This window comes from Myotis daubentonii, chromosome 9 (assembly GCF_963259705.1).
Source record: "Myotis daubentonii chromosome 9, mMyoDau2.1, whole genome shotgun sequence".
NCBI lineage: Eukaryota > Metazoa > Chordata > Mammalia > Chiroptera > Vespertilionidae > Myotis > Myotis daubentonii.
In genome coordinates, this window is record NC_081848.1 from 65,143,695 (window position 1) to 65,215,783 (window position 72,089).

General features: G+C 45.7%; 1 protein-coding gene across 2 annotated transcripts; it reads right to left on the reverse strand.

The window, feature by feature from the left end:
- Positions 1-14,409: 14,409 nt before the first annotated feature.
- WT1 (WT1 transcription factor) lies at positions 14,410-57,508 on the reverse strand. Of its 2 annotated transcripts, XM_059709209.1 has the most exons (8): positions 57,407-57,508; positions 46,159-46,236; positions 45,220-45,270; positions 26,031-26,127; positions 23,863-24,013; positions 19,845-19,934; positions 19,160-19,252; positions 14,410-15,809 (listed from the first exon to the last, which is right to left on the reverse strand). In XM_059709209.1, the coding sequence occupies exons 2-8, from the start codon at positions 46,218-46,220 to the stop codon at positions 15,688-15,690; spliced, it is 666 nt and encodes a 221-aa protein (XP_059565192.1). In that variant the 5' UTR covers positions 46,221-46,236; positions 57,407-57,508; the 3' UTR covers positions 14,410-15,687. The 2 variants fall into 2 exon arrangements, with proteins under 2 accessions (XP_059565192.1, XP_059565194.1); XM_059709211.1 differs by lacking the exon at positions 45,220-45,270.
- Positions 57,509-72,089: the final 14,581 nt, after the last annotated feature.

The window sequence follows — 72,089 nt, forward strand, 5'->3', positions numbered from 1 at the left end:
GGTTTGATCTTAGTACTTGCCCCTCAGAGAGAGGAATTCATTTTCCTGGGCAAAGTACCATTTGGTACAAGAGAAAGTTTTATGATGGATGAGGCCCCAAGGGCAATTAATTTCCTTTAAATATTATCATTATGAACGTAGCAACTTTGTAAGAGAAAAATGGAATTCAAGGAACATTAACCTCTAAATATTTACAGCATTTGAATTCCTGTCTGGTCCTTATTGTCAGGATAACTTCGGACATTGTGACTACAAGGTCAGACAATGCAATGAGAAATATCCAGAATCCAGATGGGTGTTGTTTTAATATCTGTTGGTCTCTAAGACTGGAAAAACATTAAAAATAATTCTCTGGAGTTTAAAGGTCTTTAAAATTAGATGAGAGACATTTCAATATCTTAAGAATCAAAGAAATGCAAAATTCAGTTAAGTGAAGTAGCAGATGGGGAAGTGTGCAGACATTGGCGAGTAGAGGGAAGGGTTAGGAGTTGTGTGGCTGGAATGCAGGGGAGCCTGAGATACGGGACCATAAACAGAGCTCAGTGGGTCCTCAGTCTCATGCAATTTTGAAGTCAGCATCAAGACTCAAACCTGCCAAAGGTAATCCCAAAAATGTTTAGGACAATGAAATCGTTCCCTCAGAGGATAACAGCTTCCTTACTTCTAAAACCCAGAAATTTTTTATACGTAAAATGGAAATGGCAAGAGAATAAAACAAAGGTATTATTTTTGTGTGTTAAGACATCTGTACATATTTGATATTTTAAGTGTAGAGTTAAGAGAATTTGATCTATTAGAATTGACAGTCCAGTTTTGTAATTCTATTTTATAATGGAGTGATTCATGTATATGTGTTGTCAATTTTTCTCCCTTGTAGCTATTCTAGCAAATGTGAAGCAATATCTCATTGTTATTTTAATTTGTAAGTGTGTATGTGTATGTGGAGAAATTCTTCCTAAACATTTTTAGAAATTTGATCAAGAAAATGATTTTCCGTTAAGGTACTTGTATTTAGGAAGCTATTAATAGTTTCTACAAATTATAGCTTCCATTCCCAGAATAAACCTTACATTACCAAAGTGGACAATTCTCTTAATATGTGTTGTTTTATTCTAAGTGACACAATTTGATATTCAGTGTTTGCATCTTTTCCCATGTGAGATGAGTTTAAATGATTTGGTGGTGAAGAAGCAGGGTAAAGGTAGTGCTGTGTCCTTGTTAGATTTAAGGATCAAGAACAAATTCAATTCATACCCCCAAATATTTTGGAAGAATTTATGCAATAAAGGGATTATTTATGGTACAATAGAAAGAGCATTGACTTGAGAGGAAAACAGACTGCTCCAAACATCAGTCAACCACTCACCAGCCTAAGACCCAGCAAACGACCCTCCTTCTCTGAACTTCAGCATCTCCCACAGCACCTCGCAATAGATGAATAGATGACAGATGCCTGCCTGATCATTCCTGATGGCAAGACCAATGATTTGGGATAAAATTTGCCTTGAAAGTGGGTATACATTCAGTACAATATCCCCTGGCACATACACTTTCTGGATATTCATCTTTATGCACGGTATTAAGTCTCCTACAACCAGGTGTCTTATAACAACAGGAATTTATCGTCTCCCAGTTCTGGAGGCCAGAAGTCTGAGAAGTCCCCCTTGGGGCTCTGAGGAAGAATCTGTTCATGCCCTCCCTAGCTTCTGGCGCTTGCCGGTGACGCTTGGTTTGTGACACTCCAGTCTCTGCCTGGGTCTTCCCATGGCACTCTCTCCTTCTCCTCTGTCCCTTCTCCTCTTCTTATAAGGACAGCAGTCATATTGGATTCAGAACACACTTGAGTATGACCTCATCTTAACTAACCACGTTTTTAATGACCCTGCTCCCAAGTAAAATCACATTCTTAGGTCCTGGGAAGGACATGACTTTTGGGGAGAGACTATCCAAGCCAGTACACACACCTATTTTAGCTCATCTTTGGAAACTCAATGTCAGCTTATAAAACATACATTTCATTCATTGCCTGTCCTTTGCAGATAGTGTGAAGCATCCAGAAGACCTGGATTCCAGTCACTGTCCTGCCTAGAGCTGGGTGACAATGAGCAATCTATCCACCTCATCTGAAAAATAAAGTCTGGGCAGGTGGCCTCTCAGGTCCCTTTCAATGTATCTGTTCACAAGATTTGGGGACCCATTGAAGCCTCTTTTCATGAGAGAAATGTGGGAATGAACCACCCGGGAACAATGCCAGAGGTTGGGGAGCATCTCAGCATCACTGTAAATCTTGTGGATGGGGGACAGGTCATTGCCGTCATATTGCGGAGCAGTCCAGGACATAGTTGCCCAGAAAGCCTTTCTAAACGTGTCCCCTCCTAATTATCATCGCGCCAAGACTCTGGCCTGTGGGACTGCTATCGTCTGTGGCTTTTGTGGGATATTCAGGCTGTTCTTCTGAGCCATTTTCTTGTTAAACAATGGAGTTTATTACCACATAAGTTAAAGGCCTCAGTACACTTATGGGAAAATGTGGATTGGTACTCCCTAGCAGCATCAGAACAGACTCCATCTACTGAAAGTTCCCAGACATTGTGCTGAGAACCCTCCATGGCTTCTTTCACTGAATCCCTCAAACATCTCTTTCAAGTCCTGTGCCAGTTAATCTATTGCCAATCACCTCCAAGTTCACCCTTCAGTACCTGCTTGGCAATGATTGACTGGACTGGAGCATTCCTCCTTGACATTGAGCATTAAGCTTTGTCAGTAGAGGGCGATGGAGAGACATTACAGGAGGAAGAAGTTTTCCTGGTTCTGCGGCTGTTTTGCTTTTGCTTGCTCCTGCTGCTCCACTCTTCCACCTGTGCGTGTGTGGGGGCATCCAGTGGTTTCTACCCCACTCAGAATTCCCAGCCCTTCAGCAATCCCGCAGCCCTGCCAGGAGCCCAATGGCCACCTCACTGTGGCCTCCCTGATGCGGGCACTCCAGCCTCCCCAGTAGGCTCCCTCATTTCCCTGTGCACCTGTCCACCAGTCCTGGCTTGCCTGTATCCTGGAGGATTGTTTCTCCAGCGCTCCAAACATCAATCGCACAAATACTAAGCTAAGTGTCACCCTGCCAGGGAGTGGAGCCCCAACACTCTGCCTTTCTTTGCCCAGCCACCTGGGCTCACCTGTACCTGGGAGGATTACTTCCTCCAACCTGGCCACTTTGAACCAGCTCTGGGACAAACAACCCAGCAAACTTCTCTGCCTCCCCGTGAGCTGCAACCACACCTTCTCCAACCAAGTCTGAGTCCCAGCCTCAAGGAAGGCCTTCCCATCCCAAGTTTGTCCTTCCCTCAGCCCTTAGGCACCCTTTAGAATTCTCTTTACACCCTTCTAGTTATTCATCTATCAGAGTTTAATACTTTACATTAAACCACCCTTTTCACATCTCCTGATTGGACCCAGACTAACACAAGCAAGTGCTATTATTATTTCCTTTTTAGACATGAAGGGATGAGAAATAGAGGGGCTAAATGATGTATGTGAGCTCATATTTGACAATACGAGTGTGGCAGAACTGGAGACAAACCCAGGACTTTGATTTTCACTGCTTTGCTACACAAATTAAAAGTTAAAATAAAGATACCACATCAGACAGGGTAGTGGTATCCCCCACCCCTCCTTTCCCATGCTTATATGTCCTGGGTGGTTCAGATTAAAACAAGGGCAAAAAATGCAAAACTGAGGCCAGCTCCTAGAGGAAGATTTTTCAACAGTCAAGAATGCCAATAGTCATCTTGAGCTAATGGCCAAGATAAACATGGGAAAAAAGAAAAATGGGGGGAAATCTACTTAAAAATCATTTTTACACACTTTACATATGGTCAATATTCTGCTCCAAATACATTTATTTGGAGGCTGCAATTTTATTTTTGCCAATTTCTCCAGCTTTGTCTTATCTGCTAAAATGTCTCATTATGCCGAAGAGAGATGAAATCCCAATTTGGGGTCTCGCCTGGATTTGTATTGGCCCAAAGCAGCCAGATTCCTGGATGATGTATGTCCCCTCAGCTCTCAGGGACCCTGGTCCTCACTGGGGTTGTGCTTGGAGGCAACATGGAACAGCTTCCATATTCCTGGAAACCAAGCCCCAGCCTCCTCTCACAGTTTCTCCCTCGGGGACACAGCAATGTGAGTCCTAATTAGTCTCAACATAACAAACCCCAATATTAATGATCTTCCTTGAGGGCAGTTCTGATCTTGCAGCTGTAGTGGGAGAAAAAAAATAAGTCCAGTACAAAGGGTAACCATGTCCCGCTGGTTAGATCTGGTGAACTCTGGATGCTGAGTTAGGATACCTGGACTGAGTCCTGGCTCTGCCCCTGATCCTGGGCCCCTTTGTCTGTACACAGAGGACTGGATTCTAAGCTCCTTTCCCGCCCTGTGGTCCTGTGACTCTCAGAATCCATTCAACTGTATTTAGTCATAGCAAGTTAAATCACACCTCCCATCACTGAATGCTTATGAGGTGCCAGGCAAATTGCTAAGCACTTTTAATGCATTAGCTCATTTGATTCTCACTACAAACCTGTGACGTGAGCACTATTAGTATCCATATTTTATAGGTTCAGAAAGATTAGAGCATAGTGATGATAAAGCCACAGCTGTGAGTACTCTCCCCAGACAGGTCACTGACATTCCCCTACTAACCTGACAAATACGCAAATGGGGTCCAGCAGAAGAAATGTAGGTAAGTCCATCATTGATATTTTTAAGTTAGCATCAGCCTCCCCACTCACTATATGAGGATAAGGAAGGCCAGGGCTGGGAGTAGTTAGGGAGGTGGTTAGAGCCCAAGGGGAGAGAAAAGGACATTTAATAACAAAGCCAGGCAGTTTCTATGCATGGTCTTTTTAAATCCTACTGCAACCCTATGAGGTGAGCTTGCTATTCCCATTATACGGATGAAGAAAATGAGGTTCAGAGAGGTTAAGCCACTTGTATTACATTTATCACCATTGGTCAGCAGCAAAGCCATAATCTGAATATGGTTGTTTGCTTCTGCCACATTGCATCGGGACAATTTTTTTGTGGCCAGAGCAACCATACACACATTCATCAAAGCAAGCCTGTGTCAGCTGACAATGAAATAACTGGTCAATTCAGTGGAAAAAAAGAAAAATACTCATTAAAAAAGTCAGTCCTTTCTTGACGTTGACGGAACTGAGACCTCCTGGGTCTGAGGCCCAGGCCCTGCCCTGCAGGTGTTCTTCCCAGACAGTGTTGCCCAACACATAGTAGTTGCCCAATAAATCTTTTTAACTAATTAACTAATATATATATATATATATATATATATATATATTTCAACAAACTTTATACACACACACACACACACACACACACACACACACACACACTGTGATGCAGGGAGAAGGCCTGCACAAATCCAGCCATCTTCATAACAGAAGAAATTTTTTTCTATTTCTCTTTGGACCTCATCTCTGAAGACCAGATGCCTAAAAAGAACCATATAGCAGGGCCTTCCTGGCAGAGAGAGTAGCTGACTCTGAGCACAAGGAGACATGTTGCTCTCTCAGGGATATGACTGTGCATCGCCACCCGGAGTAGCACCCAGTGCTGATCAACTGGCCTATGGAAAACAAGCCAACAAGCAGCTCTGCTTTGTAGCACTTGCCAATTTCCATGTATAAACACTCTCAACTCAAGATGCTTTAACCACTAGCTTGCAAAATTCCTAAATAGTTAACAATCGGCTCACAAGCCAGCTCTATACACCCCTGGATAGCCAGCTCAGAGAGTACCCCCTCCTGAGAAAGCAGGAGTCCTTTTGGACAATGGCCCAGTGTCCTCCTTCCCCACTGTGGCTCCAGGCATACCAAGACATTCCCTGTCCTTTTCATTCCTGTAGTTCCTTCAGACTAGAGTGTTCTTCCCTTCCTCTTCCTTCTGAGATATTCCTACACATCCTTTAAGACCAGGCTAAAAATACTCTAGCCTCTTTAGGCAAAACTCTAGCATCTTTAGGCAAAACTCACTCTTGGTCCTTTGCCCCTGCCTGTATTATCTGTTTAAGTTTCTGCTTTTCCTACTAAACTGGGAAGCCCTTGGGGAGGGGCCACACTTGCTTCATCTCTGAACTGGAGGCCACAGCCATAGGAGGCTCACAATAGATATTTGCTAAATGAATGAAGTTACAAACTTATCTCTGATTTCAAGTTAGACAGTGAATGAAATCACTCCTTAACCTAGTTTAAATGTTCATGTCTCTAAGTATCATGCTCAATGAACTAAATCAGAGAAAGATGAGTTATCACATGATCTCTCTCATATATGGAACCTATCTAACAAAATAAACTGACGAACGGAGTGGATCCGAGACATGGAAGCATGGAACAGAGTGTGGAATCTAGGAGGTAATCAACCAAAGACCTTGTATGCATATATACATAACCCATGGACACAGACAGTGGAGTGGTGAGAACCTGGGGCAGGGTGGAGGGGGAGGGCGGGGGGGGGGGTGAATTGAAGAAAGCCAATGGGAGGGAAGGGGGACATATGTAATACTTTCAACAATAAATATTTTAAAAATAAATAAATAAAATGTTCATGTCTCCAGAATGTCCATAAAAGCAGTTCTAATGGTAGTAGTTGGGAAACAGTGGCTAGTAAGGGTGTCTCATGCCACTGTGGGAAGGAACTGACCACTGAAAGAAACAGAGCCCCTTGTGTCAATCTCAGCTCTGAGGGGATGTTCTGGGAGGACCCAGACCACTATAGTTGGCCTTAAACTTTTGGGCGATCACAAAAAGGGGTTGGGTGGGTTTTTTAAGACTCGAACTTGATCCTTCTCTGAAGTTCCCAAACCTATGAGCCTAAAGTCCATTCCACAGGGATGAACTGCAGGTAGGAAGAGTGTTCTCCAGGATGTCCCCTCAGGACCTGCCAGGAGAACCCAAGCATCAGGGGGGAGGGCTGGACTGACTCTCCCCAACTGGGAATTTCTAACCTGTAAGAGGAAGAGAGAGGGAGGGAGTGAAACGGGGGAGAGTGAGAGAGGAAGGATGGAGAACAAGAATGACTGGAGAGAGTAGTAATGTTCTCTACATAAACAGGTGGCATAAGCTAACCATAACAATGACAAAATTAAGAAAATAAAAACACTGCTCTAAAGACAGACCGGCTAGCACAGAGCTCAATCAGCAATAAGTCAGGCCGATAAAAAGCAGCAGAGCATCAGCCACATAAACACCCCGGCCACTTCCATGCTTCCTTCCGTGTATATTATGATGACCCTGGTTGGTTGACACGGCACCATCGCCACGACCCCAGGCACCAGGAGGGGTGTCTGACTCACCGGGGGAGGTTGTGCAGGGTTGACGCTGATGAGGAGCTTTTTCAGAAAGACAAGTTATCCTTGACTGGATGCAGATGGCCCAGTGAAAAATGAAATCTGCCAGCAGAGGCTGCCTTTATCAGCTGTAGAAGTTCAGCAGGGACGAGACTTCCCCATCCCTGGCTGCCTGAATGGGCCTCCGGTTTCAGCACCATATCACAGACTGTCCTAATGAATTCTTCTGACGGGTTGGAGCCTCCACATATCTGCTTCTCGGAGAGCATCCTGGCAGTCTGGGGCATGGTACCGAACTCGCCTGGTGTTTGCGTTCCGCCCCACGGAGGCGGCAAGGAATGCTTGCTTACAGCAGGAAGGGCTGCCAGACTTACCCAGCCTGAACAGGGGCCACTGACATCACCCTGGGCCCCCTCACTGACTTCCAGTTGAGGGATGGGGGTCCAGGATGGCCAAGAGGCGCCCTAGGGCGTGCCAAGCCACACATCCAGTGGGTGTCTGCAATGTCAAGGACAAAATGACAAGGACAGGCATTGCTGCTTATTAACTTGAAATTATGGGCCAACCATCACACCAAGCGCTTTGACTCACTTAACGCATAAGACTGCCCTGTAAATTCACCTTATAGATGAGCAAACTAAGGATTAAGTCAATCTGTCCAGAGTCATGTGGCTGGTAAGTGGCAGATCCCGGGAATGACACCGAGTTTCATGGATCCACAGATCCTGTAATCCTAAAAGGACAAGTGTGGAGGAACAGAGGCAAAATGACATTAAATAGCTGAAGATTTGGCAGTAGATGGTCAGATAGATGTGTAAACTTTCCAGTTTCATCCAGGTTTAGTAGCGCCATGGAGATGACACTAACTGGGGAGATGAATTTACCACTGTGGTTTTAAATAAAAACGCAGACACATACTATTAATTCATCTCAGAACCCAGTACCAGAGTTTTTAATCACCACTGTTCTTGGTTACTCGAGTCACCAATCTACTAGTGTGGAGCACCTAACCAAGAAATGAAGCCAGCGACTTAGGAGGCAAGGTGTCTCCAAGACCCAAATTTGGCCTGCAAACCGGGATACACAGACCTCTCGATACCTTGATACTGTCCCACCTGCCAACCAACTCTGGGTGAAAAAGAGGTGCCTATGGCAAGCCCTCTGAGTGCTTTCTGAGAAGCCACTTGATTCAACCAACCCACCCCCTACATTTATCTCAGCCCCATTCCCCGGACCCTCCTTCAGTCCTCCCCTGGTCCCATTTGAGAAGTTGAAACCAGCAGGAGGCATTCTGATGGGTTCAGAGAGGGCCTTTATGGGAAGGATGCCACAGCACACCTGGAGCATTGGCCTGACATCAGGTGGGTGCCAGCCAGTGCCACCCGACAGCAGCCTCCTCTCTGAGGAGGTGGGGAAGGGCCCTGTATGCCCAGTCCCTTCAACCTCCTGATTTGGCAGGTCAGACAAGGAAGACAGACAATTGTGTGACAAGAGAAGTTTGGCACCTACTGACTCCTGCTCCTGCTGGCTTCACCTGATGCAGCCCAGCTCTCCTGTAAGGCAGGACTGTGGTTTGCTGATGGAGGTGGTCAGGGCCAGTGGAGGCCAGGCCCCAGGGACAGTCCTTTTGAATGGCTCTGAATTAGGGAACCTGGCTGCCTTTGGCTGGGTGTGGGGGCTAAGCACCTGTGGCACCCCTTTGTGTTAGGACAACCTGAGCCCCTGGACATGAACAGTGTCGTGATCTGAGCAGAAGCTCTGAGGCTCAGAAGGTGTTTCATGTCTCTCAGGAGTGAATGGCAAAGCCTGTTCTCTTAGCCTCTGTATCACACTGCTGAGATGTTCCTGCCTCTAGGACAGCGGTTCTCAACCTGTGGGTCGCGACCCCTTTGGGGGTCGAACGACCCTTTCACAGGGGTCGCCTAAGACCATCGGAAAACACATATACAATTACATATTGTTTTTGTGATTAATCACTATGCTTTAATTATGTTCAATTTGTAACAATGAAATTGGGGGTCACCACAACATGAGGAGCTGTATTAAAGGGTCGTGGCATTAGGAAGGTTGAGAACCACTGCTCTAGGAGGGTCCATCTACCCCACAGCCTCTTTCCACAATCCTTGTCCTTTGCTCTGGGCCTTCCTAGGCTGCTCCTGTCAGAGGTGAACAGGGGGACAGGCCAGCAGCTGGGCCAGCAGACAGAACCACATGTGTCTTGCCACTAGTTTGGGTATTTCTAGAACCTATGGGTGGGGAGGGTCTTTCAAAATTCACTTCTCCTCAGCTGCTTCTCCTGAGACCTAGGAATCCTATTAAAGACCATGGCAGCTTGTCTCCACGTGGCGGTATCAGGAATCTTCCTCAAAACATGTTCTGTCTTGCCCACCTGGTGAATGCAAAGGCATCTTTATCTACCAGCAGAGGTAAACTCTGCCCCACTCGACCTGGTGCTGGGCGAAGGCCGGTGCTGACCACCCGGGGGAGACCTCCATAAGGCCTCCCCAGGGAGCGCCATGCCCTCCACCCCTGTAGAGAGGGGCTTGCTTGGGTTGGGCCTGGAAGGAAGGCTGTGCTTGCAGTGAGTGATAAAGGCCGCCTACATGGGTCGTTATACTTTTAGAACTCAGAAAAATTGTGCCAGGAGACGTCTGTGATAGGTTCTCTGGATTTATTTGTATGGGTGGTAAGGATCTAGGCATCTTGAAAAAAAGGAGGGATACAGCCACAAGATTCGCCCCACCCCCACCGTCACTGGAAACCAGCAGCTTCCTCCTCAGCCCCCTCTCTCTGATACAGAGCTCCTTGGGAAAGCAGGATGCTGCTTTTTAAAAGTACTCATTGACCTTGAACTTTTAAATGTGTTTCTCAATTTTCCCCTTTTATCACTGTCCGGCTAACATTATGCTATGTCATTTCTTAAGTTCCGGTATTTAATGTAAAATATTGAATGAAGACATATTTTACAAGCAAGCTACACAACTGGATATGGGAGGAGGGAACATTTTGCCAACCATGTCTATCCTTTCTCTGGGCACTTGACAAACATTCCTGGCATCCAAACAAGCAAGGGGGCAAGAAGGCATTCCCTCGGCATTCCTGCTCCTCTGGTTCACAGGGCCAACGTGCCCTGAGACTAGGGGCATAAATACCATACAATGAGGGCTTTGAGTCAGCATTGGGTTAGAGTCTCAACTCTGTCATACATGAGCTGTAGGAGCCTCCATGTCTTCATCTGTAAAATGGGATCGTTCTCAATAAGAGAACTCAATAAGAGAATGCTTATAGATGAGCAAGTAAAATGGCATTGGCCTGCACATATAGGTCCGATAAGTGCACATTCTTATCATTTTCATGCTAGCACTTGAGCATCTCCTATTCTGGACAGCCCTGGGTGTGTGTTCACAGCGCTGGTGTGGGTTCACATGAGGGTCAGGCCCTGTCAGACAGAAGCCCCCTCTTCCTGTCAGACCTCCCTGACATCCGCACTCCATTCCTCATCTGCCTCATGTTTCTTCCCAGAGTTGTTTCCCTCTTTCCACCCCTCCTTCCTCTCTCTCCCGGAGTCTAACTGCCTCCTCAGTGGCCCTCGGAATCCCTGCCGTGTCAGGCAATCCTTCTCGCTCAGTGTCAACATCACCAATGCTCCTGGGATGCTGTGAGGGGGAGAAGCCACTTGTTTCAACCAACCCGCCCTCTACATTTATCGCAGCCCCATTCCCTGGACCATCCTTCAATCCTCCCCTGCTCCATAAAAACATCTCATTATCTCCTAAGCTCACATTTGATCATGTGTTCTGCCTTAGCTGCTTACATCTGAGATCTTTCTGTCTGAGGCTTCCACTCATAGCTGGCTGATCTTCAGATTGTGCTGAAGGGCACTGGCTTTGCAGAGTCTCCATCCTCGGGAGCGTGTCCCTATCCCCTCACCAGTCCCTGAATCCCGTTCTTCAGGAGGGCATGACTGTGGATGGCTGTCTGCTGGCTGGTCTGGGGGGCTTCCAGCCCTCTCAGAGACCACCCTTCCTGTGCTGCCTGGCTCTTTCTCTCCTTCCCAATGTCAGTCTGAAAACGAACAGAATCGTGATTTTGCTTGAAAAATCGAGAAAAGCCCAGAGCCCTCCAGTGAAGCTGCTGCTTTCTCCTCAGTGCAGCGAATTGGGCCAGATGCGGTCAGTCATCTTGAGCGTTTCGGTGGATTAATTAAGTCTTGCGCAGAGTTTCAATCACTTGATAAATAGGCTAGAAGCAAAGACCTGCCTGAAAAGGGCCAAGGCCTTCATGTTTTCTTAGGGATCGGTTTCCCTTACTGTGGTTCTTATACATTTACCCGTGAGAAATTCCTACAAGCCACTCTGCCTGCTGGGAGGCTTGAAGAAAAGTGCCCCCGGTTGATAACCACTGGTTTACACATACACACACACCTGTTAGCCCAAGAGCAGAGGTGCAAACACCCAGCAGGGAGAACACGCCTCTAGGAGTCATTGCCTTTGCCCTTCAGCACCCAAGAGAGCTAAGCAAGACGTGGGAATTCCTGCTGCCGGCTCACAGGGACTAAATCCTCTCCAAAGCCATAACATTTCAGTGTGTGGGTGTCAGGGAGGTAGAGGCCTATTGTTGAGATGTGAACCGAATGAGGCACAAGGACTAAACATGCAGGTGTGACCATGCGCCACACCTTATCGTACCTGGGGAGGTCTCCCCTGCTTGTGGCAAGTCACTGACAGAGGATGGGCAGACTGTTTTTGAAAATAAACCTCATGGGTGGATTCGCCTGGGCTAACTCATGCAGTTCTTCTGACTGCATTCAGCATGAATGTCCTGACCCACAGCCCCATGGACCATCACAGCAGGGCCCAGGGCTGTCTGTGCTGGCCATTCTGGAAAGGCTCAGTGCAGTCTCAGGAATTTCAAGTATACATCCCATCAGTCACTTTTCAGCAAGTATTTAAGAGCCCACCTTTCAAGTCCTTGCTACGTAAAGTATGGGCCACAGGGTGGGAATCGCCTGGGAGCTTGTTAGAAATGCACAATCTCAGGCTCTGCCCCAGAACTGCTGAATCTGAGTCTGCACTTAACCAACTCTTCAGGGAATGTCTAGGACTATTAAGGTTGAGAGGCCCTGATGCTAGTAACTCAGGAAAGGGTAAAGGTCTGTTCCTGCCCTCTGGAAGCTCACACTCTGGTTGGCAAGACATGACTCACAGATATGAAACAAAGGAGCAAGTCAAATCATCAAGCACGTTTCAGAAGGAAACTTGAGTGCAGAACACCAGGACCAAGGCCTGCCTCAGCCACTTCCTGTCACTGAACCTCAGCTGTCTCGGCTGTAAAGTGGGAATAATACTTGTCTGTCCGGCTTACAGATGGTCCCAGATGGGAAAACAATACAGCCATATGTGCAAACTAACGTTACATACTCTGAGGGCTACAGAAGTTGAGAGATGAGGGCTAGGGATAACTAGAATGGTCTGAAAAGATCCTTGGGGAACAGAAAAGGGGGGCTTGAGGTAGCCTTTTAAAAATAGTGACTCATACCCTGAAACTGGCATTATAGTAAAGATGGAAAAATACACATTTTGACAACTGCACCTAATACAGTCTCTAGCCCAGGCTAAATATAGAGCTTCTACTGACCAACTCTCATCCTGACAACCTGCTAATGATCAACACCATGGGTCTCAGAAACACACACTCAGTGCCACCAGGTGTTTTACCGAAGACAGGAAGCAGGTGGAGGCAGTCTCTCTGGGGAGGCTGGCAAGAGCCCTATGGCTAGAAACCTTAATTCTGGTTTGGGGCATATAGAAATGGGGCTGCTTGTTATTTTGCAGAGCTGATCTGTGAAGATGCCTGGACACTGCAAGGCAATGCCTGGGGGAGTGGGAGGTAAAGAAAATCAGCAGGTGGATAATCCGTTTCCTCGGTAATATTTCTTATGCCTTTGCTGTGTACTAGATGCTTTCATACCTTCCCATCCCCCAACCCCCCATTTAATCCTCACTCTGACCCTAAGAACCTTATGAAGCAGGGAATTCTTTTGTCCCTACATCACAGACGAGGAAACTGGGAATTTAGGATTAGAACCCACCTTAACTGCAAGCTACACTGCTAGGGGAGTGTGAGAATTTCTGGTCTTCCTCGTGCCGTTGAAAACAATGTGACTTTGCTTTTGTTGCAAAACCTGGCTCCCTTGGACTCGCTGACGTTTGCCATGCTTGTCCTGAGCTTCTCCAGAGAAATGCTGTCTTCTGGCAGGAAAAGATAAAAAGGGCTGATACAGATGAGTCACCGCACTCGCTATAATTAACAGTGATGCAAGAGCCAGATGCAAACTAAGAGGGGCCCCAGGACCTGCCTTTTAAGAGGCCAGAACTTTGAGCTGCACTTCAATGCAGAAAAGAGTCTCCGTGGCTCAGCCACAGGCTGCTCAATACACATTTAAAAGGGAGAAATGAAACCTGGAACGCCTGCAAGCTCCAAGATAATGGAGCAGAGAAGGCGACACCAAATTAATCTCCTTATTTACAACTGGAAAACCATACACCAGAACCGGAAAGAGAGTTTATAGTTTATAGATAATGTAGATCTTGGCTTTCACACTTGGCCGCCCTGGAACGTCTAAGTGGTTTTCAACCTGCTGAGCTGATTTACGGCAACTATAGCTGTAAATTCACTTGTACTAAGTGTTCAGCTTATACCCTCCTGATGGTACTGTGTAATGGTGAACTTTTCAAAAAAGACTCATAATCGTTAGTATCTCTCTATTCTCTTTTGCTGACCTGGAAAAAGAAGTGATGCAATGATAGCCTGATTAAAATGACCCCTAAAACACAATCCCCACCATGCTGTCCACAAGCCCATTCAGCCAGCTCCCACGCAGTCCCTTTAAGATGCGAGAAGAGGGGCCTCTCTGGCTGCTCCTCTGAGGGGTAACTGCCTCCTGAGTTCCCACAGGAGGAAATAAATAGTGGTCAGGACCTGGGACAGGCTCAACTAGAGGTCATCGATGTCGGCGGTACCTTCTTACCTATTTAAAGGAGGCTCGAAGGTTTGAGCTCAATAGGGCTGATAGAATCTTGCCACTTTCCTTTTGAATAGACTTTAATTGAGAGCGAAGTGAAAAAAATGCAGGTTACATTTTTAGTGTTATCCATACGTTGTAAGATCAACACCGAGACAGTGATGCATCTAACATTTATACATTTCCTAACTTTAGTTGTCAAAGAGCAAATCATTATCAGATAGATATATTTACACAATAATTTCAAGCAACAGTAAATAAACAACTCCCTCCCTTAAAAATCCGAAAAAGAAAAAATCACACACATCCAATTACCTTTAAACAATGGATTTCCTCACCCTAGTATCATTTTTTGCACATATACTTGTAGATCCAAAGTTACTTAAGTTACTAAAGAACAGTCTTATCAGTGAGATCTCAGATCAGCCCTATTTCTTTTCGAGTCGCTTTAATTTTTACAACTTGAAGCCACATAACCAGCGTGGCCTGTACACTTGAAGGACCCTAAGGACACCCCACATGATAAAAACGAATTCCACTTCCTTTGTGGAGGAGATACGTACATCTCAGAAGACGCATATGACTACAATTCAAAAAGTCAAAAATGAACACAAAACCAAAATCTCAGATCTTCAAACACGGTGTCTTAAGAGCATTGTGTTAATGTTAACATTGAATTAATTGAATGGTAATATTCCTTCATATTTCTCTACAGAGTTGCTAGTTAGTTCTGATTCTTTTTTTCAGCTGCTTGAAACACACGAGCTTTAAAAACTGCCTGGCAGCGCACAGCAGCCTGCCTAACCTCCGCACTGTCGGACGGGTCTCACCCCCAGGGCCCTGCTCTCTGATTTATTTCTTGCTATAGCTGTTAGTAAATGGAAACCATGACAAAGTTTACATTAGCAGACACATACACATGCCCTGGCCTATAAATATTCTATGATGGAAAATGGTACAATGACTCCATCCCAGTGAAAATGAGCGTAAAAGAAGAGGGTGGGGGAACCTTCTCAACAATGGCTCTTCTTACACTGGGAAATCCAGACCAAACGGCGATGTCTGTCGTTGGCCACCTCTCCGGGGCCTTGTGAGTCAACTACAAGTTGGCAGAGTGGAGGCCACCTTCTCCGGGGAAACCTGGTGGGATCCAGTAGTACACGCATCTTGTCTTGGAAGCTGGATGAAGGCGAACTGCCATTTCCTTCTTAGAGTGGTGAATGAGGAGGGATTTTTAAAGTCAGATTGGAAAGCAGTTCCCACACTGTCCTGCCTGGGACACAGGTCTGTCCCTGGGTTGGCCCCCTCAAAGTGCCAGCTGGAGCTTGGTCATGTTTCTCTGGTGCATGTTGTGATGGCGGACTAATTCGTCTGACCGGGCGAACTTTTTCTGACAACTGGGCCACCGACAGCTGAAGGGCTTTTCACCTGTTGACACAATTGCCAGTCAGATACTTGCAACGGAAAAGATGGTATATGTTTAACTTTCAAAGGCCCGAGTTAATGCCACAAGGCACCCACTCTTGATTCCCTCTAGTTTTGTCCCTAAGCTAACGCACCAGGCTCACTTCAGGGGCAGCTCTGAGATGGCAGCACTCCTGAGGCCTTAAAATACTGTAACAAATTAGGAAATACTAGAGGTTGGGTGCATGAAATTCATGCACTTGTGGTGTGGCGAGGGGAGGTATCCCTCAGCCCGGCCTGTGCCCTCTCGAAGTCCAGGAGCCCTCGGGGGATATCTGAGTGCCTCAGAAGCTGGAGAGGCTCCTGCCACCGCCGCTGCACTCGCCAGCCATGAGCCCAACTTCTGGCTGAGTGGCACTCCCCCTGTGGGAGCACACTGACCACCAGGGGGAAGCTCCTGTGTTGAGCGTCTGCTCCCTGGTGGTCAGTGAACATCATACTGACTGGCTGTTCTGCTGTCCGGTCAATTTGCATATTAGCCTTTTATGATATAGGATTATTAGGTCAGAAGACTTGGGAAATGAGAGACTATGAATGAAAATGCCTCAGTAATCATATAAAATGAAGGGAGGGAAACACTTATTTCAACCTCTCCTGTTAAACTGTTTTATGAACTGTATAAGTAGGGCATTGAACTTATCTGGGCTGCAAGGGCCTCAGGATGGTCACCCTAGATGTTACTGATTAACTGCCATCCAGCAGTAGAGCTGTGACTGCAGCTTTCCTATCTCTGTATAGATAGAGATTCTGGACAGGCTGAGTATTTTAAATAAGTCACTGATACTAGTGTGCATGGTATTTGCTTCTATTTCCTTAGAGTGTTACTCAGAGCATAATTCTGTTACACAGAAAATTCTAGTTGAGGCATAGTTTTGAGATTGTTAACAAGTCTGCCAAAAGATCAAACCTTCTCCATCTAAGGTGCCCTCAGAAGTTCTTTCCAAGCCTCACTCTGTACGGGGAAGATAATTAGCATTTACCAAGTGCCTAAAGTATGCCAAGCTTTGTGCTGACGTCATCTATATGTATAAAAGCCTAAATGACTGTTACGAACAAATGACCGGAATGACCTGAAAGACCGGTCGACCAATCACTATGATGCACACTGACCACCAGGGGGCAGACGCTCAATGCAGGAGCTGCCCTTGGTGGTCAGGGCACTCCCACAGCCAACCTCCTGTGGCCTCTCCCCACCGGCCAGCCGGTCCCAAATGCCCTGATAAGAACCTCCTGCGGCCCTGATCAGGACTGGGTGAGATGCCTCCATCAGCCCCGACTGCTGGCCAGGTCGAGGGACCCCACCCATGCACGAATTCGTGCACCGGGCCTCTAGTATGTGTGTGTGTGTGTGTGTGTGTGTGTGTGTGTGTGTGTGTGCGCGCACGCATATATGGCTTGCCTCATGTACTCCTTAGAATAGCTCCGTAAGGGAAGTGTTGTTATCCCCACTCTACGGATGACAGTGGACATCTGGGCAAGGCAGGCACAGGCAAGACTCCAATTCAGGTCAGTCTAATTTCAAAACCTGTGCACTTTGTTGTATCCCACCTCCTCCATAATGCAAATATAGCTGTGACTTCACACTAAGTACAAGTGCCACAGAAGCCAATCCCTTGTCCCACCTAGGGGATCTTCTCATGATATCCTTGGTCCCACTTCACCTTTTCTGAGAACTACTGGTCAGGACAAGCACTAAGAAATGTCCCAGGGGAGGTGCTGACCCAGGGTCAGAGCTGGGGGCCCATCAAGTATAGCATTAAATAGTCTACTGGTAACCTAGGTCACCAGGACATATGCAGATATGCACAGGTTTGGGGGTTGAGGTACAAGGAATAGAAACTCCTTCCCACCAAATTATGAGCTCGGGACTAAGGCAAAGAAGCAACACCAAAGGCATCTGTGTAGGGCCAACGAGATGCCCATCCCACCAACTCTGGGGCACAGGTGCCTTGACCTGTCTGTAAGAGCAGCACGTTTGGGTTGAAAATCTGGGACTGCACGAGGGGCTCATGACGCCATGCCTTCCTTTACCTCAGTGGTTCTCAACCTTGGCTGCACATTAGAATCACCTGGGAATCTTTTTAAAATCCTGATTTCTGGGCCTCATCCTCCGAAAATTCTGTTTCTTTGTGATGGGGTGAGGCCACAACATTAGTAACAAAGAAATAGAATTTCCGGAGGATGAGGCCCAGAAATCAGGATTTTTAGAAAGATTCCCAGGTGATTCTAATGTGCAGCCAAGTTTGAGAACCACTGCTTTACCTCCTGCTCACTGTTCCTCTGCTCTTTCTAATCTGGCTCCTGCTCCCAGTCCCTACCCTGAGCCATGCAGCCAAAGTCCTGTCCAACCCTTTCTCTTGCTGTCTTCATTCTCCTCAGTCTATCAATGGTATTCAACTCTGCTGACTTTCTACTTGATTCTCTTTCCTCCATGGGCTGTGAGGTAAACCCCAACCCCCCAAACCTTTCTCCAACAAAGAAGGCATATGGTGGGCTGGGAGCAGATAAAACTGGGTTTGCTACTTACTAGCTTTAGGACTTTACACGAGTCATTTAATCACTATGTGCCTCAGTCTCCTTATCTGTAAAATGGGGATAAAACTTGCCTGCCCTACTCTTCTTATAAGGATGATGTTAAGATAAAGTAAGATAACCTAGACATTGGCCCTCTTTCCAAAGCTATAAAATACACAAAAAGATGGTGCCATTTTCATTATGAATCACACCAGCCTTATGGAGAAGCAAAAGCCTTCAACAGCCAGTGAATAAATGCTAGATTCCCCTTCTCGAGACTAATACAAAGGAAATAATATCCACATACTGATGTGAGTCTGGCAGAAACCATGGCAGCTCCTGGGGCACTAACTTTTAGCAGAGAAAGAATTCAGATCTCTGAAAATAGTGTCGTGAAACATCGACTTTCAGAGAATAAATGTTTAGCTTGCTAGATTTGGGCTTGCTAGAATTTCTGTTGTTCTTCTGTGAGGTTGATTATCCTATCAAGCTGAGTGATAAAAAAAAATATGATGAAACAAATTGGGAACAGAGGGACCTACGTTATCTCTTCATTCTTGTTTTGGACACTCATGAAAAGTTCTTTTCACATCTCTCTTCTATTCTGTATCAATCCCCCCGCCCCTTCTTAAACAATGTTGTTTAAAGTAGCCATAGCATGTTCTTTCTCTCATCTGAGTCTAAACCTGTTTAGAACCATTTTACACTAGTCTTTTCCAATCTCTCTTATCATAAACAACTTCATTCCAACAGTAGTTTAAAAAATAATGAAAAATAAATGTGAAGAAAAGTTTACGCACTTGTTTTACCTGTATGAGTCCTGGTGTGGGTCTTCAGGTGGTCGGACCGGGAGAACTTTCGCTGACAAGTTTTACACTGGAATGGTTTCACACCTAGACGGACAGAGAAGGTCTAACCGCAGCCCTAACAACGTGGGGGCAGGACGAGGCCCACAAGGCCTGCTTCCCGGAGGCCGGAGGAGCCGGGCATTTCCAGCCACGCCTGCAGCATCTGCCTCACCCTCAGATTTCCCCCAGGCCCAGCATGAACCACCCGATTCTGTGCATAACCCTGGAGACCTGCTTCTGCTCTTGGAAACAATTATTCTTTAACCACAGGTGTCCAGCTTCTGACCAAGGTCTCAACTGTGTCCAAGACTGAAAAAGAGGATCATACTCTACAGATGGGACTCCAATCTCCACCACCCATGATCTTTACTGGTGCTCAGTGTATCATCAGCAAGTAGCTAGTGGAACCTCATTGTTCTGTGGTTTGCATGATAAATATGGGGTGCTTCTTTCTCTTTCCTCCCTTTCTTTTTTTTTTTTAAGAGAAGGAAAATCCCCAGCAATTAGGAAAAAAAAAATAGAAAAATGAAACAAATGGCTGACCCTCTCACATCCATATTTAACAACAAAGAAAACCACAACAGCAACTGTAATGCAAGGGAGCACACTGCCGGCAATGAGAAGTGAACCTACAAACCTGTGTGTCTCCTTTGGTGTCTTTTGAGCTGGTCTGAACGAGAAAACCTTCGCTCACAGTCCTTGAAGTCACACTGGTATGGTTTCTCACCTTGGAGGAAGACACAGACTCCATTTGAAAATGATACTGGAAGTGGGGATCTCATTAAAGGCAACCTCTCCTCTTGGGACTGAAGGGGTCCCCAAGTGCCTCAGGCACTTCGGTGGAGCATGTTAGTGTGGCCTTGCCAAAGGCAGTGTGTGGTTAAAGGCCCACCTATCCATGGGCTCACTGTCAGTGACAGAAGACTGGGGGGGCTAGGTGAATGAGGATGGCCCCTCACCTCCCGGTTAGAAGTGAACGGAAACCCAGGTTCTGGACTCTGAGACCAGGGTCACATCCCACTCTGGCACTGTAAGGGCTGGGTGAGCTGTGGTTTCCTTATTGTGAAATGGGGCCAATAACCTGACAACTTCCAAGGATTTATAAACTGATTAAACCAGACCATCTACAGAAAGGGCTTAGCCCAGTACCTAGCACAGAAGCGTGCTCAAAAATCACTGGCAGAGAATATTTAGACAAATAACAAACGAAAGAAATCTTAACTCCTAGACTGAGTCTGAGGCAGAATTCTGAAATGGACGTGCCTTGGAGCAGGCCCATATTTTATGGCCTGAAGATTTGGTGTTCTCTGCTACTGCCTTCTCATTCCTGAGTCAAGCATAAACAGTTCCATGGTTGTGAGACGCTCAAGTTAAACCAGGAGCTTAGAAAGATTTTGCTATCCCTTTATCAGAGAGAAGTCAGTAGTGGGATTACACAACCTCCTGTCTCAGAATGGAGAAGCCCCACCCTGTCCTCGCTCAAGAGAGTTCAGCCAAACACTGGGAGCTGAGCCCCAAGAGTGCACTCAGAGACCTCGGGCCTTTCCACCTTCGTATGAGAATTCTGAGTCACCCGCATTCTGGGATGGAGAGCAAGTCCTCCCACCCGCCCCGCCACCTCCCCCCCACCAGGGCTCCGTCGGGTCTTTCCATTGCAGGGCAGTCCCTAGTTACCTATCCAGCCCCATAACCTCCTCTATCTCCCCTGAGTAATCTGTACTCCTGCTATACCAGAGCTCACCATTCCCGAAATCTGCCTCACACTTTGCTCACACTAAATGCCCTTGGTCCCTATCCCCACATTCCTACCAGCAAAAAGTCTGCTCTAAGTTCCTCACAAATGCCTGTTCATCTGTGATGCCTTCCTGGAAACGTCGTGTGCAGACTGAGAGCCCTTCCTTCCCTCCTTACAGAATTTATGACAGAACATCGGATGCGGTGGGCTGTGCCCAGGTCTGCCTCCTCCACCGGCGGGAAATTCCTGAGGGCAGGAGCCTGTCCTTAACTTGCTACTTGTCCCCAGCCCAGTGAGTGACTTAGCTTCATCTCTACAATTGGGGAGGACAATACCACTATTTGGTCGCATTTCTTTTCCCTGCCTTTCTCTTTCTGCTCCTGTTTTTCCTTTTTCTGCCCGACCTTAACCTTGATGGTCAGCCCACACCCATCTGCCACCAAGAAACCTCCTGGACCCTAGCTCAAATGGATACTCTCTGAACAACTCTTCCCACTCCTCCAGCCTCTGGTTTAGAACATTATCATGTGCTCTTTTAGTCCCTTTTCATTTGTATATGTCCTAGATCCAAAACAGACCATATGCCCTTTGAACTGGGGGCTTGTGGCTTGGGAATGAAAAGGCGTGAGTTTGAATCCTGCTTCCGCTGTACCCCACCCAGCTGGTAATTGTTGTATGTGTGAGGATTAAATTAAATAATGCATGTAAAGAGCCTGACACATAGAAAGCATTTAATATAGAGTTACTTAATATTATACTCTGCACTGTTATTGTAAGTTGTACTCTTTCAAGAAGGGGGGCCACAGAATTGTTATTTACCAGCCTGCCCTAGCGGCTCTGATAGTCTTAACGATCTTGCCTACTGTCTTCCCTTCACACAGACATCTAACCCTCATTGTTTTCTAAGTGTCTCTTTTCCATTAAAAGTTTCTACAAGTGTATCATCTTGAATGTAGTCCCTCGCATTCTTCCAAGCAGAGTTTTACTTTACCATCTCCCTTCTTACCTTAACATTTACTTTCCAAATGATCCTATTTAAGAAACTATGTAAAAACAGGACATGCCACCAGTTTTCTCATCTTTAGCCTCGAAGCCAGAGGTGCACTGAGTGCAAAGTCAGGTTTAAGCAGGAACTGCATCCTCTACATGTAATGACTTAGCAGCGGCCAATGGTCTAGAGATCTGAAAGCAGATCACTTTCTTCTCAAGCTTCCTTAAAGCAACCTCAGCAGTAATACTATCTAATAAAGAGGGAATATGCTAATTAACCCCCACACCACCGCAAAGATGGCGGCACCCACAGCCAATAAGGAGGGAATATGCTAATTGACTGTCACGCCCTGAAAGATGGTGGTGCCCACAGCCACAAGATAGCCGGCAGGGGAGGGCAGTTGTGGGCGATCAGGCCAGCAGGAGAGTGCAGTTGGGGGCAACCAGGCCAGCAGGGGAGGGCAGTTGGGGGCAACAGGGCTGGCAGGGGAGGTTAGTTGGGGGCAATTGGGCTGGCATGGGAGCAGTTAGGCATCAATCAGGCTGGCAAGGGAGTGGTTAGGGGTGATCAGGCTGGCAGGCAGAAGCAGTTAGGGGTAGGCAGGCAGGCAAGCGGTTGGGAGCCAGCAGTGCCGGCAGTTGTACATCCCCCAAGGGGTCCCAGATTGGAGAGGGTGCAGACTGGGCTGAGGGACACCCCCCTCCCAGTGCACGAATTTCATTCGATGGGCCTCTAGTATTAAATAATTATGCTTATCATCACAACAAAGCTGTCTTTCAATTGTGGAAAGAATGCCCTCATCAGTGTAGCTCAGGTGTTTGGAGCATCATCCCATACACCAAAAGGTTGCAGGTTCGATTTCTGGTCAAGGCACATATCCAGGTTGTAGATTCGATCCCTGGTCAGGATGCATGTGGGAGGTACCAGTCAATGTTCCTCGCTCATATCAATGTTTCTCTCTCCCTCTCTCTCTCTCTCTCTCAAATCAATTTTTAAAAATTTTAAAAATGAAAAAGTATGGCACCAGCTGCCCTGCGGAAAAGCCTGCTCTTCCCCCTTTCTCTATAGGGGAGACCCAACTTCACTCCCATCCACAGGCCAACGGCAAATATTTGTAAAACGGCTGTTCACATTTGAGGTGTCCAACAACCACATAAGGACTCTTTCCCAGAGGCAGACCTGTGGGGAAAATCAAGTTTTCCTAGACACATAATCAAAAATCACCATCTTTTTTTAAGATTGAAAACAAAAATTAAACCTACAATCCATTTTCCCATTCTCATCTGGTTGATAAAGTTTGTCTTTGAACCATCTCTTCCTAATCTTAGGATAACCTTGCCCATCAAGCTCTCAAAATCATCTGATTGTACCAAACTCCCAGGCTAGCTCCTCTCTCTTTGGAGATGCTAATAGTATTCCAATAGGAACACTATCATTTATTCAGACTTATTGGCATAGGGTACTGCACTTGGTGTTTCATACCTGTAATTCTTTTAATCCAATTTAATATTAAAATGTAATCTGCTCTTAACAATTATATAAGGTAGGCATTATCATCTCCATTTTTCACATGAAGCAAATGAAGTTCAAAGAGAGGTTAAGTAACTTTCGTTAGGTTTCGCCACTTGGTGATAAAAGCCAGAATTCAAACACCAGGCTCTTTAATTCTGTGCGATTCTTTTTCCACCACTCTGCTCAGCCCTTTCTGAAGACAGCTTACTGACTTCTTTATTAAATGATGGATAATCAGGATGCAAAATGGCCCTGCAGCCTTTTTCTATCACCTGAGCCAGATCTTTCAAAATGCCTACTGTCCATCATCCCAGCAATCACCTGGGTCCTTAGCAGTGTGAGACCCAGGAGCAGGAGCTCCGGAACCAGCCCTGCCCCAAGCTCACCAAACCAAGGCTGGACAGTGGACACACTTACCAGTGTGCTTCCGGCTGTGCATCTGTAAGTGAGACAGCTTAAAATATCTCTTATTGCAGCCCGGGTAAGCACACATGAAGGGGCGTTTCTCATTGGTCTCAGATGCCGAACGGACAAGAGTCGGGGCTACTCCGGGCACACGCCGAACGTCCTACAAGCAGAGCATAAGTGAATGCAGGCTTTAGCCACCGGTGAACATGCATGCCAGGTCCCCAGGGAAAGTGAGCATTGGAATATACCCCAGGAAGGGCTGGCAGAGCCGAAGCCTAAAACTGCTCCACACACCAGATGCCCACAGCAGACATCACTAACGGATGACAGATCAGTGCATTCTACAATGCAGCACTCTGACGTCATCACTACTGACCAGCCAGAACCAGTACTTGAAGTCTGTTTGACGTCGATTATCCAGAGTATCTGGAAAAAAAATGCTGGTGACTGGAAGAGCTCCCAGTCCAGCCTGTCTCTCAGCTTCTCCACTAGATGCAGTGAGGTTTGGAAGCCAAAGTCCCAGATTCTATTCCATTCCCTCCCACTCAGATGCATGGCCACAAGACTGGGGCCAAATTTGCAATGGGTGGGAATGTCCTTATTAGAGAGGCATGCAGGATACAGATGAGCTCCAACTAACCAGACCTTCCATGTGTGAGTAAATGACAAGGAAGAGGAGCCCCTGAGATCTGGGGGTGTTGTCTGTGAAGGGGAGCTGAAACCAGAGGCTCATTGTACAGTGCTTTAACAGTGACACCAGAAAACACTGGGTCTGCCCTCTGTGCACCATACACATCCTCCCCAGGGCAGCATGTTGATCCCCTTTATCTTCTGAGTGTATGTGTACGGTCAGTCCTACCTGAGAAAGAGCTAGAGGGAATGAGGCAAGCTCCCCTTCATTCTCTTGGGAGACTCTCTCCTCCCCCAAACTGTTCACAGCCTCTGTCTCCCTAGGAGGCAGTATAAAGAGGTGCTTAAAAACAGGGTTTTTGGAGTCAGACAAGTCGTGTTGTAAGTCTCTGCTCCACCTCTTACCGGCTATGTGGTTTTGGACAAGTCACTCATCTTCTCCAGGCTTGAGTTTCCTTACCTACAAAATGGAGCTAATGATAGTACCTACCTCATAAAGGTGTGCTGAGGATTAAATGGAGGAGGAGGAGTCAATGTATAGACATGAAAGAAGCTTAAATGTGTATTACTAAGTGAAAGGAGCCACTCTGAAAAGGCTACATACTGTATGATTCCAACTACATGACACTCTGGGAAAAGGCAAAAGTATAGACAGTGAAAAGATCTGTGGTGATGGGGGCAGGAGAAGGGGCGAGGGGGGAGAGATGAGCAGGTAGAACATGGGGCATTTTTAGGCAGTGAAACTGCTCTGTATGATATTGTAATGGTAGATACACGGCATTATGCATTTTGCAAAACCCACAGAACCACACAGCACAAAAATTGAACCCTAATGTGAACTATGGACTTTGGTTAACAATAATGTGTCACTATTGGCTCATCCATTGTAACAAATGCACCATACCAAAGCCAGATATTAATAAACATAGAGACTATGTCAGGGAAGAAGCAGGGGAGAGGGAAGATATGGGAACTCTCTGTACTTTCTGCACAATTTTCCCTTGAACCTAAAACATTGTTGTAAAAAAAATAAGTCTATTTAAAAAAAAAAAAAAGTCCATGTATAAAACTTAGCACAATGCTTGGCATTTACAAAGTGTCCAGCCATAGGTGGTGCAGTTATTGATGTTATTGTTATTATTAGCAACCCTTGGCAAGATAGAGTCTACCTTTGGACACTTTACATTGCAGACCAAGTCAAAGGCAGGCCGTTAATTCAAGCCCGGTTAGCCCCAAATGCTAGTATAAGAGCTGCGTAGCCCACCATGGAGAAGGCGAATTAAACCATGAAAACAGAAAGGATGGGATTCTACAGGAAACATCTTGGCCTGAGCCAGGGAGGCAGCCCCCTTCAAGTTGGCCTCTGGAGAGGAGGAGGCTGCCCTATCTGCCCCCTGGAAGAGGAGGGGTCCCTGCTGTCCCAGGAGCATACAATTAGGAACAGACTTGCTAGGATCAAATGGCCATCGGCAAGGAAGTGAGAGGGTGGATGTTGAGAAGGGAAAGAGGCCATGCAGTCCACTTCCAGCCGGGGCCCGAGTACTCACCTGAATGCCCCTGAAGACACCGTGGGTGTGTATTCTGTACTGGGCGCCACAGAGGATGGGTGTGGTGTGGTTATCGCTTTCATACCCTGTGCTGTGGCTGCAAACACAAGGAAGAGAGAACAAGGCTCGGGTTGGTCCAGAGGCACCATTTGGAAATGTGCATCTGGGGCAGAGGAATGTTTTTTTTAAAGCTCACAGGACAACAGCTGGTTTCTGCTTCCCTCCATCGGGGCTACTTTCGAAGTAGGGTTTTGTGAAGAGTAGGGCTGCTCAATCCTGGTGTCACCACCACGCAGCCCTCCCTCACACTCAGATCCTCACAGAACCACTGCACCGTCCGGGGCTCTGCCTCTCTCAGACAAGCCGGGAACAGTCACAGTGGCAGGAGTTCATCCCCAGCATGCTGTTAACCCTCTAGATGGCAGGGCTGACAGCTGCAAGTATCTCAGGAATGAGCAGATGCCTCAAGTTCACATCAAGTGCAAGGGATGTTTGTCGGCACCTCATGACTCAGTTTTCACCAGATAGCGCCAAGAAAGTGATGACACAAGGAGAGATGTCACATCCTCAGAAGTGGGGGTGACACATCTGTGGCCCTGCTCCACTTAACCTAGAGATCAGTTTTCCAGATCAACTTAACTCTTGGCAGCCAACCCGTGCCAAAGGCAGACACCGGATAATCTTCCTCCAGCAGTAGACTGACTAGTCCCTTAGTCGACGCTCAGGTTAACCGTGGACTACTAGTGAGAGCTGAGGGATGTGAAATATTGAAAAGGAATCTCTTGGAAGGGGTGGACGTTCTGCTCTAAAGGTATTCTCTCCTCCAGGAAAAAGCCGATTATCTGTTCTACAGTTATTTTACTTCCAAACGAGGCAGAGTGAGGGTGCTTATCCACACGGGCGCACACTGCGATCACATCTAGAATCATCATGGAGAGCTTTTATGAAATGCCTCTGTGAAATGGTGCAGCGGTTTTGGAAAAGGCCTGGAAGGTCCTCAAAAGGTTAGACATAAAGTTCCCGCGGGGCCGGCAAGTCCACGTTCAGGTATGTTCCCAGGAGAGATGAATCATATGTTTACACAAAAACCTGTGCACATTGTTTTTGAGCAGCATTTATTCATCCTGGCTAAAAAGTGGAATCAACCCAAAAGTCTATCAGCTGATGAGGAAACAAAATGCAGTACCTTCATAAAATGGAATGTTATTTGGCAATAAACAGGAAGAAAACACTGACACCTGATAATGTGGACAAACCTTGAAAACACCGTACTAAGTGAAAGAGGCCACTCACAAAGGACCACCTACTGTGTGACTCCATTTATACAAAGTGTCCAGACATAGGCAGAATTATGGTGACAGAAAGTAGATTTCGGTGGCTGGTTGCCTAGGGCTGGGGAAGCTGGAGAGAAATGAAAACTGACTGCTGAAAATGTCCTAAAACTGGGGTACTAGTCACACAAGTCCGAATATACTAAAACTCTTGAGTCGTATGCTCCAAATGAGTGAGCTGTATGATATATGAAACCTGTAAAGCTGCTTTTAAAAAATTACCTCTGCAGAATGGGGTCCATGCACCAGCATTTTTTTTAAGCCTCCAAGTGTAATTAACTGGCTGTCAGGGCTGAGAACCTCCACCCCCTGACGGTTACTCTGGAGATTCCAAGGGTCCAGGGGGCAGGAGGCAGGTGGCTTGGCTGATGAGCCCACTCCATCTGAAGGTATGGGGAAAGTCTGGGGCTGGCTCAACTCTCACTCACCCAGGGAAGAGAATTCCTGGAAGGCAAGAGTGTCTGCCAGGACGCCTGACATGTCCACGTACCCTGTGGCCACAGCAGCTGTGGGGTGTCACATGTAGTTCTGGCTCCAAACTTTTAAGAAAAGATTGACTGTCTCCTTTGCACAGAACAATGAGAGCAGTCTGGGGAGGTGGGTGGCAGTTTGTGCCCTGTAACCTACTATATACACCTTGTTTCCACATCTTTCAGGTGATTTTTGACATATTTGAAGAGAAATGTCCCAAAGAGCTAAACTAGGGTCAAACACGTAAAAATTGGAAAGACATGCCAAATCCAGATAGTATCTGCCTTTCTGAACCTTAGAATGTGCCTGCCAAGAAAAAGAGACCATGTCTGCGTTCCTTACAATTACATAGACAGTCGGGAAGTGAGAGTTGATGACGATGGTGATGGGGTAGCAGAAAGCGGACAGGACAAGAATGCTGCTGCCAGAACATTTTGCCTCAAAAGCTGTGAAGAGATGCTGTCTTTGCCTGCTTTAGCCTGCCTGCAGCCAAAATGTGACTTACACACTTTCCAGGGCTGAGGAATCTCTAGGGACAAAGCAACAGGAATACGAATTATTTTAGAGTTCTGCCATCAAAGGGGAAGAATTAGAACTCTCCTGTCTTGGCAGTTGATCTCTGGATGTTTCTGGGTTCCTGGAGGGTGGAAGACATGGGGAATGGACGTCACTCAGGATACTTGTCCCAGGAAATGAAGTGCTATGTCATTCAAAGGGAATGACATGAATCTCACAGCCCGATGCAAGCCAACAAACAAAAGAAGCAACCAGCAACAAGAGTGTTATCTGCCAAATGTGCCACTACATTCTTCCACCAGGTTCATGAATCAGAAAAAGCTGAGCTTTGCCTATTGGCTCTTGTGTCTACAGAAGACAAACACACAATGCAATTCCACTCTGTGGAAACCCTGCAACCCAACACTCTTCCCCATGTGGTCTGCCCAGGACACCAAGTACAACCAGTGGGCTCAATGATGGCTCTCTCTAGGTAGGTAACGGAAAGCAAGTCAGTGGTCTTGGAACCATCCACTAATAGAGGCAGGAAAGTGATCTATGCCAACCCCCATTCATAGCGCCTCTAGTTCATCCTCAGCAGGTGAATAGTGACAACTATTTCAAGACAGTCCATTCTATTTTGGGAACGTTTTTATGGTTAGGAAAACCCTTTCTAAACCAAGCCAAAATCAGTCTCCTCATTTCTGTCTCTTGAAGAACCACAGAGTGAGTCTTACTATTTTACAGGCATCTCTGTCTATCTACTCTGCTCTATGGTAAAGTTGGCCTTGAAGACAGAGACCAACTTGCTTCTCTCTGTATCCTCTCGACTTAGTGTCTGACGTAAAGCACATAGTCCATAAATGTTCCCCAAGATGGACCAAATCTAACTCCTCTTCCACATGACAGTCCTCCAGGTATTTGAAGGCAGCTCTCCAGGCTATAGGACTGTGGTTCTCTCAACTATTGCAACATGAAATGGTATCTAATTCCTTTACTATGTGGATCCTCCTCTTCTTGATCCCCTTCAGTTTGTTATGTGTCTCTCAGAGTGTGGGCTTGGGGTACTCCAGATGAAAAGTTCTATAAAGGAGTTAGGACACACACACACACACAGCCTTTGGAATCAAGAAAGGAACATCAATGCATAAGACTGGAGAGTACATGCCTCACCCAAAGGGGCTCCATTTCAAATTTTTCAAAATCAACATGCTAGTCACACACAGTACAGTGCATCAGGCCTACAGGCTTCCAGGGCCTGCGACTTCCCCCCTCAATCAGGACAGAGCAGTGCTATTTACACACCTGAGAGCACATCTTCCTCGCACTCAGGTCACAGTGGTCCTCCTCAGCCAAATAATACCTCCAACCACAGCACCCACCTAGTATGAACTGCAAGCAAGGCAGGTATCTCCAATCTTGAGCTTGAAGACACGATTTTTTCAAGCTTCAATTCAGGGCTACACATACATCCTTCAAATTCCATTCTGTTTCTTTCAGCAAGTCATTCCCCACTGTTGAAATTTTTTTGACTCTTGATTTGGCTTCCAATCATTTGCTTTCATTCCTCTTTCATGTTATCTCTACATTTGAAAAGCAGCTTTTGTGTGTTTTCATAAGAGAAAAGGATCTTCCCTGCTGTTGTTGGGAATTATTGTATTTACAATATGTATAGAAGTAATAGAATTTGAGAAGGTCCTAGGGGGAAACTGGAGGGAAGACATCATAGAGAACCTAGTCATGTGTATGGGGTCCAGTCCAACAGAGCATAAGTCATCAGCAGGAGTTAACCTGAGACAGAGGCTCAGGAAGGTGGTGGTTGCCATTGCAACAACAGCCACTGTTAAGAGCCGGCTGCTAGCTTGATGACCAAGTGAAGCCAAGCTTTACCCCAAGAGAGACCAGCTTTAAAAACTTCCAGTTACTCTGCTGTGGATGAATAAAATAGGAGTGAGGGTAGGCTTTCTAGAAGTCTGGGACCTTGAGGCCTTCCAAAAAGGGCAAGAGGCTACTAGCCCAATGAAGAGAGTTCTGGAACCAAACATGCACCTTCCACATAAAGGAATCACAAAGCCCTGGACAGTTGTGGGGTAAAAACTCATCATGCCCCAGAGATGAAGGAGTTATCATTCATGGAACTGATATCAGAAAGAAGGGTTTAAAAGGAAGTGTGAATCCACTGACCAAGCCACTGAAAGACCCAAATCTCCCTTAGGGTAGAAATGCATGTAATGGTTTCATCCACCTTTACATGCAGATAATGAGAAGCAAAGTAAAGCAAGCCCAGAGCGATGCACAGTGAGGCATGTGACCCAAGCCTGAGTAAAGCTGGACTTTCTTAGGCTAAGAAATTGGTGCTTTGAAAAATGTGTTCATGGTTTTCTGTTTTATTGCCTAGTAAACGTCTCTCTGACAGGTAAGGTACTTGTCCAGATGAATGAAAGGGAAAAGGGATTTGATGACGCCTTGGCCAACATCATCAGGGGGATCACAGTGAGGTGGAATGAGGGCAGCTGTGGTTCAGAGAAGAGCTGGTGGGTCTGGTGGGGTCTGGTGCTGGCAGGCGAAGGTGTGGGAAAGGAGGCTACGAGTAATGGGACTACTTCTCCCTCCTGCCACAGAGCACTGCACTAGAAATCACTTGCCAGCTTGATAAACATGCTTAAGAAGCCCCGTTGGGTTTGTTGTTTAACTAGGCACAAATCATTCATTTAAGTATTTAGCCCATAATTCCCTGTCTTGCCCACAAGGACATCAAAAGTGACTATCAAATGTCTTTTTTCAATAAAGACCCATTATAATAGGAGCCTTCCACTATGAGACAAGTAATTCTACCACAAAAAGAAATAGACCCGAACACTGTTTTGTATGTGGTTAAAATACATTAGTTCCTAATGATCATTTTCTTTCTACATGCTCCCAAAGATCTGGCCTAATAACTTTCCCAAGAATTCAAGCTAACCTCACTGCTCTTTAGTTTCCAGAATTCGCTGTTGTTTTCTTCTACTTGAAAATTAAGACATTTACCTGTCTTAACTCTCTTGTCACCTCTCTTATTCTCCATGAATTTCCAGATTATTGGCCCAGGGGCAAATTTATTTTATGTCTTTGTTAAACTAATCAGAATATGGATTTGGCTCTATTTTTCTTGAAAGCAGAGCCACAAACTCAATAAATCTATAGGAGCCAAGCAAGTAAGAAAAATAAATGAAGACGGCCCTGGAGGCAAGATGGCACTGAAATGGAGAGGACAGCCACACTGGCCGCCCATTTCCTATCCAAAGGAGGTAACCAGGACTCCACTTTATCAGCCAAGTACTGTCAATAATTATGAACCCAGTATTTTCAGATCTTTCCATTCTCAAAAAACAACAACACAGAAATCTGGATTTTTATATGAGATCACCTGAGTTTTCAATTGTGGCAAATAACTGAAAATTTATAGAATCATTGTCAGGTCATATAAACATCCTCTCGCCTAAGGACCACCAGTTTGCAACCTCTGCTTTAAAGATTGAGCAGTGACGTCTAAGCTGCAAACTGGAAAGTTCCATCTTGATTCTGCTGTCTCCTCCCACATGGCAACAAAGTAGAGGCGAGGCTGTGCCTGATTTCTTTGAAAACTATTAGAACCTTCCAAACCCTAGAAAACTTGAAAGGATGCTATACTTGTACAACAGGAATGGTCGGTGGTGTTAGAGCAAAATCCAGTGGTTTACCTCTACATTTCACTGGCCTACTTGAAAGTAGGTGTACACACTGAAATTACAGATAGAAAACCATAGTCACTATGCAACTAATTCAAATTACCACAAATTTGGTGGCTTAACACAAATCTATTATCTTACAATTCTGGAGAGGAGAAGTCTAAAATCAGCCTCACCATGTTAAAGTCAAGGTGCTGGCAGGCCTATATTCTTCTGGAGTCTGAGGGGAGAATCTCTTTCTTTGCTTTCTTCAGCTCCTAGAACTCACCTGCATTCCTTGGTCCCTTCTTTGCATCACTTTGACATCTGGCTTCTTTTGTCATATCTCCTACTGCTCTTCTGTAATCAAATCTCTCCCTGTCTTCCCTTATAAAGATACATTTTGTTTAGGGACCACCAAGATAATCCAGGATGATATTCCTATCTCAAGATCCTTAACTTAATCACACATGCAAAGTGCCTTTTGCCACATAAGGCAAGATTCACAGGTTCTAGGGATTAGGTCCTGGATGTCTTTGGGGGTCATTATTCAACTCACCATACAAAGGAAACCAGACTTATTCTTACAGATACATCTGAAAGAGCTAAATTAACCTGGTTCCTTTCTCTCTAGACCAGTAGTTCTCAACCTTCTGGCCCTTTAAATACAGTTCCTCATGTTGTGACCCCAACCATAAAATTATTTTCGTTGCTACTTCATAACTGTAATGTTGCTACTGTTATGAATCGTAATGTAAATATCTGATATGCAGGATGGTCTTAGGCGACCCCAGTGAAAGGGTCGTTGGACCACCAAAGGTGTCGCGACCCACAGGTTGAGAACCACTGCTCTAGATTAATCTGAAAGACTAGTCCACAAGAACATGGGTTCCTCGTCTAAAGACCCGTGTTCCAGGCCCACTTCTATCATTTATTTGCTCTGTGGTCATGGGTGAATCATCTGAATCTCTTACCATCTGTAAAATGAACCTAATAACCTATTTCACAGATTTATTTCAAAATCAAACAGGTAAGCTATGGGGAAGTAAATTTTAAAATCACTCAGCAACCTTATATCAACAAAATGTTCAGATCAATGATTACATGTAATAGGTGACCAACAATCACAAAAATATTTCTTGTATGCTTCTTTGAAGCCTGATGATTGAGATATATAAAACTTATATAGTTTTTATCTTCAACACAACCCCAGGAGTTGTGAAGGTATATCATCTGAGGCAAATGACTTAACTTCCTCATGTAAAATTAGAAAAACAGTCTCTCCCTCTCTTTCCCCGCCACAATCACTATTTTACAAGAGCAAATGAAATGAGGTAAGTAAAGCACGATGTTTGGTACATGGCATGCCCTCACCTAATGTTAACCATTGCTTACTGGTATAAACCCCATTTCACTGCAAATAATACTGAAGTTTAAGGAGAGACTCAGTTATTTACCCAAACTCAGAAAGATGGCAAGTGGTAGAGATAGGGTTTGAGTGCAGGTCAGCTCAGCTCTTCTTCCTTCAAAAACTAGGGAGACCATTCTGGTTTTGTAACCCATGCTGGGTTCCCATCTAATGATATTTGAATGACTCCAAGCTCTTTTCTCCAGGGGTGTGAATTAAATTCAGCCAGTTGAAGTTTTTAAAATGTAGTGGAAATGGAATAAGAGGGGGAGCAATGAGGAGGGGCAAGTTCAAAATATTTGCTCTTTAATATGCTTCATCTTCTGTTCTGAGGCTCAATATTTGTCTGGTATGAAGAAAGTGCGAGGCACACTGATGGAAATGGTCCACTTATGTGTGTTAGAGCAGTCAAAACTGAGCATAGCCCTGGCCAGGTAGCTCAGTTGGTTAGAGCGTCTTCCTGATACACCAAGGAACTCACCAAGGTTGTGAGTTCATTCCCAGTCAGGGCACATACTAGAAACAATCAATGAGTGCACAAATAAATGAAACAATGAATTGATGTTTCCCTCTCTCTCTCTCTCTTAAAGCAATACATACAAACATACATACATACATAAAAAATTTAAAAACTGAGCACAATTTTTATTTTTAAAAAAATCTTCCTACTTAACTGGGAAAGTAAGCTAAGCAGAAGCATACTCTTGGTGACTCCATCTCTGGCGGTGGGTGTGGACTGTACATTTTCCAAAACAGCTTAAAATGCATAAAAATGTATCCTGAGAAACTGTGCTTTTCCTAGACAGCTTTAAAATACAAAACCACTTGTCCTTAGAAAGTCTGCAAAAAGAGAAAAATGTTCCTCATATAACACAAATTATGAGCCTTCTTCATGCTAAAAATTTGTACATTGAGGTTTGGTCCAGAAAAAACTTAGCGTTTGAAGAGTAGCTTCTTTAGAAATGATTAATTTTGATATTCCACAGGCACAAGAAGATTAATAAAAAGGAATTGAGGTTTAACAGATGAGGAAAACCAGAGCTGCCCTGAAATCCCTTATCAACAGAAGAGATAAAAAAAAAAAAAAAAAGGAAGGACAAGGAGTGTTTTTTAATAAAATTAGCATTTGATATGAATATTCAAAAAGGGGAAACCTTGGCCTGCCATTTCTCTCTTCACCCCTTGTCATTGGCCAGGTGGGCACCCCCCCATCTGCACCTCTTTCTTCTCACCTCAGCAAAGTTCATCAGATTGAAGGAAAGCACCTGGGAAAAATGCAAACTCTTGTGTCTCAAAAAAAAAAAAGAAATTTACCAATCAACCCCTCTTCTCACGCTATTCTTGATACTGAGCTGAGGCATATATATCAGACACTTAAATGTCTGATTCCTTTTGGTGTTGAAAATACCCTTTGCTGCAAGCCGGTCTAATGTGCTGCTTTTGAGGGACATGAGCAATGGAAAACCATGCTTAGAAATTGTGCCTCGAGATGAAGACAAACATACCACCACTTCTTAGTTTTCCTATCAATAAGAGGAACCCAGCCCTAGCCCGTCTGGCTCAGTGGATAGGGCATTGGCCTGCAAACTGAAGGGTCCCTGGTTTGATTCTGGTCAAGGGCACATGCCTGGGTTGCAGGCTCAGGTCCCCAGTAGGGGGTGTGCAGGAGGCAGCAGATCAATGATTCTTTCTCATCATTGATGTTTCTGTCTCTCTCTCCCTCTCTTCTTTATAGTGGGAATATAACAAATCAGTGGTACATTAAAAACCAAAGGACTATTCTGCTCCTGAGAATATAAAGGGAGAGGGCAAAAGATGATGTTTCTTTCCCTAATCCAACATAGAATGTAAACCTAAAAATAAAACAACCGTCTTACATTTGATTGGGTTAAAAGAAACCACGTAAGTAATGCCTATCATCTGATCATTCATAGATATAAAATTTCCCCAGAAGTGCAGTCTACAGAAAAAAAAAAAATCTACATTTTTACTTTAAAATATGTTTACCTTTCTCCTTCCCTCAGGTGTTTCATTTCAGTTCAGGGCTCAAGAAAACAATGCATTTTTTTACTTTAACAAAAACAATATATTTTGTCAATTTTAATTTAAAATTGCAAGATGGTAATTATTCTATTGTACCTTGTTTTGTTTTGTTAATCCTCACCGGAAGGTATTTCTCCATAGGTTTTTATATAGAGTGCCAGAAGGGAGGGAGAGAGGGGAGAGACAGAGAGAGAAACATCCATTGGTTGCCTCCCACGCTCATTCTCTGACCAGGACCAAGGATCAAGCCTGCAAGGGAAGATGTGCCCTTGTCCGTAATCAAACCCGGGACCCTTCAGTACGCAGGCTGACGGTCTATCCACTGAACTAAACTGGCTTGGGCTAACTATTATACTAAAATTTCTGATGAACACTTTCCCCATGGGCTTTAGAAAGAAGGCTTCCCCCATCCCCTGCTCCATCCTTCACTGATTATCTATCCAGGTCTCATGCATCTCTATGGCATCCACCTCCACAGCATATCTGGAGAAAAGAGGACTCACTCCACTTTCACTAACTCTGACTTTTTAAATTATTGAGTATCTCTTGCTTTGACCACTCCACATCCACCCCACCTTCCTCTGCTAACACAACACTTCTTTTCCTCTCAGGGAACCACCCCTCTCTAATGCCACCCTCAGGCTCCAGGGATGAGTACATATGTAAGGCCTGGCCAATCAGATCACTGCATTCTCTAGTTACATGACCTAATCCAGGCCAATCAGAGCTTTCCCTGAGTCTTTTGATGGAGAAAAACCATCAGAGAGCGGCCTTCTTCTGGAGGTATTTTTGCCTCAATAGAGACAATCTGCCTGAGAAGGCAGCCAGCACAAAGCAGAGACAAGAGACAATGAAAATATTCTAATGACACTGTCTGAACCCTTGAATTCAGACATGGGCTTTGTGTTTTGTTTTGTTTTGTTTTGTTTTGTTTTTTTGTTAATCCTCACTGGAGGATATTTCTCCATTGATGTTTAAATAGAGTAGAGTAGAAAGGAGAGAGAGAGGGAGGGATAGAGAGAGAGACACATTGATAGGTTGCCTCCCCCACGTGCCCCAGCCAGGGTGGGGATGAACCTGCAACCCAGGTACTCACCCTTGACCAGGAATCAAACCTGAGACCCTTTGGTACCCAGGCTGATGCTCTAACCACTGGACAACATCAGCCAGGGCTGGACATGGAGTTTTTAAACACAATATACTAAGCTGCTAAATTCCTCATTTGACCCATGCCAGTTACAATGGGGGGCTCTGCTACCTTCAATAGAAAAAGTCATGATTAATATGTAATCTAACAATTATCTAAAGGTAACTGGATTTATTTTTTCAGCAAATACATCAAAACATAATACCTGTAAATGAATACTGGTCCTTTCAAGGTATTACCTTTTAGAACATGCCCACTTGTTCCAACCATGCTATTATTACTAAAACCTATTTTTTATTCCTCTTCTGAAAGTTTTTTATAGTCACAGCTCATATGTCTCCACGTCCCATACAGTCTAGCCATTGGCAACTATTTAATAGGACACAGGCTGAATGGTTAATGGCCTGTCAAAAATGCTTGTATAAATCAGCCCTTATGAACCATCAAGATTTCCTCACCATTGAAACGGTACATAAACTCCTTCAACTGACCTTTTTCCTCTTATTTCCACACTCAGAGCAGAGCTAAGAGGTATTTTCAATCCAGTTTCTCACAACAGGTTGGGGAAAACACAATCCAAAAAAATCCACAATGTTTACTGGCCCCTACCATTGGAAAGAATATTTTTAGGCATGACTTTCCTTCCTACTTCAACACATACACACATAGGAACTCATGTTCTCATAGATCACCTCATCAGACTATATAAGAAACATCTGGATCTCCCCTTACAACGTGGTCTGACATTGAGGTGCTAATTCATCAAAATCCCAATTTTATCTAACTCGAAGCTTTGCCCTATGGCCAGAGACAGTTGTTAGCTCCACCCCAAGAATGGGTGTCCCAAATCCACATAATAGATGAACCCTGCATTTCACACAGCAAAGATGGAACAGGATTGTTTCATCCTGGGTTCCCCAAGGCTCCCACTCAGCTGGCTCACACATTCTTGAATCAGAATAATGTACTCAGTCATGTTCAATTACATTTTAAAATGTCCTCGCTACAAGCCCAGCACCAAGCACAGAGCTCTTAAGACTGAGATCTCTCCCGCTTCTCAGTGGAAATGGAGGCTTGTAGGTATGAAGGCTGTGTGCATAGTCATCTTTTCTGCAGGCCCCAAAGCCTCCAAACTGATGTTAGTAACATAATGTAGTAATTCAAGGTGAAGAAACAAAGAAAAACCTATAATGTGTCCAAAGGAATCACACTCTCAAAGAGATGTTGCAGCCAGAGGCATTAAAACGGAGGAAATTCTAAATAGGGACATCTGCCATAGAACAAAACTTGACATTTTTTTTGAGAAATAACATGTCATTGATTTTTTTCAAAAGTCAATGGTCTCCAAAATTAATTTTTAAACCTGCTGCAATCTATTCAAAATTATAATTAAGACTTTTAAAATAAACTTATTTCAGAATGATTTTAGATGTAAAGAAAAACTTCTCAGATAATACCTCACATTAGTACAGTGCATTTGTGGCAATTAATAAGCCAATATTAACAAAGACTTTCTTTGAAATTAACAAAATGAATCTAAAGTTCATCTTAGAATAAACAAGACACAGTAGCCAGAAATAGTTTGGGAAAAAACACACAAGTATAATGCTAAGGAACTATCAGATATTTAAACAGACTATAAAATTATAGCAGAAAAAAACAGCGTGATACTTGGCAACAAGAGCCAGACTGAGCAAAAGAAATGATAAATTAAATAAATATAGGATGAATTAAATATTCAAATATAAAAAGTAAATTAAAAATATATCAATAAAGAAGTAAATTATTTAAAAATATTGGGATGGGGAAAAATCTTTCTAGCCATGATATAAAAACCAAAAACTTAAAATTACAAAACATAAACTCTACTCTGCCATTATTGCTCAAAAGCAGCCATAGAAAATGCATAATACAATTACCTTTTTTTTGTGCATGTGGTAAAAACATTTAAGATTTATTCTCTTAGCAACTTTCAGGTATATAATAGATATTGTTAACTAGTCACCATTCTGTGCATTAGATAAAGTGATAGAGGTATTAACTAGCCATTATTGTGGTAATCATTTCACAAGCCACTATTGTCGTAATCATTTTTCAGTATATGCGTGTTTCAAATAATCACACTACATCTTAAGCTTACTTAATGTTATATGTCAACTGTATCTCAATAATGGTGAAAATACACATAACAAAAGATACATGAACTGATATTTACTATATAAATAAACTTTTCTGACAGAAAAAAAACATTAACAGAGTTAAAATACAAAACAGAAAAAAGATGTGCAGTAAATATTAGAAGCAAAGAATTCTTGTAAATCAATATTGTTACTAGATGAACTATCCCAGTTCCTAACTAACTAGGAACCTGCACTTGCTCACAGAGCCTCTTCTCTCTCAAGCACATTATTCCAGCAATTCTATCCCCTCCCATCATCAGTGTTATTATGTTTTGGGTTTCTTGCCTCTTCTTGATCATTTTCATCAAAAATCAAATATGAGGGTACTTCTTTCTAAATATAAATAAAGAGCCAGGACAGTGTGGCTCAGTGATTTGGTGCTGACCCTTGAACCAGGAGGTCACAGTTCAGTTTGTGGTCAGGGCTCGATCCCCAGTAGGGGGCATGCAGGAGGCAGTCAATCAATTATTCTCTCTCATCATTAATGTTTCTATCTCTCTCTCTCTTTCCCTCTTCTTTCCTCTTTCTGAAATCAGTAAAAACATATAAAAAAGTTTAAATATAAATAAAATAAAGCATGACCCTCTATCCTCATTGAGCTAGAACCCCACTTCTTTCCTGCCTTTGGCAGCAAAACTCTATGAAAGTGCTGTCCCGTTTATCTGCTGCTAAGATCTCTTCTACCCATCTCTTTCAGGCTTTTTCTCTCTAATCTTTCCAGAGGCAACTATAGTTAATAGATTGGTAAATGTTTCCAGAATTTTTTCTCTACAGTTAAGAACATACTCCAATTTGTTTTAAAATGTTATCTCTGGGTGGTGAGATAACAGATTCTTTTCTCCTTTATAATGTTTTGGTACTGTCTGAATTTTTTAAAAATAATAAGCCTGAGTTACTTCTATAATCAAAGGGAAAAAGTTGTTTTCATTTTCAATAAAGTCACCCTCTTAGCCTTAAGAACACCACATCTGTGGCTTTGATTTTATTTATTTTTAAAATTTATCTTTATTGTTGAAAGTATTACAGATGTCCCCTTTTTCGCCTCCCACCCCACTCCCATCCCCTCCCCAGGCCTTCCCTGCACTACTGTCTGTCCATAGGCTATGCATATAAAATGAAGAGTTATAAATAAATAAAGCCAGAATAAATGGACTTGTTTGCTTTTAACAGGGGAAAAAACCTACTAAAATATACAGTAGCCTTATTTCAGAGAAGCATGTATTTGGATGACTTTTTATGAGTGTAGCTTCTATATCAATGTTTTTCCAGCTAGAAGTGATGGTTTTTTTCTTGGATAGACAACAGAGAGGAGGGTAAATGGTGAGTAGAAGGTCTCAGAGAGACTGAGTTGAGATCACAGACATGAGAGGTCCAAAAACTCCTTTAGTTCATGTAAGATACCTTCCACTCACTTGCTATACCCTCTCCCCCTCCAACACACACGTGCACACCCCTTTACCAACTGATTGGAGTCCTCATTAACCCCACCTCATCTTCCTGCGCTGAATCCACCATGTTCCTCATTTCTAAGTTCATAACCACCTTCTCTTTCTCTCTTTCCTGCTGAGCTCCTTTCTCCTCTTGATCTGAACAAACCTGTCACTTTTCCTCACCTTTACAAGACAAAATAATTCCGTGATTTAAAATGAAATAGTTAGCCCTAACCAGTTTGGCTCAGTGGATAGAGCGTCAGCCTGCGGACTGAAGGGTCCCAGGTTCGATTCCGGTCAAGGGCATGTACCTGGGTTGTGGGCACATCCCTAGTGGGGGGCGTGCAGGAGGCAGCTGATCGATGTTTCTCTCTGTCCCTCTCCCTTCCTCTCTGTAAAAAAATCAATAAAACATATTTTGTAAAAAATATAATGAAATAGTTAGTGTGGAGATGGTAAGTCTATAAAGCCCAAAATATTTTTCAAGTGAAATATTTTTTTAAGACATTGAGAGCAGTTTCAAAAAGTCAGTGAAGGTTGAAACACAGAACATTGCAATGGCCTGTAGATTATGCATTTGCTGAATTAGACCTAGCAGATCATCAACTGTTATAAAAACAAAAATGACACAAAATGTATATGTATGCAGGGAAAAGGTTAAAAGCATATGCAACATAATATTAATAGTAGTTTCACTGGGCTACTGGAGGGAGTGCTAATTTCTTCCCTTATATATTTATATTTTCTAACTGTTCTATAATCTACACATATTTCATACCCAATTAAAAATTAAATACATCAATTGAATATATGCCTAAGGACAAAAGGGTGGGAAAGGTGAACAATGAGGGGAGAGAACGTAGCAGCAGGGAAGTGAGAAGTGAAGGAAAAGAAGCTACTGAAGTGGTCCGCTCTGAGAGGAACAGGGGACACAGCTTCTAAATCAGTCTCCATCTCCATCCTGCAAGCCCAGGAGTCCCACGCTCTGTTCTATACCATGGCTAACAGGCCCTAGCCAAGGCCGATGCAAGGCAAAGAACTGTCTGCATGCAGGCGTCAATGTAACCATTTATTTAAAAGGAGAAGTTAACTTCTTGTTGGGGGTGGAGACGGAGGACACTCAAGAATGCCTATATTGCCCAGGCAGGCGTGGCTCAGTGGGTGGGGCGTTGCACAGAAAGCTTGCCGGTTCAAGAACACACAGAAAGTCTTTTTCAAGGAATAAAATGCACATACCCAGGTTGTGGACTCCATCTCCGGTGGGGAGTGGGCAGGAGGCAGTCAAACAATGTTGTGCTCTCTCTCGCATTGCTGTTTCTCTCTTCTCCCATCCTCTCTCTCGAAAAATCCATAAATTATTCTTTTAAGAAATGAAAAAATAGAATGCTGACATTCACAGAGCTGCTTCTCTCCACCTTTGCTTTTGCATCTCAAGCTCCAGGAGTCGCTGGGAAAGCAGGCTATGTATTTTCAAGAAGTAAATCTCTTGGATGAGTACCTTATGTTCACGAGAGGGAAGGTGCCGGGCTGCGTATTGGAACTCCCGGCCAGAGAAGACAGCTCTCTCTCTTGGCACAGGTTCTCGGGGATGAGACCACGTCTAGCGGGGATTTTCTCCAGATTCGACAGCCTTGGCCCTACCCAACCACGCAGCCTCGTTTGCCCCATACATCACTCGTCACGAGTCTTTCGTTTTTCCTTTCAAGCATCCACAGGTCAAACACTGTGTGTTCCCAACCGTCTGGGAGCTTCTTGGGCCAGGAACGGGACATTCATTTCGCTCAGCACTCCTTTAACATTTCTATTGTGTTCGATTTCCCACTCCCCCTGCCCATGTCCCTGGAGAATAACTTCTTCCTTGTTTTAAAAACTTGGACCACAGTCAAGGTTGATGTGTTTCTCCACTTTGCAGGATATTTTCTTCAGGAGAGACAAAACAGAGGCTGACAGAGTAGCCAAGGCTTGTGAGCGGCCTTAAAAAAATCAGCAGCCTCATTAAGAACACACAGAAAGTCTTTCTCAAGGAATAAAATGCAGATGACACAAGCCACCATAAACAGAATTATTCATAAAGGTGGACTGATCCTCAGAAAGGGTCCCCGGCAATGTTTTCTCTGAGTGACCCACTTTAAAAATCTAATTTCATTTGTTTATGGGTGAGGGAAAGGGTCAGAGTTAAGAGAGTGATTTCATAAAGTATCTTCTCTTTGACTTAAAATTGAAATACAATAGTCTCCTGTTGGAGGTCATAAAACTAATTCTGATCCCAATGGGCATGGGGAGATTAGAAAACGAGTAGAGGGGAAAAGAGACAAGAGTAAATCAGTGGCAAGAATATCCTCCCTTCCCCATTCTATCATGGTTTCATCTCATCTTCCCCACGCTCTCCCTCAAATCCCAGCCCCGCCCATTAGAACATCACTGCTCCCTGATGTCTAATGAAAGACGCCTCCGTGGACTTGTTAGGACATGAGGAAACAAGCCTATTCTTTTTTGTATAAAAGTAACATTTTTAAGGAAAGAAGACATGAACAAATATTTAGTGGGGGTTAGCCTGAAGTACATGATCTTTTAATAAAAAATTGATAATGCCTCATTTTTATGAGCCATGTGGGAATTCTATCTTTCTTCTCCAAAACATGAGTCAAACCTCCAGTCTTCCTGTCGTATATCTACCATGTCACCATGGTTTTTCTTACCACTGATTTCAAATAGTGTCAAGACACTAGTTATGAATTAAAGCAAAAGACGATTATTTCTCTTTATGAAATATCTCTTCTCAAATGTATTTTCCATATTAACAGTGTTTGCATATCATGACCAAAGAAAGTAAATTTGGTATCACAGAAAATAATGACCCCTACCCAGATTATGTCTCCTCCCCCTCCCACCCCGCTTCCCCCCCCCCCCCAGAAAAAAGCCAAACTTTCTACTGGAATAACAGATTCAGTTGAGTCCAGTTCTGGGATATTCATGGGCTTGGAGGAAAGAGCTAAGGAGTCATTCTCTTTAAGAGTTAAAAGAGGGGCAACCTGTGGGTCATGACACATCAGTGGCTTTAAAATCAATCTATACATCACCACCAGCATTTCAAAAAATGATATGGAATAAAGTAGAAAATATCAGTATGTATAAAAATATCAGCATGCACAGCATGGTGTAAGGGTAAGTACTGATTTGTGAAAATCTGTGTGGTGTGTGTGAGTGTGTGTGTGCACTCACACTCGTGTATATTGGATCTCAGTGTAAAAGGTAATTCTACTGTGGTCACAATATAAAAAGCTTTAAAAAAAAAATAAAGCTCAAGAAATTCTAATCTAGGGCCCAGAATCCAGAATCTGGCGTCAGACAGAGGTGGGTTCCAACATGGCCCTGCCACTTACTCCATCTGTGGACTTGGTTAGGTGGCTTAATCTCTCCAGCCTCCTCACCTGAAAGATGGACGTAACCATAAACCTAGGATTGTCATGCGATCAAAAGAGCAAACATATGTAAAGCCATTGACACAAGGCCCCACAATGTTAACATCCATCCTTAGATAAATGCTCAATTCACAAATGCAAGCAGACATCACTGTGTTCGGAAAGGACAAATCCAGTGTGAGAGATGTTCATCAATTAGACACTTGTATACCTCTTGTACTCTCCAAAGAGTTGGCTCTTCTGAAGGACTATCTATTGGGGCCATTTGATCCTTGTGAGACAGCTCTCTGAAGTTAGTATTCTAGAAATACATTCGGATTTCAGAAATCCTTTTTCAGCATGTAAGCACCAAACCAATGAAAAAAGTTCTGCTAAGTGTTTTCTTTTTCTTATGCCCAATTTATAAAAACAAATTATTCACATTTTGTGCTTCATTGTTACAATATAGCTTCTGACTCTCCAGCAAGTGACTGATATCACATGTCTAAAGACCTTCAAAGATATCAGAATTATCTCAACTATGGAAAGACCCAGATTCAAATAGATGACAAGATTCCTTATTTATAAATTTTATAACTAAGCAAAAAACGAACAAACAAAAAAAACAAGCAAACTAACATACTCAACATACAGATATTTTTTAAACGGTAACATACATACTTCACAATCAAGTTCTTTCTATTCTTGGCATTTAGTTTGTGGAGTTACTGAATTCTGAGTGAAGAATAGGAAGCGATCCAGAAAGAAAGAGTGAGACCAAGAAGCCAAGAAATATAAGACAGTTGAAAGTAGGCAGAGGATGGAATGCTGAAATTGTCAGCAGCCTCTTGGATGCAGGTAGGGAGAGAATGGTGTCAAATCAACAGGAAGTTTCTTATTTTTGGGTCCAGAGAAAGGAAATGGAGATTTGAATAAAAGAGAAAAATTGGGGGTGAAAGTAGAGAGAGGCATCTAACAGTTGATGAAAAACAACTCTGCTGATTATTGAAGGGTTATCCAAAAAATAATAACTGAGCCCAAAAAAAGGATGAGGAGAGGGAGGCCGGTTCTGGTGTTCAAGCAGAGAAAATGAAATCAAAAGATATAGTAATAGAAATTTCCCAGGGTGCAGGCAACAGGACTGGGGAAGGCACAGATGTTTGGAATGAAAAATTCTTTGCAGAAAGTCTGGTCATAGACTTGGGGTAAAAATTAAGTTCTCCCTTAGAGATTTAAAGATAAATGGAGAAAATGCAAGTAAAGTATGGCCAAAAGATTTGATTGATCTAACAGGAATATATGTAATGCCACGAATCTAGTATTTTATGAAACATTCAAGAGGAAATGAGAAGGGTTCCTACTGCATCATTCTAAAAATTGTTTTCCAGGAGTATGTTGATGAGAAATGTCACCACCTCCATTTTCATCCACAGCATGTTCTCGATAAATAAGAGGACGCAGAAAGGGAGAGAGATTTTTCCCATGCCAGTGCAAGGATAGCTACCCTGATTACCCAGTGTCAGTCCTAACTCCTGCATCGCCCCCAGGCACCATCAACAAGGCCTATGCATTTGCCATCATCGCATTTTCCACTCACTTGCTCTGCCCTTCTGTCCATTTCACTGAGCTGGAGCTCCCAGCAGCAACTCTAGAAGAGAAGAAGAGGCGGGGGGTGGGGAATGGAGCATGCATGGCTCTAAAAGCCTCCCAGAACCCAGAATCCAATGAGAAGTCACTAAATACACAGAGATGTGAGGCTAGCTGTCTAGTCCAGAGTGCTGAACTAAGTCCCCAATCCCACTGGAGCTGAGGGTGGGGTGAAAGGCCCCACAGGGAGGCTGGGAAGAACCTGGGCTTTTGGAATCAGATCTGGGCTTGGAATCTCAGCTCTATCACTTCAGACAAAGTGAACTTGGGAACCTGAGCTTGATTTACTTCTTTGGAAAACAGGGTAACAATACTAGGCCTCATACTGTTGTTAGGAAGATTAGGTGAGGTGACCTAAAAGATCACCTGATATACCGCAGGAGCTTGATGAGTGTCATATCCAATTGCCTATCAACCCAGACTTGCTAGAAAACTGAAAGCAACCAGGTTTGAGAACTTTGAGTCTGGATTGTCCAAATCATCATCTCTCAAATATAAATTTAGATCCTGAACTTTGCAAACACAAAGCATTTTTTGATAAGCTAGAGTAGTAGTTAACATCTGTGATACCACTAGCAAAACATAAACATTAAATGAGGTTGAATGGACACAACTTCGAAGAACTCTAAAAAATTCAAAAGTAAAGGCCATATTAAGTTCTCCAAATATTCTCAACTCCCTCGTTCCAGACAAAAATATCCCCTATGTCTATGCCTGAAAATTTAATACTTGAACACAACCCACCAACTGAGGGTGGGAGAAAACACCTTGATTGTACAAAGAGCCTTGCCTATTCTTCTAAAAATGTACTCTTTTCATAACTTATAAGCATCTTTAAAATGGTTCAAATAGGTATAAGTTTCTGTTTAAAGAATAGAGAAGGCCTTACCCCTTCAGTGTGGCTCCCAAGTTCATCTGATTCCAGGTCATGCATTCAAGCTGGGAGGTCATCTGGTATAAATTGTCACTGTTAGAAAAACATCCAGAGTTAGAAACGCATCGCTACAAAAAATTAAAAATGAATGTGCCATTGTCTCTTGAAACAGCAATGGAGCTTTAACTCCCCTTTACAGTGGAAGCCTCCATGTTTTCCAGAATGACAGACCACAAGTCTGAAATAATTTTCATTTCACCCCACTGATCTTTTGCACAGTTATTCACTTCACACAGCAGAAAGGATGTGAGAGTAAAGGATGTGAGAGTAATTTGGAAGCCTTTAAAAAAACCTTAGTATAGAGTGAATGTTGAAGTTTCTAAAGAGGTATTAAACCTTGGAAGGGAAGAGGCTAAAGGGAGTGAAACTTTGAAAGGCAACACAGGCTGGATAACTCAACATTAAAGTTAAAAGCCTGGAGCTGAAAGTAAAAAGACAGCAGATTAATTATTCGTGAAAAGGCCATTAAGTTGTTTTAATCAAAAGGATAAGTATCATGTGGATTATGAGGGCCTAAAACGTCAGAGGGATGGGTGATGGATGGTCTCAAACTCAAGGACGTGACGAGGAAGAGAAAGAGGATGAACTATGCACCACGAAAGGAATCATTTTCTATAAATTTTTTAATCCTGGTACAAGTTAAATGGAGCTTTTTTCTAAAAGCCTCCAACCCAGTTTTATAAAGCTGGATGAGGGAAAACAATGGCTGATCACTTACATTAAGACCCCAAAGGAGAAATACATTATCACGTAAACCAATCAAAAATTGTTCTCTCCCTTTTACTTTGCACATACAACTGTTATAAACATCTCTATTACATGTGCTTTTAAACATTACTCTAAATGCATTATAGAAGAGCTATCACAGCCATGCCCTGAAATAACACCCCAAAGTATCCTGCATGTTCGACTCTTTTAAGCATCTTTATTACAGGGTTTTTTAAGTTTCATTAATTCATTCATTTTCTGTTTATCTCATTCCTAGAAAACTAAAAGATGAATCAATCATCAGGCATCTCCTAAAATATCCAAGCTCTATTAAGAATGAATTTAGTCCTGAACTGAAATGGTTAATTATGAAATGTGAAACCCAAGAGATGAATGGTTTGTTTGGGAGCCCTTGGTCCAAACACATTACAGACATTACAGAACACTTTCGCTCCACCTTCACGGCAGACTGTGAACAAAGGGTAAGAAGCTTTCAATATCTAATGTGCGATATCAGATTGCAAATTCTGGACAATCTCCGTCTTGTCATGGCATTCCTTTGAGTTGCCTTCATCCATCGGGCAGGGGCAACACCAGTTTAATTATGAGAAGGTTTAGTCAGGCCAACCAAACTGGGAAATTACAGCAACTCAGAATAAATGAATACTGTGCTCTCTCTTGGCACAGCTTGATAAATCAAGGTAGAGTACATCTGCCTCTCATATAATCACTCTGAAAATTATTTTGAAGATAACACAGGATAAGGAGGAAATCAGAGTCCAGAAGTGAATTTTACATATGAAATGAGAAGTGACTTCAATCTCAAAGTATGTGTAGTTTCATTAGTCAGTGTATGTCTGGACCCCATCATTCATCCCCATGTCTGACTGGCTATTATGCTACTACAATATCCTACATATCAATGAGAAAAAAATGATTAGTTTCTCCTGCAGCTTCCCGGTTTGCAGCAGCGGCCGGTGCTGGTCTGTGCCACTACGTTTCTCAATTCCATGAATTCTTGCTGTAAGGCCAGTGTAATTAATTCCTGAAGGACCCCAATTTTTATTAGAAGTGCCAGCCTGCTACATTTAAACACAGGAGAGTTTCTTGAACTTTCTTTGGGTTGACAGTTCATTAATAAGCAGCCTCCTCCACAATCTCTACTGGTTTTTGTTCTCCTGCGCCTTTTCATCAAGCAATCCATTTATTAATCTTGCCATTAATCTCAGCCAACAGGCATTGTATTCCCCAGGCAGCTCTATATATTTGTCACTAATTTTTAAAAAATTGTTCACCAGTTGAATCACTGAGCTCCAGCTGACAATTTTCCTAGGCCCTATAGGGATGTATGATCTTTCTAAAATTATTTCATCCCTGCATAAAACTCAGAAAGTCTTAATTTCTAAGAGGGCTGAGAAACAAGATGAATGACGAAGTTTACACACATGTGTTAATGAGTCCCAAATATTGTTTAGGAATTTTCTCACAGAATTAAAATCCGATAGATTCCTAAGGGTCTCTGTATGGAAGTACCCCAATGAGAAAATATTTTGGGGACATTTTCTTGGCCCCCAATACCTCAAATACAAGGTATGTCTTACATATAGGTATCTTCCTAGTAGGTGCTTAATAAATATATTGCCCTGTCCAATATGGTAGTCACTAGTCACATGTGACTATTGAGCACTTGAAATATGGCTAGTGCCACATGTTGAAATAAGATTTTACTATATTGAGTTATATAGAATATTTCAAAATTAATCTCACTGTTTTTTTTTTATTTGGCTACTAACAAATTTCAAATTATGTATTGACTTGCATTATGTTTCTGTTGGACAGTGTTACTCTGTAAGTTTTAGAATATTGAGCAAATCAATTCAGTTCTTTGCACCTCAGTTTTCTTATCTGTCAAATGGGAATATGAATCTCAATCAATCTAACTTTGCAGAGATGTTATAAAGCTCTAATAATGGCTCTTGGAGGCCTATACAGATAAAATATTTTAATTTTATGATCATACAGGTTTCAGGTATGGGTTTCTATATGATCATATTAACCAATGTCACCCCAATAAATTTAATAAAAACAATTAAAGCAAACAAAAATATTTTAATTTTTCTAACCTAACAAATTTTGCACAGCACTTCCATACATCTCGAATATTCTTCACAACAGTTTTACTGGTATGTGGTAGTTATAATTATGATTCCCATTTATCAGAGGAGGACCTGGGCTCAGAGAAGTGCCTAGTGCTGACTTTCCTGATGTCCCTACCTCCACCCTGCCCAGCCCTTTGAAAGCTTCAGACATCATTTGGCCTCTGAGCCTTGTCCTCTCATTGCCATTTAAATAATAGTAATAATAATGTAATAATAATATAGACAAGAGGCTGGAATTGAAAGAAACATACATAAGAAGGCATCATAACCTATTTTACCTCCAGAAAGTGACAAGATGCAAGATGCCCAACACATCCTCTTGAGCTAACCAAGGACAGTGTGCCAGTAGAAGCCCAACTTCTTGATTTTAGTGGTCCTGATAGCCCAGCTTACAAATCCTCAGAAGGGGAGAGAAGGTGGGATGGGAAGAAGAACTTTCAGAAAATCCCCCAAGCTACTAATAGGTTTCCTGAGGCCAGCGATAGGATCACAGCACAATTTCAACCACATCCTGCCTTCTCTTGGCTGGGAGTCCCCAGCAGCTCAGTCAGTAGGCTTGGCTGGCACAATCTTTCAACTGGAAGTCAACGACAGCAATGACAATAACTGCTGCTGGGGAGAGGACAAAATATGAACTGGAGCTAAAAATACTGGTCCCAGGCATGCTCAGGCTCCGATCTCTTTGGGCAATCGGTCAACACCCAGCTCTCATTATGAAAACCCACAGAAAGAGGCAGCACTGGTCAAAGATATACAGCTTCTGACAAATAGTGCATCTAATTATTAAATAACCACTGTAGGTGTCAACCGCCTCATTCCCAGAGGAGATCAGATAAGCAGGTGGTTTGGCTCAGAGCGACCACAGTGGTCACGTAGGCATTTCAGCTCCCGGTCTAACTCTGTCTGTTCGGAAGTGAACTCTGAAATTGCAGGCTGCCAAAATATATTCTGAAAGTCATGCTGTCCTTTATATTTTTGTAAGTGGGTCTTTTTTTTTTTTAAGTTACTTGTTTCCTATGAAAGAAATGTTTGAAGTTGGAGGCAAAAGAGAGGAAAAAAACTTCTATAACTGGGATTAATGCAAGCTGGAGAAAAATAAAAGGAAGTCCGTCCTAGCAAAAAGGGGAACTTAAAAGGAAATCAGTAGTAGATCATATAGAGTTTATTTTGGCCTGGACTGCAGTATTACTGAGTTCTCGACCTCTGCACAAAAAGAAAGGAAGAAGAAAACCCTCAGCTATTATCTGGACTGAACCTCCTCCACTCTTCAAATGCATGTGCAATTCAAGTACATTTTCATCTTAAAGTGTGTTTACTATATTCAACAGAACAAGGTAGAAAAGTACCTATCACCACTGGAATGGAACCACTGAACCTGGTTGAGACTGGAGTTACCTCTGCCAGATGTTTGCTAGTTGGCAAAGTAGCATCTTTTTTCTCCATTACAGTTTACATTCGATATTATTCTGTATTACTTTCGGGTGTACAGCATAGAGGTTAGACAATCATATACCTTACAAAGTGGTTCCTGTGGTATTTCTTTCTAGTACCCACCTAGCCCCAGACATAGTTATTACAATATTATTGACTATATTCCTTATGCTGTAATTTACATCCCTGTGACTATTCTGTAACTACCAATTTGTCAATTTGTACTCCTTAATCTCTTCCCTTTTTTCACCCAGCCTTCCCAACCTCTCTGAAAAGTAGCATCTTGGTAGAAGAATTTCCCCATAGGATGATATTTTTTAAAGCCGAATAAGAAAATGGCGACTATAACTGGCATTCGTGATCAGAATTCCTAATGTTTCCAGTGTTTGCTATCATCGCTCTGCCTCACACTGACAGAGAGGCCTCTGTGGTTTCACCTGTACCTGATAACGAAGGCTCAAGAACCAGACTTTCCCGCTGCCCTTTTCCTGAGTTCTTCCCTCTGAGGCGCCTTGGAGGCTGCCAGTTGAGAAATTTCTGCCCAGCAGGCCATGGTGAATAATTATTTTACAGTCAATCTCTTGGTATTGTAATTTCTCTCAAGCTCACCAGTTAACCAAAGAAAAACCCACTGGGGATTCAACTTCTATTAATAAACACTTGGTCAGCACAAAAGTTGAAGGAATATTTGAAACTAGATTTTCCTCTCTCCCTGGAGACACGTCCAATGCAAGCCCTTGGCTTTGATAACACTGCCAACCAACCACCCTGGAAACCATTCCAGACTTTCTGCCTTCATGCCTACCTATGTGGAAAACATATGCCAGTGTTGTCTTACGTGAAATTTGCACCCCATGTAAAGTGTACTTGGATACACCAGTGAAAAGATAGATCATTGATTGGGCACAAACTGTCCTCTGATCTGTGTCTAAGTATAAAACTATCCTAATGGTGGGTTGTGAACTTCTCACTGACCTGGATTCCCCAGAAAACTCTATGGCTGCTAAGAAAATTTATCTCCTATGAAAGACAATCTACTGGTAAGGCTCCATTGTCAACTTCACCATTTGTGAATCATCAACAGTCAATTAAAAATTGTCAAATCATCAATGATTGCTTCCCAAATTGCTAAGGGGCAAAAGGAAACATTCTCATTTATATTAGTAGCACAATTGCTAAAGAATAATATGCAAATGACACATAAAAGAATAAAATGAAAGAGAAACAACTAGAATGTAGAAAGAAATAGTGGGCATGGGAATATTTTTCAATACAGTGCACAGAACTTTTCAAAGTAGCTGTGAGAATCAAGCTGGGCAATGGGCACAGTAGGGGGTTGGGGTTCCAAGGAGGTCAGCAACCAGATGAGGCCTGTGGAAGAGGACTCAAGGAGAATGGGCAAGGGAGGTCCAGATAGCTGTATGCTCTAGATCAGCGGTTCTCAACCTGTGGGTCGCGACCCCTTTGGGGTCGAACAACCCTTTCACAGGGGTCGCCTAAGACCATTGGAAAACACATATATAATTACATATTGTTTTTGTGATTAATCACTATGCTTTAATTATGTTCAATGTGTAACAATGAAATTGGGTGTCACCACAACATGAGGGTCGCGGCATTAGGAAGGTTGAGAACCACTGCTCTAGATAGAAATCACAGGGAACATTATATTATACTCAATGAGGGTGGACTGTACTATTCTGTCCCCTCAGGGGAACATGGGGTCCAACATTCCCTGAGACCGTGCCTCTGAGCAAGCAGAAAGCTGGGTGGCCCTGGAAGCAGACATTCCTCCTGGGTGATGGACAGGGAGGAAGGTCTCTACCCTGATTTCTTAAGTGTTTGAAACGGAACTTCAGCAACAGTTCACGTCCTGTGGTAAAGGCAAAATTAGAGGAGTCTGCAGTTTGAAAGACAGAGCTGCTTTGTTAGGACTTAAGGAGAGAGTTCAAGTTGGCTCCAATCATGCTCACCAGGGGAAAGTATTGTCCTCAGTCCACTAAGTGCTTACTATTGAAAGCTATGGGTAAAACTAGTGGATAATGGTTTCTTTCACAATTGTGGGAAATAAAGATCTTCCTCTAGCGCAGTGGTTCTCAACCTTCCTAATGCCGCGACTCTTTAATACAGTTCCTCGTGTTGTGATGACCCCCAATTTCATTGTTACAAATTGAACATAATTAAAGCATAGTGATTCATCACAAAAACAATATGTAATTATATATGTATTTTCCAATGGTCTTAGGCGACCCCTGTGAAAGGGTCGTTTGACCCCCAAGAGTCAAGCAAGACCCAGGGGAGATGCCACTTTGGAGCAGGAATGGCACTTACGTGTCAGAGGAGGCAGCAGGGCAGGTGCAGTGGGTAGGAGCATGGATTCAGGAGCCTCCCTACCTGAATTTGAACACCAGCTCTGTCCCTTACTGTGTCCCACTGGGCAAATTCATCGCCCAGGGCCTGTTTCTTCCTCTGTGAAGTGGGGGTGAGAATTTCAAAGGGATAACTCAAAGAGTTCTCATGTGATTAGGTAAGTCAATAGTTGTAAAGTGCTTAGAATGGTGCCTGGATGAAGTAAGTGTATATAAGCACTTGCTATTACTATTTATTAGCAAAAGCATGGACTTTATAAGGGGAATATTCCAGGGGGAGTGGCCTGGTACCCCTCGGTGATGCAGAGCTCAGATGGGCTTTGAAGTCAGTGACACTGAGGATCAAATCCTGATTCTGATTCTCACTCACTATGTGACCCTGGGCAAGTTACTTCTAGTCTCTAAGCCTATTTCCTCCCTAGTACCTACCTCATAGAATAATCAGAAGAATTAAATGAGTGAACTGAGTGGAGCACTTAGCACAATGCCCAGCAGTACCGAGTCAGCATGCAGTAATAAATCCTAGTTACTATGTTATAGGGACTCGCGCTTTCACCCAGCTATGATCATTGGGCTTCCCCAAGGGCTGAAATCTAGTTTCATAAGCCTTCGTGGCCTTTAGACAAAACTCTACCCATCTTCAACTTGGGGGAGTGGGCAAGGAGGAAGGGGAAACCATCTCCTAATCACTTTCCATAAGTTGAGTGAGGTTATTTTCTACTCACTGCTGTTTGCACCTACACACAAATGTGTATAGCTGTAACTCCTCAGGTATGTTTTACCTGGGAGAGAGAAGAGAACTTACAATGTTTCCTTTGTTGTAAAGTACAGAATTCTGAGAATTTCCTCAAAGAAATTCACATTGTGTGCTGCTGCTTATTTAATGGCCGTATAAGTGCCACTACCTTTACTTCATGCTGGGAAGGGAGACTGAATCCAACAGTGGGGAGACAAAACTTTGGGAAGAGGGGTGGGGAAGAAGCTGGGCAGGCTGCCCAAAGGGTCAAGTGCAATGGAGCAAACAAAATAGGACAAGCCTTTCCCAGGAGGTCCCAGGTTTAGACAGAAAAGCACCACTGAGTCTCAAAAATCCAAAAGTTAAGTTATTAAGTTATTCAAGTTTAGTCCTATTTTCCATGCTTTTTCACACACTGTGTTCCCAAAGGCATTTAAATACCCCTTCAAACTTTTTTAAGGAGTAGAAAAGAAAAAAAATGGCATAACTGCAGTGATGTCGATGCACAGACCCAATTTTAAAATAACCCTACACCTGCCCATTCATCATTGCTGCCGGGGAAGCACCTGATCACTTTTTTTCAATTAGACAAAACAAATCCAGCTTATTTTGTCTGATTAAGCTTATAAAACACTGATAGACATTTCTCCATAGTTAGTCTTGACATATCAGATATCATTACTCCAGATAAATTTTTAAAGCAATTTGTTTAAGTGACATGTAAGATGCCTATACAGCTCTCTCTTCCCAAGCCATCCATCCAGAGAATTGAGGAAAAAGAAAGATAAGCTACATGAGGCACCACCAGGGTGTTTCTGTGAAAAGGGCACACTAAGGAAACAGTGCTCCCCAGCTGGTGACAGCCCAAGGAGAAAGACCTCAACTCTTTCAAGAATAGCCAAAAAAGAACCCAACTCTTAGAAGGTACAGCCTCAGTTGCAGTAATAAAAACACTATCAATAACTACTTGACATCTATTAAGTGCTTACTGAATATCAATTAGGCAATGCTAAACCTCGAAGTCTTCTTTTCACGATACCTAATTATCATCTGATTTAGTACTTCAATACCTGGAGAGTCCCTTGATCAACATAGGTGGATGGAAATGAGGTACTGAGGACACTGTGAAATACTTGTTTACACAACTACTGTAACAGGGTATATGATTACATGTACTTCAGCTTGAAGTACCTGATCTTTGAAAGTGATTAGAAAAATAGTGACTTTAGGGTGGATGGAGCCTCAAAGACTCAGATAGTACAAACTTCAAGGGAGCAAGCTCTTTTCCTACTGGGGTCACAAATTCTCTTTTAGGAGATGTTACTGCTTAGGGAATTTTCTGTAATGGGAGAAAATGGTATTTTTGTGACATTCATTTAAAAATGAGAAGCAAAGCATTGTAATTATGTAGGAAGAAAAATAGGGATACACAGATATTTCCCAAAGATGAACCTGACAAAATTGCTTTATAGAGTGGCCAATTACAAACTGGGTCTCAAAAATGTGAAAATTTTATGTATAAAATGCAATTCAAGTGACTTTTCCTATGTCTATAGTAATCACAAATTTAGCCCTAAGTCAAAATCCACCCCTAGGGACTCTGGAGAACTGCTATTCAAGTGAGTGTGGTCACTTTATCCCTGACTCCTTTTCTTTCTGGGTGGCTCAGTCCCTTTGGTGGGCCCTTTCCTAGAGTCCCACAAGGTGGATTTATGCTGAAGAGACAGAGAACTATGAGAAGGTGGGTAAGTGGATGTGGGGGTAGGTGGTCCTGAGTGGTTTAGAATTGCCAGCTTGGTTGGAGAATTGCCAAGCACAAGGTTGTGGGTTTGATCACTGGTCAACCAGTGGAATGCGTAAATAAGTGGAAAAACAAATTCATGTTTTTGTCTGTCTGTCTCTAAAATCAATCAATAATATTTTTTAAAAAAAGAAAGAAATGTGTGTGAGCTGTGTGTCACCACTGAACCAGACTCCAATGGCCTCTCAACCCCCATCTCCCAGGTGGTATCCGGGCCCATCTAAACAGCACGCACTCAGCATCAAAGTCTTCCCCTCCACCAGGGGTGAGGCACCAAGCAGGGATCAAGGAGAGAAGAGCAGGTCAATGGGGAGCCATTCCAAGTGCTCCCCCAAAGGCTACTAAACAATAGCAACGTCACTCTGGCAATGGGCAGGAGCAGCTCCTCAAAAAGGAGGGGGAGGGCACTTCCACTCGTTTTGCTAAGGGAGGAGGATCACAATAGAGAATGGTTGGGGATTCTGCATCCATCCCAGTGACCAGGCTCAGGGAGGGGAGGCAGAGATGCTGGGCTTGGAGCAGAACACTGGGCCTGCAGTGCTGAAGAACAGAGCTGGGTTCCAGCTAGGAAGGGAGAAAAGGAGGGTGATGAGTTGTGACCTTTCTGTCTGTCTGTGAAGGGCGGGGGGGGGGGGGGGGAGAAGAGGAGGAAAAAGAAAAAAGAAGTGATCTCAAATCCAAGATTCTATTAGATACGCTGAATTTTTCAATCAAAAGAAAAAGCAGGCGCAGCTCAGGCTACGGAAGTGGAAAGGGCTTGGGCCCTACCTCCCCCCGGGGCAGTAGAATCAGACCAGGACCCAGGACCGGGCTCAATTTCATGAGCGCGCCAGGCCTTTCGGAGGCGCCACTGCGGGGTGGGGAGCCAAGACTCCTTCCCCTCCCCCACCTGTGGGACTGAAGGTCCCCCAGGCGCGGCCATTCCCCCCACCCAACCTCCCAGGGCAGATGCTTTTCCTTCCTTCATTACCTCACTACCTCCTTCCCTTGACGTCAGCCCGGGCCCAGGAGCGGAGGGGAGGGAGGATGGAGATGAGTTTGGGGGCCAGTCGGTATCAGGATCGCCGCAGCACCGGGGTGAGGGGTAGGGGTGGTAGGTGAGGTAATGCGCGCCCAATCCGCGGGCTCCTAGGGCCGGGAGCGGCCAGTTCACTCCCCCCGCCCCACCTCCCCGCCTGGTGCAGGCTGGTGTGTGTGCACCAGTTACTAGGCAACCCTATCGGAGACGCGGGATGCTGGCCAAGTTCACCCAAAGTTGAAGAATAAATTTGGGGGAGAGTAGGTGGAGGGTGGAGCGAGAACCGAGAGAAGGCACAAGGGACAGGAAAAAAGGCTTCGAAGGGAAAGAAGCCGTCTTCCGCCTCCTGGGAACAGGAAGAAGGGCGGGCTCAGCACTCCCCGGCGACCCGACTGCAGTCCCCAACGCAGGCTGGAGTCCGGCCCAGCGCGCAGCCCCAAGCTCCGAACAGCACCCACTAAGTGCGGCCGGCTCCGCGGACCGGGGTGGGGAAAGCTGTTGCCCAGGGTGGGCGCCCGCCAAGTTGTCCCAGGGAAGGCTGGCGGGCGGCCCTAGGGAATTTGAGTGAGAAGAACCACGTGGCAGTGGACTTCGTGTTTCATCTTTGGTCCTGAGGATGCAAAGTCTTCCCAGCAAAGAGCCCCTAAAAAAACCACCTTTCAAAGTGCCTCTCTTTCTTTTCCAGTTCTAAACAGTAACCGCGCTCCTTCATATTCAGAATAAGAGCACGGAGCCCTAGCCGGTTTGGCTCAGTGGATAGAGCGTCAGCCTGCGGACTCAAGGGTCCCAGGTTCGATTCTGGTCAAGGGCTTGTACCTTGGTTGCGGGGACATCCCCAGTGGGGAGTGTGCAGGAGGCAGCTGATCGATGTTTCTCTCTCATCGATGTTTCTAACTCTATCCCTCTCCCTTCCTCTCTGTAAAAAATCAATAAAATATATAAAAAATAAAAAAATAAGAGCACGGAAACGAGGACACCTACTTCTCTCTACCGGAGCCTGGAGAGCTGCTTCAATTTGCCTTAAGTAGCTGGGTTGCCTCCCGAAGTCCGGGCCGCCCCGCATCCGACGTTCCGAGCCCTAGGCTCCCGGGAACCCAGCCGCGGCGCCCAGCGCCTCCTTACCTGCTGTAGGGCGTCCGCAGCAGCAGGGCCTGGCTGCCGGTGCAGCTGTCCGTGGGGGTGTGGCAGCCGTAGACCGGGGGCGGCACGGAGTACTGCTGCTCGCCTGCAGAGAGCGGGAAAGCAGAGTGAGCGCTCAGAGGTCTCCGGGGTGCCGGTGGTGGGCAGGGACTGGGGGAGAGAGCATCCTGAGCGGGGGTAGGGTGGTGGTGGAGGAGGGGGCTCCCGGGCTAAGCTGGGGGCAATGGAGCCTGGAGGCTAGACGGGCCAAGACGGAGCGCCCAGACGTACTGAGCCAAGCTTCCCACTTCCCACTCCCTTCAAAGCCACTGCCTCGTCCACAGCAGACTCTCGGGACCGTCTTAGGCTTGGTTGAGTGGAGCCCCTAACATACTTGGGGGTCAGAATCGATCTTTTAAATTGAGATTAGGCTAATTATTTCTCAAAATCCCTGTACATGTCCTCTTCTCCCTTCCTAATGTGCTGTGGGTTGGAAATTCATTGGGGCGGGCGTGACGGGTCTGTCGGACGGGGTCGCCTGGAAGAAGGGGAGAAGGACCCCGCACCATCCCCGCCTGCTTACCCAGCGAGCCCTGCTGGCCCATGGGGTCCTCGTGCTTGAAGGAGTGGTTGGGGAACTGCGCCGCGTGGTGGGACGGCGTGTGACCATAGTTGGGCGTCCCGTCAAAGGTGACTGTGCTGTATCCTGCGGGAGCGGCGGAGGGAAGCACAGCGTCAAAAGGGTCCATGGGTCCGAACCAGAACCGCTGCGGAGGAGCGCCCCGCCACGCCTTGGGATCCCACCCGTCTCTAGGACTTTGGGCGGGAAGACGGGCCCGGGACCCCGCGGTGACCTCGAGACCGGACCGCTCTCTGCTCTATTCCAAGTAAAATTCGGATCTCCCCACCGTTTCCCAATTTGTTTATGCCCTTGCCTTCCACCACGACTGCGGCTTCTGGACCGAAATTCCCGCAAGGAAGTATGAAAACCGCCAACCATTCGGCGGCGAAGCAAGTTGCTCTCCCCCAAACCAGACACCGCTCTCGCGCAGGGGCAGCGCGGGCGAGCGAAATGAATCTGCTCGGCTGACCCCGCGCTGACTCCGAGCCGTAAATCAGGGGCCGCACCAACTTTCATTAATTACCCAGAGCCAGTTAACGGCATGGGCTTTAAACGGGGAGAGTAATTACCGAGTAATGGTATCTGTCTGAGGCCGAGCGACCTGACACCATGACACCTAAGGCCCTGGGGAAAGCTAGCGGGGAGGCAAAGAAGGGGCCCTTCCGTTGGGCCCGCCGGCCTTGGCCCTGCCTCCTCCTCCTTCCCTTCTGCATGGATCCACCTCTGCTCCGGTGGGTCCGACTCTGACCACCACTGCGGGGACCAACTTCCTCGTGCCCAGGCCAGAAACCCTGTTTCTTTTAGTGTCACTGACACTGCACCTCACCCTCAGGACAGTGCATGAGTACTCTGCCTCAGTTTCCCTGCAAGGAAATTGAAACTAACATCGCCCGTGTTCTTGCCCAACTCTCCAAAGGTAAGAATTAAAATAATTGTGGTGTCTCAGTTGGAAAATATAGCCTCCTTCATTGATTATTGTTATCTAATTGCTTTAAAGATAGGCCCCAATAGCTCCTGGAAAAACTGTTGCCACCTCTAGGGAAAAAGTATCTATGGCTAAGAAAAGGATCAGTCCTTAGGATCCCGAACCCAATGGTAGGGGCCTCCTATGTCGGGAACCTCTGGCCTGAGGTCAAGATCAAGTGAGGAATGAGATTGGCCCAGACACTCCTATCTGCTCCCTGTAGGACCACCACCGGTCCAGTCCCTCAACCCCAGCCACTGCACTGGGTCAAATGGTCCCCATTGCCCCACTCTTATCCCAGGCATGATCCCTCTGCAACATGTGTCCCAGAAGACAAGCTGGACAGAGAAAGGAGGCCATTACCCCCATCTTTGAAACACACACCCCCCGCAAACGGAAACCGAGCTTCCAGGGGCCCACTCGGGAATGTGGTGTGTCAGAGTGGGAGGAAGGATTGGGCAGGTCTTAATTACAGGATTGTACAGATCAGGCCAAGTCTCCTGCACCAATTGGCGCCACGGGTCTACAACTTAAGAAGCCACCAGATTCTATAACTTGCGTGACCCCAGAGGCCTCCATTTCTCGCCTGCTAAGTGGACAAAGATAACCCCCGCCCCCTTAGCTGTCAGGCCTGGGTGAGCACGCTTGGGCTTCCAGGGCACTTCCTTTTGGGAGCGGAGGCCAGGCTCCGTTAGAGGCCTACCACTCAGCTTACAAACGAAATTTGGCTCTGAGCAGTGAAGTTTGCAGAGGAAGGGCTGAATTTTTAAAGGGAAAAAAATTCCTTTAAATAAAGGAGAAACCGAAGCGACAAAGAAATTGCCTCTTCGCGAACCCTTCTCCATTCCTGAGCCGCAGTAAGCAGTGGACTGAGGCACCATGCTGTCCTCCGAGGCGGGCTCAGCTATGTAGATTAGCCGCAAGGGCAACGGGTTGCGGGCTGCAGCGTCGCCTCCACACCCAGCGAGGCTACTCAGGGCCCCTCCCAGACAGGACACGCACAGGCTGGTGGGCAGGAGCCGGCCTCCAACCCTCTTTATTTTATTCCCCCGGGGAAGGGCGGTGATGAAAGCTGGAGCCGAGGGGAGGGAGGGCTCTTTTAATTAGCAGCCTATCGGACGCGGGACTGATTAGAGCGCGTTGTCCTGAGGCCTCGAGCTGGATCTGGCGCGGGGAGCGCGGGGGCGGGGGAGACAGCTGCCGGCAGAAAGGGGCAGCGTGTTCAAAGGCTCCTTGTACTACTTCTAAGGACCCCAGAGGAAGACACTCCAGATTCCAAGGTAGCCCCTTTCCCAGGGTTGGTCTTAGCCCGGAAGAGAGTGCAACCTTGACCGCGTGGAAAGGCGAGAATGCTCTGTGCCATCCTCCTCCGCCCTAGGCAGCGGAGGAGCTGGGTAACTACCTGGTCCGGCCAGCGCCTCCCACCCCACATGGCGGAGCTGAGGGGTGCAGTGGACAGCAGGGAGTCAGAAGGCTGATAATTGATGAAGCTGCTGCAGGATGCGGGGAAGTCTGTCCCACAACGAAATACCTTTTTTCCAATGCGACCCAAGGAGGGTGCCCCTTGGGCCAAGCTGGTCTCCCCAGTGACCCCTAGGGTGGCTGGTAATGCCAAGGCCTCCTCTTGTGCTATAGTTTGGCGCTCCAGTGGGGTTGAGGAATAGGCCTGACAAAATCATTTTTTCCCTTCCCCAAACCCCACACTCAATCTGGGGCTACCCAAGTCCTCGCCCCACTTCTGCTCTGGCAAAACTCCCAACCCTCACACACTGACTACAGTGGGTTCCACGCCCATCCAGCAGGACAGAGGAAATTCATGTCAACAGTGGGCCAAGATCCCTGAAAAAGTAGGTAGAAATAGCCTAGAATGGTCTGGATTTGAGCCCCAGCTCTGCCACAAACTGAGACCTCTTGCACAACTGATTCCTTAGTGTCTGCCATGACGAAGTGACCGCTTGAGCTAAAACCGACCCACAACTAATCACTTAGAACCCAAATTTCCTTATCCAAAAATAAGGGCTCCAATGTCAGGCTGTCAGGTTCTGGCAAAAGTTGAGGCGCATGGTCTTAATATTCAATTTCCAGTGCCTGGCATTGGCATAGAGTAGGTGCTCAGTAAATGTTTGCTGAACTAATGTTTAGAAGTAAGGTTAGGACATCAGGTATAACTATTTTTAAGAAATAGGAAAAGTAGCCCTAACTGGTTTGGCTCAGTGGATAGAGCGTCGGCCTGTGGACTAAAAGGTCCCAGGTTCGATTCCGGTCAAGGGCATGTACCTTGGGTGCTGGCACATACCCTTCTGTCTCATACCCTTCTCTCTCATCAATGTTTCTAACTATCCCTCTCCCTTCCTCTCTGTAAAAAATCAATAAAAAATATTTTTTAAAAAAGAAATAGGAAAAGTATATTTAAGAAATAGACAAAAACGGGTGGAGAGGAGGTGAGAGGCTGCCAGCAATCGTCCTCTCTTGAGGACCATGGTTAGGCTGCCCTATTTGGGGACCGGGATCCAGGTCTTTACTCTTCTCCGTTGGAGTTTGGCCTGGGCCTGCTGATGGCCATTCCTACACTTTGGGCAAGGAACTGATGCCCTTGCTTCCCTCAGCCCAAACCTCGTACTAGGCCCTACATTCCTGGAAGTGCCACAGAAGCCCCGGAAGTCAAGAGAATAAATCCAGAATCTCCAGGCCTCAGGACCCAACATCAGGACTGAAGCTGGAACAGCTTCTGACATCTCACCCCAGCTCCCAGCTGCCAAATGAGTCCCAAGCGGTCGGCCAGTGACCTATCCATGTTTTCACTGTAAGAGAAAAACCTAAGCCCAAGGACAGAACTGAGCTTACAGGCTGTGGTCCAGGTCTGGGGCCAACTCTCCACGGGCTTTTCCTCAGGGTGGGGAGAGGGACCTCCTTCACCTTCTAGTCAGTGGTGTGTTCCCAAACCTTTTTCTTTTGGCAGCCTGCCTAGTACCAGGGCTGTTGGCTCCCCATCCCATGCTGAGTTGATGGGATCCTGGGCAACAGACCTGCCCTGCAGAAGGCTGGACACGGGCCCAAACAAAGCAACAGAGCCCAAATTCCAAAAATCCTCACAGTACCTAGATGGACTCAATGATCATGGTGCAATAGCATTTTGCTGTTGGGAGACTTAAATCAGTGGATTCTCAGGCCGCTCCACATAGCACACATCCACACAGGAACTCAACTCACATCACACACTTGCCTGCCAGTCTTGCGAAGAACAGACCAGTCAAGTTTTAGGTGGGCTGTTCCACCTTCTGTGTTTACAAGCCCTAGCCCAGGTAAAATCAGGCTTCTGCACAGATCATCAGGCCAGACCCAATTCCCAGGTTGTCCATCTCAACTCCTCTCTTACAGATGGGGAAACTGAGACCTGTGGATTTGCCAAAGGTAACACCAGCCTGCTAAACAGAGGTGGCAAGCGGGCGGAGAATAGGAGCCTCTAAGAGGGACACTGAGTTATTCCAACACCTTGTGAGTCCAAAACACTAATTTCATTTCTGAAATAGCTAAAGCGGAGGACCCCCAAGGGTCAAGGATCAGAGTCCCCGGAGGAAGAGAGGAGGACTGTTTCACTTTCGCCAGGTGCTCCCCGCTGGGCTACTGAAGGAAGAGACCTCCTAGAGATAAGGACAGAGCCCGTCTTCTACCTTGGGAGCCAGCACCTCCTGCAAACAGTACACACTCTGCTTCTAGCACCCCACGCATTCCAGAAACATCCCAGTCTCTAAACCCAGCGGGAAATTTTGCTCCTGGAAAAGCACTCGCCATTGCGTTTGTAAAGTATTTCCTAAAATATCGAATCCACCCGAATTGGTTTAGGTTCTCAAACAGTGCAAAAATAACAAACAACAATTAAAATAAATTTAGAAACCAAACTACAAGGGCCGGCCGGGCCCAATTGATTCAGCGCTGGCGGGGGAGAAAGACATGGGCGGGCGCCTGTGCGGGGCGAGAAAACTACCTTCTGTGCCCCTCGATGTACAATGACTGAAAACAGCAAGCAAACCTGGTCCTTGTTACAACCCTCAAGTCTTGCAAAAATCTCCCCTGGCTAAGCGCCGCGTTCATTTGCGAAGAGGCGCCCGAAGCTCGGGCCTCATCTCATTCCCTATGGTAGGACCCGGTTCGGCACAGCTCGGAATGGGACAAACGGGGTTTCCTAGCCCTGGTGCCCTAGCCCGTGGCCGCCACCTGAGCTGGAACCAAGGAGAGATCCGCTTCCACACTAACTAGCACATGCGGGAGCCATACGCAGACAATGACGAAGTTCCAGGAAAGCCACCGGTTAGTTGCTAGTCCTTTCCCTTATTCATTCTCGCGCTCCATGACACCTATTGTGCGTCTGAAGTGCCAACTCCGTGTTAAGGACTAGAGCAATTCCTGGGCATTTTGGTGCGGAGGAGGCAAGCACCGGATGCTCATCCAGTGCTGGTCCCACTCTGGAATCCAGTCTAAATGTCTGAAAAGTCCAATGCCAGCTGACAGTTTGGTGGAGCCTGGAGCGACAAAACCTCTTCCGAGGCACAGCCAGAGGCTGCGCCCCCTTCCCACTCCCAAAGGGACTCGCAGCCCCGGAATCTTCAGGGGTCGTGGGGGCCCCCAGATGACCTCCCGGCTCATGCGAACAGCCCGCTTCCCAAGGATGTCAGGAGCCCAAACCGGCGCGAACTCCCTCTCCTGCACCTCTGCTCCCCCAGCTGCTGCTTCCGCTACCCTCAGAGTCTTTGGGGAGGCAGCTGGTAAGAGCTGGGGTCAGGGAAGGGGCTGGACAGAGGACTACCCGCGCTCCACGACAGCCCCCTCGCCACCGCCCCAAGTGTAGGGGGCGCTCCCCGGCCTGCTTACCCTGGTTGCGAATCGCGGGCTGGCTCTCGAGGCAGCTGGGCAGGTAGGGCGCGTTGGGGAACATCCTGGCCTGGCCGGAGGACGCCTGGCTGGGCGGGGGAGGACCGAAGGGTCCGTAGCGACAGGCTCCAGCTGTGCCGGTGAACTGGCCGGAGAAGTGGACGGTGAAGGCGCTCAAGCACTGCTCTTCGTGCGGCTCCGCACCGCCCCAGCTCGGCTCCTGTTTGATGAAGGAGTGAGGCGGCGGCGGCGGGGGTGGTGGCGGAGCCGGCGGAGGGGCCGGACCGCCCAACGAACTGTATGCGGACGCGCCCGGGGGCGCAAAGTCCAGCACCGGTGCCCACTGCGCAGCGCCGCTCACGGGCAGGGCGCAGCCGCCGCCGCCACCGAGCGAAGGCACCGCTGGTAGCAGCGCGTTCAGGTCCCGCAAGTCGGAGCCCATTTGCGGCAGCTCTGCCCCGGACGCGCCGCGGCTCCTCCGGTCTTGCAGACGTTCGGTGCTGGACTCGGCCCCGCCTAACTTGGCCCAGATGCCACCCGGGCCCCGGATCCCCAAATGCTCAGGCTGCTGAAGACACCCAGGTCCAGAGCGGAGCGTGTGCGAAGACGCCGGCTCCAGGACACACGTGGAAGCCGGCTCCGGTGGCAGGAGAAAGTCCAGGATCGCGGTGAGGAGGCGGCGGGGCCCCGGCTCCTGGGCTGCAGTCCCGGCTTTGGGTGGGTGGGTGGGTGAGTGAATGAGTGGGAGGGCGGGCGGGAAAGGGGGAGCCGACAGGCGGTCGGGTTTCGGAGAACCCCCGGGTGTGGGCGCTGCCTTGAACTCCTTATCCAAGCTGCCTGGCTGCCCCCAGCTTCCCAAAGCTCAAATAAGTGGGGCCGGCGGCTTGGGAGGAGGAGGAGCCAGGAGTCTCGGCCGCTCCATTCACACTGCAGTCCAAGCCGGTCCAGGCATCGCGCGCGACTCCTCGGGGGCGCCCTCGCAGTGAGGGTGGGGGGCGGGCTTGTGGGAGCGTTCCTCTCGGAGACACCCTCCTCTCCTACCTGCCCAGTCTCTCAGGAGGCCTGTGGGACACCCCACCCCCACCCTCCCCTTCTCGGCCTTCGAGAGTGTGGACGTCCCTGGGCACTGACGAGTCCCTCCAGGTGAGCAGCGAATGTCCCCTCTGCAAATACGTGTGATGGGGGTAGGGATGGGATTGTTCATCTAAGAGGGCGGGTTGGAGGGAGGGGCTGGGGGCTCCACGAGGGCGGGAACTTCTGGAAAGAGATGAGAACTTTCCGGGACTCCAAAGAGGCGGATTCTCTTGCTGCTCTAGCAGGAGTCCGTCTCTCTCTCTCTTAGAGCCGTCGGGCTGGAGTGGAGGCCATAATCTCGGGGAGGGGAGAGGGGAGGGACCCCTTGTGGGTTCCGGAGATCAGACTCAAGGGAAACGTGGATGACCTGGAGGGGTTGATAAACGGGGGCATATTTTCAACGTCTGGTAATTGGTGACTTGGTGAGGTTGCCGCGTACCTAAAATCGGTGTCAGCGGCATGTAACCGCCTTTTACAGTCTGGAGTATCTAACTCTTCTATGATGAATCCGGGAAAACAATGGCTAGTTTGGGAAGGAAGAAAACTCTTAAGGAAACGTCCAGAGCCTGCATATATTCCTGCCGGAGATTCCTAGCGCCCAGTTTGGGGGTTGGGGTGGTGGGTTTCTGGAGCCGCTCCCGCAGATCTCTGCTTTCCACATTCGCAATCAGGAAGCGCACATCAGCAGCCACCGGCGACCCACGGTCCAAGGCAGTGTTCGAACGTGGGGAGTTCTGAGAGCCTGGCATCGCCCAATCAGACTCCTCCCTCCACCTAGCCACTCTTTGAGAGGCCCTCACCTCAGAGCAGGTGTTTGAGATTTTGTGTCCAACATCCGTGGGGAACTGACGCGAGGCAGGGAGAAGCGCCGGGAACCCTGATTAGAGTGCGTTTCAGGGGCGCTTGGAAACGGCTGGGGGGGGGGGGGAGCTAGGAGGCAGCGGGGATGGCCCAGCCTGGGACAGACAGCAGCTTCCGGCAGAAAGCCGCGGGTTGCTGCCAGGCCTCTTACACCAGGCGGGTCGGAGATGGGCCCCGCAGCTTTCCAGCCAATCCCACGTGAAGCGACAGCCAAGGCAGTGGGAGTTTTACGAAGAAACCGAACGTTTTAAAAGCCTGTCCATTTCTGACGCTTCGGCTTCAGTTAATTTGCACTGAGTAAACGAAGTAGCCACGGGTTCTGGCTGCGGACTCCAAGCTTATGCGGGCTCAGGACCTACACGCGGGGCACAATTCCCTCCTCTTGGGGTCGCTGGTCCTGGAGGCGCGGAGACCGTGAAGGCAAAGGTCGGGGACACGCGCCGCCCGCTTGCTCCCTGGCCACTATCGTGGTCGTGGACACCTCTCAGCCCTACCCTAGAGTCTGACTTTGGCTCTAGAGGCCAGCTTCTTCTCCCCCCCCCCCCCCCACCCCCCGTAGGCCCCCAACTCGCCTTCCAAAAGCCCCATCTCTTAGCCTGCTGGCCAGAGGGCATGTATGTTTGGTCTTTTTGGCGGAGAAAGACCCGGCGAGACAAAAGTTCTGAGACCTAGTTGCCCCTAGAACGCATCAGACCTCTTTCTCAACCAACCCTCCCTCCCCCAAACACACACTTTTATTTCTACTTCGAAATCGTTTTTTCTTAACTAGGACTCACCCAAGCTCTACAAGGGAAGGTGAACCCTTTAAGAAAAGCCAGGAATTTCGATTTCCAAACGAAAAGGTCAAACATTGTTTCTCTTTTATTCTCCTTTTCAACTTTGGGGGGAGTATTTTGAAGAGGATAGCGTTTGTGTTTTTGAATCACAGGTTGGGCAAAGGTGCTTAACTCTCCGCCTTTACATTAAAAAAAAAAAAGTTTTGCCCAGGAATGGGGTGGGGTTGGGTAGGAGGAAAGGGGAGTTGAACCAATTGTGGTGTGATCTCATTTCAAACTTAGAATGCCACCTCGCCCAACCTTGTAGACCTAAACGGTGAGGCCAAAAAAGTGCTGTGCGCGTCCGGAGTCAGAATGCCTTTGCCCATCCCCATGCCCAGGAGCCCAGGCACCTCAGGGCCAAAGCTGGGGAACCGGCAAACTACTGGGTTTGCAGGGTGCCCACGCTCTCCACTTCTCCCACCCCTGGGTAACGTTCTCTGCGGGAGCTGTGGTTACCCGGTGGCCGCGCCTGCCACGCTGCCCTTGAGGCCCGGGGGAGGGGGGCGGGCAAATAGTCTGGCCCAGACGAAGGGCCACCTTGCGCTCTGCTGCACCTCCTGTGGGTCCAGGCTTATCCGAGATCCTGAGAAATAAGGGCTGCGAAGACCTGGTCGCTCCCTTCTCTCATCCACCTTTCCACCCCCCGTCAGCGACGAGACCTGTGGCGCAGAGGATCTTGTTTGCACCACCGATTGGCAGAGATGTAAATTCAACTCCTTCCGCAGAGAAGGAAACTGAGGCCCAGACGGAAGGAGGAAAGGCAGCTGTAGAGAGCAATGGTTAAGAGCAAGGGATTGGTAGCCAGAGAATGGAATATCAGCTCTTCCAGGTAACCAACAGCTGTGTGACCCTAGACGATTTTCACAGCCTCTCTGAGCCTCAGTTTCCTAATTGGTCAAACGAGATAACTCGATGCTAGCGCCTAACCTCATGGGTCGTGAGGAGTAGACAGGAAGATAGTGTTGGCCTTGTACACAATAAACGTTACAATTTTTGTAACTGTTGTTCAAGGACACGTAGCCAGTTAGTGGCAAAGCAGAGCTGAAACCCAGGTCTCCCGACGTCCACAGGGGACTTTACCCCCCGCCATCCCCTCTGTCTCTCCAGAGTTAATGGTATGAGAATTAAAAAAAAAAAAAAAAAAAGGAAGAAAGAAAGAAAAGGAAGGCGTAGGGGAGAGAAGTACCTGAAAAGTGCTTAATTATTGCAAGATCAAAAAATTGTGACCTAACGGGAGGGGGCGGTGAGGACCTATAAACCCTCCACTTTGACCCTGGAGCTGTCAACTGCGGCAGACCAAGCCCTGAGCCGAGCCTGCAACCGCGGTCCCAGGGACCAGGGAGTACTCTCGGGCTGCGCTCTGGGCGTCACCCCGCGCGGCTGCGGACAACTGAATAAACACCACGAAGCGCTGCGATCTGTCAAGGGCTGGGATCGCCTGCTTTATTGGCGCCTGGCGCAAGGGCCAGCGCCCGGAGTTCCACGCGCAGCATCAGCAGCCTGACCGCAAATCCTCTCTGCCCCGCCGACTCCAATTCAGGAATCTGCCTACCCCGGGCAGATGAGCAGGCATTTAAAATGGCCGTTTTCCAAATCCAAGCTGGCGGTAGAAATCACACTAATTTAAATGGAAAACAAGAATAAGTAAGGGAGGGTCTTTCCTTATAGTCCACCCTGCTTCCTCTGTTAATTTGAACAGTAATTCTATTTTCTTTTCTTTTTTAAAATCAATTCCCCTATCGGCATTTAAAATTCAATTCTCTGATCCAATTGGTTTGAGAGCTCTGGACCTGCACCCGCGGTTGGGTGCGCAGTGCAAAATTCCCCTTCACCCCCGCTCACAGTGTACCCGTCTGTTCCGATACCACCGTAAGATGGTCTCCGAGCTCCCAGAGAGTCCCGGGTGAAAAGATTCAGCAGCGCTGCCTCTATTCTTATACCGTAAATCTTTTTAAATTCTGGAACTAATTATATAGAGGATATGTCTCAATTTGTTCTGCATTAATGCCACAGTGGGGATGGAGGCCGGGCCGTGGCCAGAGCAGATACTTAGGCCCATGAAATTGATGAACTGAGAGTTGCTTCCAGTCCTGAGCGCACCATCTGGAATTCCAGTCTGAGGTTACAATTAGAACTCCTGACCCCAGATTCAACTTTGCAAACAACAGGGGGAAAAATAGGAAAAAGAAAAAACCAAGAGAAAAAAACAAACCACCCAGCTTATTCTGCACCTGTAAAAAAAAAAAAATACCCACACAATCTTAAAATCTTTCCATCTTAGAAAACCCTTTCCAAGTATTTTTTTGTGTGTGTTTTTAACCTATAAAAGATAATGGAACATATTTTATAGACTGGATTTTATCTTATCCCCTTTCCCTCTCCCAACTGCACTCAATTTAATAGTTGTCAGTTTCTCCTCGGTGTTGGATTTAATTATATAGGACTGAAATATTCTTCAGTAAATTAGTTTGCTGAATATTGTCACTTTTGTTATTCTGCCTTTGAGAAACAGCTCAATTACAGAAATCTATGTGGATCTAGGAACTTCTTTGACTGTTGCTTCATAATCAGTGATTTTATTTGTGTTGCAATTTTATTTGTGTTTTAAATTGGTTGGGCCAATTTCTTTCTTCTTTCTTTAGTAACACACTGCTTTATTTTCCTCTCACTTTGACCCCCTGAAGAAAACGAGGGACCCAGCAGTACTGGGGAATCTGTTAAATTTATTAGCATAAATGCTTAGACAAAACGAGATATAAATCATTTGGATGTATTAAGCCATAAAGTATCCCAATGAAGTCAGTCCCTCTGCAGGTCTTAGTATATAAAGGTTCATATAAAACAAGATATCAGTATTATCTTTCAACCTGAATATATGTTGTGAAAATACCCAAATGTTGAGTTAGGAATACGGGGGCAGTAGTAGGTCAGGAAGAGGAGATTCTTTAGAGCAGCCGGTTAGAATTGTGTTGCTTAAAAAGTATGACAGAAAGCTCAGCTCGGCAGTGTGCATTTTAAATACAGTGTTCAGTAGACAACTTTAAAAAAAAGATATACAGGATATATTTGATGGGAAGCAAAGGAATAAGGAAAGAAGAGATGAATTGAGAGCAAACAGCACTGCTTTCTGTAGAATGCATTTTTTTTTCCAAAGGTCAATTTAGCTTAAAAAAAAATTACTCGGAAAAGGCACTGACTCTTCACGCAGATAACGGATGAGCCATTAGTGAAGAGCCACCTGGGCCTTCGTCTGCAAACCCGGATATGCAGCTGGCCTGCAGAAGGATGTGTATTCACTAGGGGTGGATGGGGAGAAGAGGGGTGGGGGAGAGAGGAAGGAGAGTTGCCAGAATTCCTAGCAGAGGTTTACCCAGACAAAAAGTTTAAGGAGCAAGGACTCACAAAGATCATAATCACCTCTCTCCTTAAATCTTGGCAAATCAGGCATTCGTTGCCTTTTAGAAATGGTTGTTCTGAAGCTTTACAAAAAAAGCAAGGTGTCTACCACAGAAGGGGAAGAGTCCCTTCCTTTTTTCAGCAGCGCATCCTCATCTTTTAGGTGCTCTCCACTCATTCAGCATGCTCCAACTATTCACGCTTCCTACGTGCCATGCACTGTGGCAGGGACTGGGAATATAGCAATAACAGGACGGGCTCTGCCCTGCCCTCAGAGCTTACATTCCAGTAGGAATGACAATTACAAGCACAGAAGTCCGATACTTGTACATAGTGATAACCATTATAAAGGAACAAGGAGATCTGCTAGACCAGAGAATGAATGACTTTAAGGTAAGATGGGAATGGAAGCGACATATAGCCCTCACTTGTTACTGTCCTTTTATCTACGCTGCCACATTTTAATGTGTTTATTACTAAGTATCCCACCCTACCATCCAGACACTGGAAGGGTTTGAAGGATTTGGAGTGCCAGGGCTGGGTAAATCTCTACCTACAAGTTGGCTGAACTTTACGGACTCAGGAGGGCAGCTGTTTATATAGAGCTGGGTTACAATCACCACCACTAGCTGAGTGACCGGGAAAGTTACTTAACCTCTAAAAAACTCAATTTTCTCCTCAAGATAGAAATAACAACAGCACCTATTCAAGTTGTGAGAACCAGATGAGGTAAGACATGTAATCGCTTAGCCCATTGGAGGACGCACTCAATAAATGGTGGCTGTTATCTACACTGACATAGATTCCATTTTTCTTTGCTTCTAATTAATTGATGAGTTCTAGACTTAGTGTAGATATTGGTGTGAGTTAAGAAAAGGTAGCAATCTTTGTTCTGGATAAGGAAGAGGGCAGAAAGAGAAGTCCTTTACCAAGGAGTTTGACCTTAAGCAAGATCGTTGCCACCTTGAAGTAAATGGAAATCATTTTGTCCTAGACCTAGGCCCTGAAACAGGAAACATTACTTTTCTTCAAAATCAAGCTTGGATTCTTTCCTTTTCGTGCAGGCTACATGGGTTAACTTCATCTTGAAAATTTAGGATTGCATTCTTGCTCACAGTCGCATTTCGGGTGTGCAGCCTGGTCCAGAATAAAAGACTCCTGGGCTAGGTATAAGAACACCTGTACTCCCATACACCAAAAGGTTGCAGGCTCGATTCCCAGGTGGGGTGCATACAGGAGATAACTGATCAATGTCTCTCTCTCTCTCTCTCTCTCTCTCTCTCTCTCTCTCTCTCTCTCTCTCAAAAACATATCCTCAGGTGAAGATTGAAAAACAGCATTTGGGCTCACTCAGATCCTGTCTCTGCCAGTGACCATGGCTTTGGGGGAATAACTTGAGCTGATTTTTTAGCTCCCTTATCTGTAAAATGAAGATAGTAAAAATGAAATAAAGCATACAGGGACTTGAAAACTGTAAAGGGCTAGGCAATGCAGCGAACCACCGGGTGATCTGTAACATGGGAACGAACCATGGAAAGGAATACTACTGGGAGTAGCTGGTGTGCATGGCTTGCTCTCATGTGTCTTCATTTGTAAAGTGGACATAGTACCCTTCGCATAGGGCTGTTGTGAGACTTGAATGACATATATGTGAACTTTCGGAACAGTACCTGCCATATAGTGTATGCTATCTGGGTGTTGTTACTCTTTCCCTTCTCTGGCCATGTTCCTGGGCCCAGAGCCGAGCCTGTGTTTCACACTGATAGTTTTTGACTCTGGAAGTACAGAATAGTACAAACAGCAGGGCACAGGGATCAGATGGCTGCGGTTAAAGTTCTCCTCTGCTGTTGATTTTCTGTGTGACTTTGGGTAACTTCTGTACTTTCTCTGAGCCTTAATTTTCATCACTGTAAAACAAAGCTAATGATACCTTCACCTCAA

Coding starts and splice junctions, on each gene's coding strand:
- WT1 (XM_059709209.1), bottom strand. CDS start 46,220: ATGACCTCCCAGCTTGAATGCATGACCTGGAATCAGATGAACTTGGGA. Junction 26,128..45,219: donor TGGACAGAAGGGCAGAGCAA/GTGAGTGGAAAA, acceptor TTGTGTTTGCAG/CCACAGCACAGGGTATGAAA. Junction 15,810..19,159: donor GACTCATACAGGTAAAACAA/GTGCGTAAACTT, acceptor TTGTGTCAACAG/GTGAAAAGCCCTTCAGCTGT.